General features: G+C 50.0%; 1 protein-coding gene across 7 annotated transcripts; it reads right to left on the reverse strand.

The window, feature by feature from the left end:
- Positions 1-3,820: 3,820 nt before the first annotated feature.
- On the reverse strand, positions 3,821-50,435 carry ATP2B4 (ATPase plasma membrane Ca2+ transporting 4). 7 transcript variants are annotated; one of them, XM_044915912.1, is made up of 21 exons: positions 50,199-50,435; positions 43,222-43,419; positions 42,319-42,576; positions 41,739-41,864; positions 41,188-41,313; positions 40,058-40,093; positions 38,353-38,514; positions 35,443-35,657; positions 34,850-35,092; positions 34,043-34,284; positions 30,277-30,508; positions 29,221-29,400; positions 28,272-28,359; positions 26,631-26,737; positions 21,060-21,251; positions 20,386-20,599; positions 19,619-19,830; positions 18,522-18,629; positions 16,377-16,553; positions 13,456-13,536; positions 3,821-8,407 (listed from the first exon to the last, which is right to left on the reverse strand). In XM_044915912.1, exons 1-21 carry the CDS (start codon positions 50,389-50,391, stop codon positions 8,096-8,098), a joined length of 3,702 nt encoding a protein of 1,233 aa, XP_044771847.1. In that variant the 5' UTR covers positions 50,392-50,435; the 3' UTR covers positions 3,821-8,095. The 7 variants fall into 7 exon arrangements, with proteins under 7 accessions (XP_044771847.1, XP_021542206.1, XP_021542204.1 ...); XM_021686531.2 differs by having other exon boundaries at positions 13,429-13,536; XM_044915914.1 differs by having other exon boundaries at positions 8,310-8,407; positions 13,356-13,536.
- Between the last annotated feature and the right edge of the window lie 20,314 nt (positions 50,436-70,749).

Consider the following 70,749-nt stretch of genomic DNA (forward strand, 5'->3'; position numbering starts at 1 on the left):
TGAGTGGACCAATACCCAAGGGGGTGGCGATGGGAACATAACCAACAACTGAGAGAGGCCTCTTGCAGATCTTGGTGAGTGCTAGCTAGTTTGGGGTTAGATTTTGTTAGATTTAGAGAAGAAACAGATTTCTTGTTCTCTAAGGGCTGTGGAGCAATTTGTCTTTGTTGCAGGTATAAGTGGCTGAGCCTGCCCGCGCACGTCCCGGTATGTGCTCTTGTCCAAAGCACACACGATAATGCCACATTCCAGGGGAGATAAAGCGATGAAAGAGAACTGCCACTTGGGCATTCTCCAGTGGTTATTAACAGCAATTTTAGACACTAGACTGAGAATGGAAAGAGTGTCAGAGTTGGGGAGACCCTTGGTAGCAGGGTCAGGGTTATAACCTAGGCCGTCCAATTCCCAGGCCAGCGCTCTCCACCATAGTTTAAGGGAGCCAGCTTGCTTCTGCTCTGTAATTTTATGCCATCCCACTGGGCGAGATCTCTGGATCTTCAGACCTCTGCTCTTTTCACAACAAATTCCGAAGGTGAATCAGCTAGATAACAATCTTAGCAGGATGGATGGACTACAATTACTAAGTTTTACTCTGTTGTGTTTGTGCTTACATTGGTAATTATAACGGGAAACCACCAAGACAGGATCTAAGTTAGGCTTGCTTGTGTATTTAATCACACAACTCTTGCTGTTATGGTGTCACCTCAGAGAGGACGAGTTCACCTTTAAGGCATTTTTTTCAATGCTACCGCTGACCTACAAACCAAATACATTTTTTTTTCTAAAGCTACTTTTGTTGAACACCTGTGGGCTCTGAATCATCTCTAAGGAATCCCTTTCAGATCTTCAAAGTGTAATCTGAAAATCATTGTACTTCAACTGTCTCCTTGTCTAGATGGAAAATCAAGCCACTCAAGAGGCACGGTTAGGGATGAGGGTTTCCTGCCTCCTGGGCGGCCACACTTCATGATCTTATTCCACCTCCCTGACATCTCTGTTTTAGATCCTCCACCACGGGGTGAGCAGCAAAGATTTGAACCCCTTCTCTCTCCTACTTGATCGGCAGCAGTTTCAGTTCCTAAGGTTAGGTGGGGAAGATGTGGGGATTCTTGACTCACATGAAGGGTTCTGAATTACCACGGGTGTATTTATTCTCCCTCTTACAGGTGCTGAAGGCCATTGCTAGTCCCTGGCCCTGATGTCCTCAGCTTCATTTCCTCTTTCAAGTAAGTTGTTTTTTTTTTTCAAGATTTTATTTATTTATTTGTGAGAGAGATAGCACAAGCAGGGGGAGCGGCAGGCAGAGGAAGAGGGAGAAGCAGAGTCCCCGCTGAGCAGGGAGCCCGATGCGGGGCTCGATCCCAGGACCCTGGGGTCATGACCTGAGCCGAAGGCAGATGCTTAACCGACTGAGCCACCCAGGCGTCCCTCAAGTAAGTTTTCACATGTACTTACCTTCAGTAAGGCCAAGCCAGGGGGATCTGGAATTCTAAAACACACATCACAGTCCTTCAACATAGTGTTCCTGGGTCCAGTATGATGTAAAAAACCCTGTAAGCTAACCAGTGGTGCTGCATGTGGAGGATGGTCCAGGTGGCCTCTATTACAGGGGACATGGGAGAAACCGAGTGTTGGCTGAGCCTGAATGCAGGGACCAGGTCTATCCAAGAGCAGAGACGGAGGTACCCGGCTCAGAGTGTGAAGGCTCTGGCTACTCAGATGGTTCAGGTCACCCTCCCTTGCTCAGACCTCATGAGCAGAAGCCAAGCTTCTGATGGTAACGTGGCTTTTCTCATAGGTGGGTCTCATTGTCAGGGTGAAGTGGCATTCTTGTTTTGACACTGGCTTCTGAGGAGATGGCAGAGGGAGGCCATTCCAAAGAGACTGCTCCCTTCCATGTGTGTGTTTTCTGAGGACAGGGAAGTATTCTTTGACATAAGTTCCAGAGAAGTGAAGACATATGATTAGTTCCACGTCAGGATATGGCCAAGCCCAGAACCCGAAGCCACTCCCTTTCAAGGCTGAAAGTAGGACAGTCTATGGATCCAGCAGCTTGTTATCGCTCATGGCTTAGGTTCATGTTGGGGACAATTGAATGTTCATGACACCACCAACATGGTAACATGTTTACATGTTTTATTTACAACAGGGTTTCCAAAGTATTTGCCAGTAAAGGACATGCCACTTCTACCTTCCTTCATGCTTGCAGTGACATGAAGGCCATGTCCTAAGAGACCCAGGTCAGGGGCTGGTAACTAGTTCATGGGTACCCAATGGCTAATCTTTGGATGTGCCACAGATTAAGTTAGCAGGGAGTTGCCTGGCTGTGTGTACTTGGCAGGGAACCAGCGAGTCTTGGTGAAGAGCTTCAAACAAACCCAGTGACCACAGGGAGAGGATATGGTGGCTGAAAAAGGTTTGCAAACCATTATTAAAGAAGGAGGGCAGAGCAATTATGCTTTTCTAGAACTGGGGGTGGGGAAAAAGATGGAACAAAGAGCATGCACTTTTCTGTATCGTCACTCGGGCCAAGGAGCTGAGCTGGTTTTAGACGCCATTAAAGCAATACCTGAGGATCCATTGGCTGCAGTCAGAGAGCTACTTTGAAGCTCATCCTCCACACCTTACTGCACACTGGAGTCAGGCGGTGTAGATGCTTAAGATCCAGTCTGGCCTTATAGAGAGGTACAGATCCTAGGTCCAACCAAGACAAGGCGAGAGTAAGGGGCAATTCAGGGCCAAACTTTAGAAAGGACTCTAGCTGTGTGTGTGTGTGTGTGTGTGTGTCTGCGTGCGTGTGCCTGTGTGCTTTGCATCCCATTCTAGCAAGGGTAATTGGGAGGGAACCTATAATGGGAAAAAGACTAGTTCTGTTTTGCAAATGACTTCTGTTATCAAGCAAGACCTAGCCCCATTATGAATTATTCATTTTTTCTGCCCTAGCCCAAGTTTTAAAGAAATGAAGTAGGCAGTGTGCCTGTGCCCATGGAGTGTGAGCTGGGGCAGGCAGGAGACGTGGGGATGAGACTTCATACTCCAGAAGCTTTTTCCTCCAGGGCCGGCTCCACCTTCAGAAGCAGCCTGTTCAAATAGCCGGCAGAGTTTGGGCTGTCCTTCACCATCATACTTTTCCTAACAGACCAGGGGGAGCCCACAAAGTCCTTTCCTCCCTTTGATGTGTTCAGAGAGAGCAGGGAACTTGATCGAGCACCGGGATGAAAGGGGCAGGGAGTTCTGAGTTCTGAGATACGAAAGCTCAGCACCCAAATGACCTGCCAGGAAGCGGTTTTGGCCCAAACCTGGGGCCTCATCGGTCCTGCCAGAGACTCGGTGAATGGGACAATTAACAGAATGGAACAGAACAAAAACCTGGGGAAAGGAGAAGGGGAGAGCCCCAGAGGCAAGGTAGGAAAAAAAGGTGCTAATATCAGGGGAATGAATTTTTCCAGAATGTATTTCATTAAAAAAAAAGAAAAAAAAAAAAGGCAAAGAGAATAAGAAAGGACTGCCACTCTGGCTCTCATCCTTCCCAGTTCATCCTTTCTCAAAAGCTCCGGCTTCCCTGTGCCCCGACCGTGGGTTCCGCCCGAAGCGAGCCGAGGAAAGCTTGTCCCACCAGCGCGTGGACCTGGCAAGTGGGGCCGCGAGTGGCCAGAGGGCTGTGTTGGCAGAGGAGCGTGGCAGGGGCCAGTGATAAGCTGAGTTCCGGGCTGGCACGGACGGGGGTCTCGATGCGGCGTGGCGGGTCCCTCCTCAAATTCCAGCAGACCCTCAGTGACATTACCCACGAGTGGAGACACATTGAGGACAGCACAGGTAATAGTGGGCATGGGTTTTTATTCTCAGTGCACGGCAGTCTGGTTTCTGCTCATCAGCAACAAGCTTTATTGGTTCCAAAAAAAAAAAAAATTATCCCTTTTTTCCCCATCTTTTCAAACTCCTCTTCTTCCCGTCTCAGTGGACAACGTATTTGAATTTCAGATTTGCCAGTTTACAGCATTTTTTTCCCCTACAAACCATATAAATACATGCAAACCATTGTACAAAGAGCTTAAATAATATCAGAATGCAAATACAGATTGGGTGCACCGTTAAGCCGACTGCAAATTATGGCCACACACACTGGGATACACATTTCTTGGATATCACCATGTTTGTTTATGTCATGCAGACCACAATAGTCAATCTTTTGTTTTGTTTTTCTTTTTTATACAAAAATACCAGTGCTTGTTATTCTAGTTACTGAAAAAAAAAAAAAAAAAGAAACTCAAAATTCCTATCTGCGTGCTGATTTGAAAAGGACAGCGTAGATAGATTTGTTGGCACATATAATATATGGCATGTTCACAGATGGCCTATATACAGATGGGGAGCAAACACGAACCAAAGGCCAGTTCGGTCACGGGGAGCTCACTTGCCTCCGTCTCTCCTCATCAAGAGGAAAGGGGACAGCAGGCCTGACAGCAGGGCTTGGGAGGCAAAGCATGGCACTGAGCTACATGGAAGGGCATCTGGTCTATTCTGAGGAAAAGGCTAGAATGGCTTCAGAATAGCAGGCATTTACAAGTGCCTCGTCCCCACCACTGCAGTAGGTGGTCCCTAGATATGGAGAGTGAGGAAGTGTGCACTTGGTGATGGTATCACGGGCTGCTTCGATCGATCGTGAGGCAAAGAAAGCAGGAGAGAAAGGAGGTGAGGCATTTCGAGGTTGCATGCGGACTTGCCCCCACCCCCGCCAGGTTTTCGGTTTTCGGCAGTGAGGTAATCGCTCAGATAGAACTGTGCGAACTCTCCCCTCTGAAGCTCAAGTGGAAGAAGAAACCCAGACCCTACAGAACCCACAAGTGTCAGAAGGACTGCGAGGTGGTCTCTCTGACACCTTTAGGGATGGGGGAGTCATCATTTCAGAGGGCAGAGGGCACCTCTGGGAAGGACCTAGCCCTAAGGTGGTCACCCCGGGTTAGAACCGGCCTTTGTGACTTCCACTTAGAACTCTCTCCCCCATCTCATATATTGCACACAACCTTTCTAGGAGAGGGCAAGTCCCAAATCAGAGCTTTGCACAAAAACTCACTAATGGAAAACTCCCAGGGTGAAGAACCCATAAAACATGCGTGAAAGAACCATAAAATATGCAAAGCCCCAATCAGAGCATCCTTGCAGCCCGAGAGATATTCACGCCTTGGGTACCACTCTGCCAGCTACTCATCAAAAAACAACATCCAGCCAAGGCCCCTGACCCTGACCACTAGTTACTAAAAGGCCTGGCGCCCATCTCCATGGGGGACGCACACTCCTTTCTCGCTGGCTGCTTTCCTTCCCATCCACAGGCCACTGCCCACTTTCCTAGGTTTCTCTAGGAGAATTATTTCCCCTTCTCCCCATCAGACCCTTTTCAGATCGAAAGCACCATATGGGGGGAAAGCTTTATTACCTTACGCCATATTTACTCACTGCCAGTTGGATCACTAAAACTGAATAGAAAAAAACTTATATAAAAAACATATGCACATAAACACTTAAACTTACTCAATTCCATATCAACAAAATTTATATTAAAAAAGTCTAGAACCCAATACATTTTTTTCCCCTAAGTATAAAGATGGCTGTTTGGAGAAAGGAAGTACGGTGCATTGGTTTTATAACCAGTCACAAATACGCTAAGTCGCCTGTCACATCCAACAGCTGGTTATAATATGCTCCTTCCACAGGGTAACATGACAGCACTTTATTTCAAATCCTTTAAACAAAATACATATGGCTGACTCAAAAATATCCGTTTCTGAGCTAAAGAAAACTATATATTTTTGCATAATATTCTCTATTTTCTCTCCTACCATGGAAACTAAAAGACACACAAAAGCCATTGACTTTAAACAAGTAGACACAAGCCCTCAAGAGTAACCTGTCCGGCACCACGAGTCTTTTGGGAACAGGAAGGGTGCAATAGCCTCCAAAGTTTGTTATTGGCTTGTTTTTTAAACTGATCTGAGGTAATAAAAGACTTGACAGAACGAAATCTTCCAATGTACTTAATAAATATATATGTGCACACCTAACACCTTGGGTGAGCTGTTTTATTCCCACATGAGGATTTAAGACAGAGAAAAGATTGCTGAAGCATGTGACCTTTACAAAACCCAAGTCAAATCTGGCGGGTTGCGCAGCAGTGGGGATGTGGAGCGGGTATTGTGTCTTTGCTCTTCCTACCTCGGACAGCTCAGGAGGAAGGGGGGAGGGAGGAGGAATCCCGAAGAGAAGAGAAAGCGGAGAGCATAGGTTCCGGCCACCTTACGCTCACAAGTGGAAGTCTGGCAGTTCATAAGAGCCTCAAGCCCCACCCCACACTGCCATCACTCTTGAAACAGGGGGAACAGGCTTCATTTCTTTCATGGGAATTGGTAGACGTGAGTTAACGAGCCCCTGCACAGAAGAGCTTACGTCAACACCAGCAGGGATAAAAATGGAGCTCCTGCAAACGTGGCTCCACCTTGTCCCATTAAGGAACACTTAAAAAAATCTCCTAGTGAGGTCCCTACCTCCTGAGAGGCAGGCGCGCGGGGGATGCTCTGGGCAGCGTTCAGGGAAGGAAGGCACAGGGCTTTCGTGTGCAGCAGTTGAGCACGTTCTGGAGAGGGCCTCGAGGGGGGCGTGTGGGAGCAAAGGAAGAGAGGAAGGAGAACTTTCCAGGGTGGGTCTTTTGCTCCTTTAAGTCAGCAAAATGTCACTGGACCCCACTTGGGATGGGTATTTTCAAATGTGCAATATGTGAGAAAGGTTGGGGCCTGTTGAGAGAGCAGACGAGTTAGGGGCCACGACAGAACAGAATGAGAGAGCTGAGGGGTATGTCAAAGCTGGCACTTGGGCGCCTAAGCTCAAGGTGTCTGGTTTCTCAGAACCTGCTAGAATGGCCCCTCGGCCTCTCCCAAGTCTTCTCAGTACGCACTCCCGCAACAAGCAGGTCCTGTCTCAGAAGAGCTGTGGCGGAAGGCTTTGAAAGCAGGAGTGGTCAACCCAGGGAGGATGGCACAAGAGTTGACTTTGATGGTCTGTCTTGTCGTGGACCTGCCAGCTGCTGGTCCTTAATATCCCAGTCCAGTTAGGAGGCAGGGCCATTCTCAATCCATTCTTTTGCCACCACTTTAGCAATAGAAGAAAGCTCAGGCTTATGGGAAAAACTATGTAACGAACATATGCGAGCTTCACGGTCAAAGCTGATCTCCCTGGCACTTAGAAAGGACACACACCTGACAAGATAGCAGTTCAGAAGGGGAAGGTAACCTGGCAACAACAGAAATACATTCTTACCAGCTCTCAATTGCTTCAAGAGGATCCCATTAGCAAAGAACCTATCTGCCTCTAGGACTAAGCCAAGGATTCCATTGGGGCCAGAAGGGGGAATGGCCAAAGTTGACTCAATTCAGCCGTGTCCATTCCACTTTCTTAATCATCACAACTTAAAAAAAAAAAAAAAAAAGAAAAAAGAACAAGAAAGAGTGAAGATAGGGGAGACAGTGGTCACAAAAGACCAGAAGAACCTTAGGGAGGTTTGACTAGAAGGGCAGAAAGAGCTAGAGGGCTTTAGGTGTAAGTTTTGAAAATGGGGAAGTCATTTTAAAAACAATCACTCTATAGGCTGATTCTATACAGTCCATTCCTACCTCAACACATTGCATTTGGGGACATTTGTCTCTCGGAACCCTCGACTTAGCTTATAAATGGCACAGACTCATAGGGTAAAATCCAGAGGTCAGGAGATGGTGACATACGTATGTATACTGAGGAGAGTCTGGGTTGGGGTAGATGCCAAGAGGATTGTCATCATTTCTTTAAAAATGACAACTGATACACCCGAGGAGTAGATCCTACCATTCATTACCTGCCTGGGGTTTGACTGAGTCCTGCTACAAACCCCAGCTCAAGTTTAAGTCGACATCCTCGTAGGTCTCTGCTCTTGCCTCTTCATGGTCAGGTGGGAGTTCACACATACTTGGGAGCAGCTGACATGACAGTGAAAAGTCCCATCGTCACCTTACTGATGGGATAGATGAAAAAGGACATGGAGAAAGCGGGGATGGGAGTCAGAGAATGAAGTTCAAACAGATGTCTCCAGGCTGTGCAGAGGGCTCTCTGAGTGGGAGGCAACAATTTGCACTTGGCTGCAGTCCACCGCATTGTTGTTTTTGTTGGCGTATGGCGTGACCTCACCGTCCAACAGGAGCACCCTAGTCCCAGCCTTAGGACTGTCAAGATTTTCCTCCTCGTGCTCATCCAGGAGTGGTGTTCGTGGCACCTCCTCATCTATGGCGAACTCAGGGTGGGTCATGAAGTTGTGGATGGAGTTTTGGTTCTTGGGTTTCTGAATGCTTTCGTGGAGGGAACTATGGAACGCTTTGACCACTTTGATCTATACCGGGGGGGGAAGGAAAAGGAGGAGGAGAAAACACGAAGGTGAGAATGGACCAGTAGAACAAAGAACTGGTGGTTTGAGGTGAGAAACAAAACTCCAACTACAAAACACTACCGCGCAACAACCAAAACCAAACACATAAGAAGAGATTATGGAACACCAGAAACATCAAATTTCAAGCATGGGGGTGGGGTGGGGTGAGTAATGGCAAACAACTGAATATTTCAAAGCTGCATTAAAAAAAAAAAAAAAGGTAGAAAACCCAAAGCAAAGTTAGCATTCCCAAACAATCCATTCTTAAAATGAAACAGAAAACAAGGATTCATTAGTTCTTTTGGATGAGGGCAAGAACATAGGAACCAGGTGCAAATTAATAGCCGAACTTAAAAAGATGATTCAGACATGTGGCTTTCTGTGTCGAGGCCAAACATTTTGTGAACGTGGAACAGAAAAATTACACATTGAAGTTTAGTTATCTGCTTAAAACCCTTAAAGAGTCAAACTCATCCCAATCCATACATAATACACTTTGGGTGGTAAGTGGCTACGGACACCGTGCAGCAAGGCAGACAAAACACTCTTCATTTGTGTCAGCAGCATGCAAGAAATTAAAACTCTTATACTCTCCAGTTGAATAATTGCTCTTTCAGTCAGGAAACATGCATATATTTCTATCCCACAACCTCTGCCATGTCCCCTGCCCGCCCCAGAAAGCGGAACTCCGCTCCTTCCGTCCCTCCCCTGGCAGATGGGGCTGAAGCACGGGTATGAGAAGATGCCTTCCTCCTGACCATGGAGAGAAGAGCAGGCTCTCTCAGTTCAAGTGCATGTCCATGCCTCTGGTGCATAACACCTGTGCCCCAGCCTGTGGCTTTCTCCAGCTGTTTCTACATTGTGACGGGGGGCATGACCTCATGTGGAGAAGGGAAGGGATGGGACCAGGAGAGGAACCACCTGGTTGGAGGCCATGCTACAGACAAGTGGCTTTTCTGATGAGGCGGATGAAGAAGATGGAGGAATGGAAACACCATGTGGCTTTAGTGGGCAGAGGGAAACGCACTGCCCCGTAAGCGTCAAAGTCTCTTTCTATCGCACAAAAAAGGAAGGGATTCAGTCAGTTGGGAGAAAAGGAAAAAACTAAACAACAACGGACTCCTGTGGTCAGCCTTTGCCTTATCCATGGGTCCCAGCTCTTTTGGCAGCCTGCTTTTCTGAACGGTAGGCCTCTCTGAAGTATGGTTTAGAACCTGGGTTGGCAGAATTGGGGTCGGGCAGTAGGTTGGATCCCGAGACGGTGGAGACAGAGGCCAAGGGAGAGGAAAGTGGCTGGAGGATGGTTTTGATGGTGAGGAGGTGGCTGATCCTAGTCTTGTCCAAAAATCCTTCCCTCAGGAAAGAAATGAGGCTACTGTCGGAGAGACTGGTTGTGGTAGGAGGGGCAAGGGAGGGAGGCTGAATGGTGGCCTAGGGCCCCTCTTCCATGTCTCTGTTGTTTCAGCAAAGAATAGGTCCCTGGAGAAGAGGCAAGAATGTGCAGACAGAGGAGACACAAAGAGTCAGGCAATGCTATCACTGGATAGACCCTTCAAGACTAACACACGAAGAGGATTCACTGAAGTTGTGTCTTCGCTGGCTAAGGCTTTCCTCATCTTGCCTCACTCCACAACAGCCTGGCAGACCCACCCAGGACTGAGGGTGCCCAGAGTTTAGAAGACAAAGGACTCTCTGCTGCTCAGTAGAATCTGCTCCACACTTCAGCCAAGAAGCAAGGAACCTGGGCACACATTTGCCACGCTGAACAGAAGGTAAGGACCTAGGTTTCCATCCTTCTATGATTGCTGTTAACAATCTGATGGGTGAATTTTACCTGTCATGTTCCCTTTGCTCCAGACCTAGGTGAGATCAGATGGAACAGAGGCTCCATTTGGTCTTGCAGAGGCCCCCAAGCTTTAACTGATCTCCGTCAAATCTGAGAGCAAGGCACCTTGGATGAAGTGAGTCCAAACCCAGTGCCTTCTCCCTGGTCAAGAGCTGGGTTCAAAGCCATACCAACCCCTGTAGGAGGGATGACATAGCCCACACTTTTCACCTGCTCTTGAGATTTCCAAGTTTTTAACAAGTGCTGCAGAAGAAGAGGTACCTTTTTATACCACCAGTTGGTTATCTTCAGTATCAGTGATTTTCAAACTTCTTGCTTCTATTTTTTTTTTTGAAGCTACTGAATACTTAATGAAAATAATTATATGTGAAGTCCAATAGAGAAAACAGATTTTTAAAAACTGGGGTTAGAGTCAGGGTCTGGAGCCCTGTTTTCTGGCTTTTCCTCTCACCTGTTGGGGTGATCAATAACAATGTTACAGGCAAACAATAAGGGAGATAAAAGTGAATTGGAATGGGTAGATGGAAACAACAGGGAAGATGTCTTCTTTGGGGGAGCAAGGAACAGTCATCCGGCTAGACTGCAGGGCTTCTAGAATCTAAAGGGAAACCAGCATCCTGCAAGGGAAGCTCAAAGGAAGAGGAGTCAGGGAACTAGGTGGCACCTCTAGTGGCCTGGTGGGGGAGAGAAGGGTGAGGGGTGGAGGGCTTGGGGCTCTGCCAGAATGCTCCTCAGCTCCAACAGAGAATATATAACACATGCTGATGAACAATCACACAGATACATCACCACCAGTCTACCCCAAGCAAAGGTGGCATCCTCCTTCCCTGATGCCTGGTGCGTGAGCAGAGTACGGGGAACAAGACACAGATAGTGAAGTGGCCACTGTGAAAGCTGTAGGCATTCTCTACTCAGCCAATCAGCCCTTCCTTCCTCAGTTACTGTCCCTCAAAACCTCTGGGACATGGCTCTTCTGTGGCCTCGGTCCTACACGTAGAAGTGGCTGATTGAAGGGCAACTCTTTCTCGTGTCTCAGGAGTCCTTACCAGGCTGGACCTTTCGATTAGGTATAAGGGCTAAGGACCACTCTCTGGAGTTCAGTGAATGGGCAGATGAAGACTCCATTTCTTCAGCTAGATTCTATAGTCTTCTGTTCTCTTTTCAGAAACCAGGGGAAGAGAAGGAATTAAGGGTTTTCCTGTAGAGGGAAATCTGAAAGATTTATCTACTGAAGGTTAGACAAATAACTGAATTCACTTGGAGATCTGGAATGGGGACGGGGGTCCTGAAATGCGTGACTATTTCTTCTAGGACGTCCGGGTAAGAAGGAGCAGCTGGAGAGACAGCGAGTATGGCTGTCTCCTGACTCAATTTCTGCCTTTGAGGGTCAGCAGCTTACCCTCTTTTCCATAAGAGCAATTCCATAAGAACCCGATGGGTTCTGTCTTCTGCTTAGTCTCTTTCCACCTTCAAATCACTGGGACAGCTGACACTAGCCCTTCCTCACAGAAAGGCATGATTAAAAAAGAACAGATACTAGTTAGAAGGACAGGGAAAAGCTAGAAGAAAAAAGGAAATAAGAAAGGAATATGGAAAGACTAGAGGGAGAAGCTCTTAGATTTTCGCAGGGTAAGACTTACTCAGTTCTTTGACTGCTTTAGGGCCTAAAGAAATATGTATCTATAGAAAACCCCACCCCTCATATCTCACACCAGAATACTTACATTTGGCCACAAAGACAACAAATAATCTGAGTCTGGTTAACCTGCACAGCTCACAATTACGTGAACCACAGACAAGGTAACTGTTCTTTCTTTACTGCGCCCTCCCTTCCAGGGTTTTGGGGGGATGGGGGGAAGAAGAGATAAATAAAATAGTCAAATATCTGAAGCTCACAACAGACTTAATACAAGGAGACTTCTTTCCCACCAAATAACTTAATAGCACTATCAGCAAAGAGCCTTCTCTCCTCTCTGTGTCCCATTTGGGGAAGGTAAAATGACCCGGAATTGTAAGGCATAAGCATTAGCAAGAATCCAACCATCTACTGGTGGGAGCACCAGATCTTAGGTTAAACACTGACAACATTCCAGCTGATAGGCTGGCCGAGAAAGAGGCACCTAAAACTTCACGTGCAAAATAAGGCATGAAGGGCTGGCTACGGGTGAGACAGTCAAACTAGAGGAAAGGGGAAGCAAAAAACCAAACCAAACCAAAAGTTGCTCTTCAGAAATTCCTAGAAAGAAAAAAGCTGGAGTGAAGAAAATTAAGTTATTTGGACCTTTGCATATACATTTCTCCTGCCCAGATTTGAATACATTGATTCTTAAACCAGAGCTTGGCTTGCCGTCCCTGAAAAGTGAAACCTCGGGGACACTCAGCGCTGTGCAGGTGAACTGAGCTCCTTCTTTTCTTCATACTCAGCTGCAGCTTCTACACCAATGTGGCCAGCTCACGACAGGGCGGTAGCCCAGAAGGACCGTTATTATCGGCCAAGTTCAACGTCGGCTCAATGATGAGGGATCTCCTGGTAGAAAAGCCCATGGGAAGGGTAGCTCTCTTCATATTCTCTTTCAGGAGATCTGAAACTTGTCCCCCTTTCCTCCCATGAAGAGAGGGCTGGGTTTTCATTGGCCCAACCTCACCTCTAACCTCAGGAGATCAAGTTTAGACTCAAAGGAGCAGGAGAGGAGAGGAACAACACCATATCCAAACAAAGCAAAACCAACCAACCAACCAACCAACAAACAACTCAAAGTAAAGCCAAACAAACAAAAAACTCAAGGAAGAAACAGGCAGTGCAGAGGAACGATCAGAAAACAGGATTATTGTCTTTAAAATGATTAGGTTTAATAGTTTTTCAACATTAAAAAATAAAATAAAATAAAAGGGCACACAGTCTGGTTTGGGATTGGGATTTCTGTCCCATTTTTCTTCCCTTAAGTCAGAGGTCACAGGGAAAAACCAAAAGGAAAAGACAACCATGATCGGTTGGTTAAAGTGGATGCCACGTGCTCTCTTGTGGTCATTTTAGCAAATCATGCATCATAATAGACTCTCACTCACTGCCCAGAGTAGGAGATGAGGCAGCAGCAGGAACAGAAGTGGTGGGGGGAGATGTGACTGGCGCAACTGTTACATAGGATGAGCTAGGAACATGTTTAACATCAAGGTGCTGCCCCATGGTCTGTCGCTTTAGGACTCCCTTAAAAGAGGCTCCCGTCTGGAATGTGTTAATTACGTCGATCTGCAAAGAATCAGAGAGTGAGACAGCTTTGCTGCATAGTCCAGAGAGAGAGGGGAAGGAAGGGGGGGGGATCCTGGGGGGTCAGGGAAGGGGGATGGAAAGTGCTGGGAAAAGGGGATAGGAGCAGGAGCAAGAGAGGATTCCCTCATACACAAAGCAACGGTGAGGAGAAGGGGAAAACCATTAATTGCACAGCACACTTCATTTCAAGAACAATTTGCCACGGAGTCCAAATACCCAGCCAGAATCCGGTCTTCTCTTCCCTTGCAGCCTACGAAGGGCATTTTAGGTGTGCCGGTGTCCGAAAGTATCTACAATTTAAAGGGACTTCTCCACCCTGTGACTCCTAACAGAGAGTGACAGCTTATTCACTGTGTTGATCTGTACTCTTAAAAAATAAGGCATATGCCATTTAAGATAGAAGGCGGAGTATATATAGTAACTGAATTTTGAGCCTCAGGAACCTCTGAACCAATTAAGTTGACTATCGATTTTTGCAGATTTTGCAGGAAAAGAATTCCTGCGTTTAAAGAAAAGAAGCGAGGCAGGTAGTAGGCCACACACAGGTGGCTGGGGTGGAAAGGCTCCTAGCCCCCGGCTGCTGGGCTCACCTGCTTCTGGGTGTCTGTTCCGAGACCCCCCTCCTTGGGCTGAAGCAGACAGGGCCCCTGAGAAGGGAGCTCAGGAACCCAGCAGCCAGGCTCCTTAGCGAGAACACCGCCAGCACCGAGGGTCCTGAAACGTCTGGCAACGTCTGACAATAACTCGGTAGCTAGACTGAGGGCGGGGGAGCAAGACATGCTGGTTGGCGGTGGTGGTCAGTTGCTACAGTCTAGCAAGTGGTCTCTGGCTCTCTGTGTCCTACTTCTCAGACACAGAGGTGATTTGTGCCGTTTGGTTACCAATCACGGCCTTGGTCTGGGGCCTGGGACAAACCTACTGTCCTGATCTCCGACCCCTAAGTGACAAGGAACAAATCAAAAGGAATTCCTCTATCCTTCAGGATCTGGTAGAACCATCTTAAAAAACGCCCACAGGCTTAATAGCAGGGGCCGACTCCATTCATTTCGCTTTGCTTCCCCAGGTGGGAAGGTAACAAAACAGGCACCTTGGGAGACAGACAGTTGTTCTTATTTATAAAGCTTCCTGAGAAGCCACAGAATGTTTAGGGTTGGTTTCCGGATTCAGACCAAAGTCTGAGCTAAACTACCATCCCTTCATCACGTTATATAGTTTTTAGTTCCGGGGGACGGAGGGGCCTGATCCTGTGGGAGGGAAGGGGCTGCACATGGGGATGGGGGACCGCGACGGGGATGGGCGACCATGACGGGGAAGGTACTTTCCTGAGCTTGTTCGCGTCACAAGGCCCCCACTTCCACAGTGAAAACTGTGCAGGTCGTGCATCCGAACCCAGGGGTATAGAGTCAAGGGAGTGGGAATTGGGAGTAGAGGGGAAGGGAGATCCATGAATCTCAGCCCCCCGCGACGGAAGACTGGTGAGGGGCCAAGGAGATGCTGGAACCAGGGAATCCTGGGCTAGGGAAAAAACAGTATCACATAGGAGAAGAGGAGGCAGTGACCCTGAAGGGAGAAAAGCAGACACGTTATTTTGAAAGGAGCAGACCTGAAGGAAAGCACCGGGGATTTAGAGACAAGAGCCAGTGGTGGGGGGGTGGGGTGGGGGGGGTGGTTTGCAGGCCCTGGGGAGCTTCCCTCTCTGGGGGGAGGAACCCGAGAGAGGAGAAAGGAGCCCCAATGCTTCCCTAACTAGCCCTGCCTTCCCACTTCCATCACCGTCTTGCCTATGGGGGACAAGTTCCCAGCAGGTATGCAGTGGTGAGGATTCATTTGATCTCTCTTCCCTATGACCGAACGAGGTGGGCTTGACTAGGGAACTTTCTACGCCATCGGCAGCTAATTTTTGAGAGTGGAACTTGTTTCTGGGATCTCCAGCCAACCAGTAGAGAGGAATAGGCCTGCTCTCTGGAGACGGGAAATCTCAGGACTCAGAACAGAGGCAAAAAGGGCAAGAACAGGGAACATGATAGAATGACCAGGGCCTAGACCAGCCCGCCCACCCAGGAGCAGGTGGTTACAGTTGCTGCATGGAAAGTGGGAAGAAAAATGTTACTGTAGGGCTCCACAGGCAGGGGGCTTAAGAGCAGCCGTCTACGTCATTTCAGAAATTGCGAGAAGGGAAAAGGCTTGAGGAAATTATAGCTTCTTCCTTTTGGGGAAGCAAATCTGAATCCTGCAAAAGATACTCAGGCATTGAGAGACTTTTGTCATTTATACACACTGAGCTGCCAGATTCCCCACCATGGCCTTAAAGTGTGAGTGGGGAAGATATGAGAGGGTGAGTTTCTTTACAAAGACCCCCCCCCCCATAACGGCTGTGTTACCCTCGCAGCAGCTGGGGGACGCATACAAAGTGTACGCTGGCGATGCTGGCTTAGGGCTATTGTCTAGTTCCTTCCTCCTGATGGGTAGGGATAGGCTCCGAACATCTCCCACCCTGACGTCAGGTCTGGTGCTTGCAAGAGACCTTACACAGGAAGCTTGCTGGCCACAGGGAGGGTGGCAAAATGGGCTTTAGAACCGACTGGAAGCTAAAGGACGATGCTACCAGTTTGCGTCCGGTGCTCTGGGCCCTATGACTCCTCTCCTCTCAGAGAAGCCCAGGCAGCTCGCCCCTGGAGCTAGGGAGCTCAGGCTGCCCACCGGCAGTGAGCCTTAGGGAGGGAAGAGATGTTGGCCACCAGGAGCGGCTGCCCCTCCCACACTTCCCAACATGGAGAGATGTCTTCTCCCGGCAGGGGGACAGGCCACTATCAGAGTACCTGAGTCTGGATACGGTTCAGGCCCCGGAACCAGAGGATCTGGCCTCGGCGCAGCTCCATCTCTGCATGGTCAATTTCGTCCAGCCCCTCCGCGTCCTTGGTGATCTCCTCTTTGGTGGTGCCGTGCCCAGCCTCCTTTAGGAACTTCAGGGATTGGGTAGGTATCGTGGAGATGATCTGAGAACAGATGCAGCAAAAGGGGAGACACCAGAATCAGGGTGAGAGGGCTGTCCCTCAGCTCACACGGGGTCAGGCCCTTGCATAGGTCACTCTTTGCCCCAACACCCATTGAGGGGGGCAGCAGGAGAGGTGCCAACCTAGCCAGGCAAGCACTCCTCAGGGCCTACCAAATGGCAGGCCCTCAGGAAGGTTTTCTGTAGTTGTGGACACACGAAGGAGAACTGACATTTGCATGTGCGGCCACCCATCTGCCTAGTTAGTTATATACTTGATTCTCCTTCTGTCTCAGTTCTTCATTTCCATTTTGCCATGTGTCTCTTAAGGGAAGTAGAACTATAATGCATGGCACATGGTAAGAAGGGACAGGGACCAGAGCCTGGGGGGAAACAAGTCTGGGGATAGGAGAGGATGATCCCATTGCAAGTGTATGGGCAAAGGGAAGGGAAGTGTCAGAAGGGAAGGACCCTCTTCTAGTTACCATGCGCAAAGTAATTCCTGTGTTACAAAACAAGGGTGAAAGGATACTAGAGGTTTTCTTGGACTTGGAGCGAGGAAGTGGGTTAGACAGGCCGGGGAAGAAGGGATACACAAGTATTATCAGACATGGGCAGGAGGTTGGGCTTGCAATTCAAAATAAGTCACTCAAGAAGCTCAGTCAATCAGTTCTCCCTGACACACAGACGAGGAGTAGACAGGGCTGGGATGAGAGAGGGACTGTATGAGCAGTCCAACATGGAGTCAAGGATTTTGAAATGGGAAGGATATCTGCTTTTGGATGATTGGAAGGAGCTGCTGTGATGCAGAAGGAAGGCTGGTCTCTAGCATCAAGGCTGTGTGGCCATGTGTGAGACTAGACCCAGACGGGACTTTCAGACAGCTGGTGAAACAACCAAGCTTCACCCAGGTGTAAAAGGGACCCATGGTAAAGAAACGCCACCAAACAGAACAGGGTGGAGGGACTCATGGAAGGAACTGGGACAGCAATTGATCAGGGAGGCATCTGGGACGTAGGAAAGAAACAATTAGCAGGTATATGGGGAAGGTCTGCAGTCCCAGGGAAGGATCTCTGGGGCCACTTAGAGCAAAGCCATTACCCAGGTGGCTAGGTGCCCATCAGTAAAGCAGAGCTTAGTCTGGCTCAGAGCTGAGGATGAGGGGGATGTGCAAAGTGGTATCTGGGAAGGAACAAAACTTACCAGACCTGATCCTATTATCATGTTAATAGCTAACTTTTACTGTGTACTTAGAGGGTACTAGACATTGTTCTAAGTCATTTCTGTGTCGTAACGGATTGGCTGATCAACAACGATGAACAATGATCCTGTTCTCCTAACTTGAGGAGACTGAGGAGGCACAGAGTGGTTAAGGCACTTGCTCAACTTGTAGAAAGGAGATGTGGGATTCAAACCTGGGTAGCCGGTCCCAGAGTCCATGCTCTGAACTGGGTGCTACATTGCTTTTCTAGCGACCTGGTGGGTCTAGATTTATCTAAGGTGAGAGTCAGCCATTCAACCCAGTCAACCCAGTAAGGCCGTGGTGAACATGAGGGGTAGGGGAGCCCTAAACTAGGTCAGAGCAGCAGCTCACAGCCAGACTGTGGCTTCATTAAAATAAAGACTTCTGCTCTGTAAACTTCTACTTCTAAGACCCTTAATTTTGTTTTTCTCTTTTTAGCAAAATTCCATTGAAAATCTCCACTCCCATCTCAGAGACGCTAAGGGATCTGCCTGCCTCTAGGCATGGTTAGAGAAGAGATCCAAAGCCTCTGAAATGGTGGGCACTGATCATGCTACTCCAGGATCCTGCAAGACAGGAAAACCTCAAAAAGTGGGGGGAGGAAGGGGAGGGAAGGAGAAGATGCTGGTGAGGAGCTGGGAGGTGCCGCTGTCGCATGTCCCATCTCCTCCAGAGGAGAGAGAGTGTGCTGGCCACGCAACCGCATGGGGCGAGCCTGCTGGTACTCACCTGGCCCCACAGCAGCTCTCCGATGCCGATGAAGAGACACCAAAACCACTGAGACAGGGTGAGCTTCGTACAACTGAAGGGTTTACCCCCAAATTCCACAATGAGAATCTAGAACAGAGAAAGAGGCAGCCCACCATCAGGGAGGCGAGTCACGGGCAGCTGGCCCTCTAGCCGAGGCTACCAAAGCAACGTCAGAGCCCTGGCCCATGATCCCTGTGGTGCCAGTCCTGATCTGCTGGTCAGAGGAGGAGAAAGAAGAAATCTGAAAGGGGAGAAGAGAAGACAGACACAGTCTTTCTAGAGACCCTGAGGGGGAGACAGAGCTACTTACTATGAATATTATTAAGGTAAGAGGGGCAGATCCAGGGGGGCTGGAGGCTTCTCGTGACTACAGCCAGTGGGTGAGGTGCCAAGAGAAGGCGCAGAGATGGAGAGAAGGAATTGAAGAGCGGGGCCCAAGAGGGGGACCCCGGCTGGGGAGGGCAGAAGCCCTTGTATAGGGCGAGCTCAGAGTCTCCTGTATCTGCAGGTGTTCAGTGTACCTCGGACTGGGGCAAGGAGGAAGGGACCCAATCCTTTCACCCCAGGGCAGCCATGCCCTTGACCTCAGTTCTGCAAGAGGCTTATGTGTCCACCGCCTGTGCCCCATGCCACACTCCTCTCTGTCTGCGAACTGTGCAGCGTTTTCTACCAGGGGCCCCTCGTGAACGAAGGGGCAGGGACAAGGTCAGAGCCCTACGGCACGTACCCGCACGTCTCACGTACGCTGGCAGGAGGCATGGAAAGGACCGCGGGGAGTGACCCTCTTCTTGGCCACTCTGAAATTTCTGTGCTTTAGGAAGACAAGGAAAGGACCCCACCAATCTTATTTTATTTGCCCCCAACGTGTTGCCTTGCACCGCAGCACTTGACCCAGCAAGCTCCAGTTCTGGAGCAATGTGCCAATGGAGGCCAACTGGGAATCCAAAAGCATTCGATCCGCAGCCCGAGTCCCCATCCTTCCCTCCCCTCTTCTCCTGGGTGCCTAGGGAACGCTGTTCCCTGCTTCTGACCTCTGCCACCCAGCCCTCCTGCCCCGACTCCAGCCAGAGGCTCACCTGGCTGATGAAGGTGCCCAGGACCACGGCGCAGAAGATGAGGTTGCGGAAGATGCCCGCGAAGACGTTCCTCTCCCCGTGGATCTTGCGGGAATTGATCTCGTTGAAGAGCTGCATCAGCACAAAGGTGTTGAAAATAATGGTGTAGTGCTGACTGGGGGGCGAGTGTAGAGGCGCCTTCCTCCCGCTATCAATGTCAAAGAATTTCTCACCTAGGGGGACAAAGGAAGCATTAGCGGGTCACGTATGGTGTCGGCGAGCGCTCAGGTTGAGTCAGAACAGCACGTTGGTATGGCCAAACTGGTGGCTTACGGCTGGTGTCCATTCTAATGGGTCAGTATCTGAGCTACACTAGTTATCAAACACTGTAAGTGTTAGCTCTGGTCTCAGCATATCTGACTCTCTCTCCGCGTCCGCTCCAGTGACTGACTTCTCACGGTGCGGCGTGCGGGGAAAGCTGCACGAGGGTCAGGCAGACAACAGGCTCCATCCTAGTGCCACGATTTACTCACCACGTGACCCGAGCTTTAGTTTTATAATCTTTAAAAAATAATAAAAACTACAGAAAGCCACCGTGGGAAATTCTCAAGAGCAGCATGTCAAATAGCATGATGCGCCACATAGCGGGGCAAGGGACACCCCCAGCGGGTGAAGCTGCTGTCATCCCCAGTCCCGTGCTCAGCTTGCTCCCTTGGGCCGTTCTCTGCCCCCATCTCTGCTTTGCACTCCGACCCCTGTCCCCAGCCCCAGCCCTACCCCTGGCTCACCGGCAAAGACGAGGAAGAAGATGACGGTGAGCTGATAGACAGCGTGGCCCAAGATGTTCTTCATCATAGTACGTGAGATCAGAGGCTTATTTCGGCCATAGGGGCGCCGCTTCAACAGAGACTCTGTAGGAGGCTCCGTGGCCAGGGCCAATGAGGCAAAAGTGTCCATGATTAGGTTAACCCACAACATCTGCACGGCTTTCAGTGGGGAATCCTGGTGGGAAGAAGCACCAGTCCTGTTAGCTTTCCTTGGAAACCAGCCCCTACCTCACTCATCAGCCTCAGCTTTGCCCCTGCAACGGCCTAGCTCCCGCTATCCACCTAGACTTTGGATCTGCCCATTTATTAGCTGAGTGCCCTTGAGAAAGTTACTTAACCTCTTTGAGCCTTGGGGTCCTCGCCTGTAAAATGGGGAGAATACCCACTTTGCAAGGTTGTTTTTGAAGACCACAGAAGTACTCATCATAGTGGCTAACGTGCATGTGCTAAATTAGCGGTAGATAACTTCTCATTCCCCCGCATGGGCCGATGGGAGACCTAGGAGAGCTAACTCCTGCCCCAACCCCCCCGGGGAAACTCTTGTCCTTAATCCTCAGTAGCCAGGACCCCACTCCCCACGTTCCCTAGCCCCCGCCTCATCCCTCTCCTCCCGGCCCCCCCTGCACTCCCTTCACCTGAGTGATACAGGCTCCAGTGAAGGCCACAATCACGGCTACCACGTTGACAGTGAGTTGGAACTGCAGAAACTTAGAGATGCTGTCATAGACGTTTCGCCCCCACATCACTGCCTTCACAATGCTGGTGAAGTTGTCATCCGTTAGGATGATATCTGATGCCTCCTTTGCTACGTCTGTGCCTGCAATACCCTGAGTAAGAGAGGGAAGGAGAGCAGTGAGGACATGGATAAAGCAGAGTTTATCTACGTTCTGAACCCAGACTGCATTTCCAGACCTCCAAGAAGCTTCCGAACCGGCCATAAACACTAGAGGGCGCACTCCCCACGCTAATGCCAATGACAGAGCCACTGTATTTTGAGTTCTCCTCTCCTCCAGAGAAAATGTGTCGCTGTCAGTCCACAGGAAGCAGGGCTAGGGCCTGATGCCACCATTTTACTCCTGAACCCAAACTGGAAATGACAGTTATCTTTGATATTCCTTTCTCCCTTCTTTGCTACTCCCCCACCTTGGAAATGAAGGAAAGGATAGGGAACCTATGTCCTATTCTCCCTCCAAATCCCTATACTTTCTTTCTTTCTTAATCTTTTTCTTAACCTTCCTTCCTTTCTCCTTCCTTCCTTCCCTCTTTCTTTTTCCTTCCTTCCTCCCTCCCTCCCTCTCTCCCTCCCTTCCTCCCTTCCTTCCTTCCTTCCTTCCATCTCTCTCTCTTTCAAGATTTTATTTTGAAGTAATCTCTACACCCAATGTAGGGTTCGAACTCACAACCCCAAGATCAAGAGTCACACACTCCACCGACTGAGCCAGCCAGGAGCCTCTAAATTCTTTTTTTGCCCCTAAATTCTTATATTTCTTTTGCCATGGCCAGTGTCTCACTTAAGTCCTTGTCTCCCCCACACCTCTAAGTCACCTTACACTTTTTTCTGGCAGGAGTAGTCTGGCAGTGAAGTTCAGATGTCCTATGCTTGTTCAAATTCCTGTTCCTGGGGAACCACTAAAGGTTTCTCAATAGACAATGGTTGAAAGCTGCGCTTACAGAAACAGTAAAATTTCTAGACTGGTAGTCAGAGCCCTCAAGAGGTGAACTCAGATTCATTTTCCAGTCTGCTCCTATATAATCTTTCTGCTCAAAACCCACTGGTTTATTCACAATTCCCTGAATCTCTCCTTCACTTCTAGAGTCTAGACTTCTACTTACACCATTTCCCTAAACCTGAAACATCCTCCTTCCTCATCTGTTTAAACCTTGTCTATCTTTAATGGGTCTATGGGACGCAAAACCATCCCTAAGAACCCCAGCCCCTACTTCTATTCCATGTCTCACAAAGCCTATAACCACAGAGGAGCTTATTCATTGATTTGGCTTGCAGTAGTAGATGATTTGTTCTCTTTACCCGGTAGTAATATTTTCCTATCCAGATTGCAATGAACAAATATGTTATAGATTATACAATTCAGTTTCCCCATCAAAAAGTTCTCTAACACATCCATACAATGTGTCACATGCACTGGAAAAAGAAAGGAGGGGGAAAAAAAAGAAAGGAGGACTATATATACTTTCTACTACAGAATGTGAAAAAAAAGAGTGTATGGTATGTGTGTAGATAAGTATACATGGCAGTATAGATAAGTATCACGTATCTAAGAGGATAGGATACAAATACATCATACGTTTGATTATATTTTAAAGAGGCAAACAAAAGGATACACCAAAAACAAAAGAAATGTTACTTAGGGTTAAGAGGGGAGGCAATAGGGTGGAGGTGATAGGGATAGAAGCTGGATTTCTAGGAATAGACTTTGTTTTGTATATTTGACTTTAGAACTATGTAACTACTTTATATGAGTATAAATCAAAAGTAAGTTTAAAAAGCGATGTCTAGGGGCGCCTGGGTGGCTTAGTCAGTTAAGTGTCTGACTCTTGATCTCAGCGCAGGTCTTGATCTCATGGTCATGAGTTCGAGCCCCACATTGGGGCCTAGTGTGGAGCCTACTTAAAAAAAAGAAGCAATCTCTAAAATGGAAAGCAACATAGTATAAACAAACTGGTATAACCAGTGGGTAGCACAATCACACAAAGGAAAGATATTCCAAATGGCTTTTAAAAAAAACATAGTACCTTGATGGTAGAACCCAGCAGAGTATACCTATAGGATAAAAAGAACTACAAGAGAAATCTTGAACTGTTTTCTGTAGAGTAATTGTATTATTATTGCTATTTTGAGACTGTTACTTATATTTTAGGGTAAAACCAGTAAGGATTATGTTAATGCCATTAGGAATCAAAATTTTCAGCTTAAGAGATATAAACATAAAATTAGGGAAGTTAAATAAAAGTAGTAAGTTAGAGTTCTATAATTCTAAATTTGAATTAAAAATACCAATATGGACTCATGAAGTATTTTATCTTTAAAACAAAGAAATGCAAAAACAAAAAAGAGACATAAAAGATATATTTCCTACCTTTGACCAAAACCATTGAAAAGATCTAGAAACAATGATTTACTTGGTAGTAAGGAACACCCCGACATTCAGATTGTGGTCTCTAAGTACCATTTCTTACTAAAAAGCAGGACTCTTTGAGAAATGGATGATTCCAGATCTAGGATGAGAAATATGTATGATGATTCTGGAATATCTTATCATGCCAGAAGCCAAGTAAGGTATTAAGGACGACTGGGGTTGTATCTAAAGGACCCAGCAGTACTCATGAGGCTACTGACAAATCAATGTGAACGTCAAAATAATAACAAAGGCAATGGATTGAAACACATCAAATGTACTTAAATCTGTGAGTTCATAATAATATTAAAAAAATAAACAATGAACTGTTTTTAGTGGAGTAACTTAGTAGAGTTAATTTATTTTTTTATTTTTATTTTTTTACAATTTTTTTTTTTAAAGATTTTTATTTATTTATTTGAGACAGAGAGAATGAGAGAGAGAGAGCCCATGAGAGGGGGGAGGGTCAGAGGCAGAAGCAGGCTCCCTGCCGAGCAGGGAGCCCGATGCGGGACTCGATCCAGGGACTCCAGGATCATGACCTGAGCCGAAGGCAGTCGCTTAACCAACTGAGCCACCCAGGCGCCCCATTAGTAGAGTTAATTTAAAAAATATAATTCATGGGTGCCTGGCTGGCTCACTCAGTAGAATGTGCAACTCTTGATCTTGGGGTTATGAGTTCAAGCCCCGTGTTGGACATGGAGCCTACTTAAAAAATAAAATTTAAAAACATATATATGTATAATTCATTGGTCATCTTTGGAGTATCCTAAAAAGTCAACTCATTTTGAAAACTAGTAAATAAAGAAAAAGGATCGGGCATTTAGCTGCCTTTCATATAGGAACCTGAACCTGAACCTCAGAGTAACCAAATAATCCTTGAGCGCAAGTTTCTTTCTATAGAAGTCTTCAAGTTAATAAAGAGAGAAAATCTGGACGTTATTTTGCAGCCCCTAATGAAAGATGGGATCTAGAATCTGATTATATATGACAAGAATACAATCAACAAAATCCATGCTATGCATTGTTCTATGTATTCAACCAGCCTGGTTCCTTCAAAATTAAATAGCTAGGAAAAAAGATGGAGGGGATTGGGCAGGAGAGCTAACATAGTGTGCTGTTATCCTTAGAAAGGGCTATTTGTGAGGTTGGCCCTGAGTTGGCATCTGGGACCTTGGCTCTTAGAATGCTCCCAGTCAACAATTAACTGAAAATTAATTAGTGGTTCATTGTGCCTAGACTGTGCCTGAATAATATGTTTTCTCTTGAACACCTGCTTTCCTTCTAGGAATCTGGAATCTCTCTTTAAAAAAAAAAAAAGATTTAATTATTTATTTGACAGAGAGAGAGTGAGAGCATGTGTGAATGGGGGGAGGCGCAGAGGGAGAGAGAATCTCAAGCAGACTCCCTGCTGAGTGTGGAGCTCAATGCAGAGCTCGATCTCACGATCCTGAGATCATGACCCAAGCCCAAAGCCAAGAGTTGGATGCTCAACCGACTGAGCCACCCAGGCACCCCCTAGGAGTCTGGAATCTTAGCACGTATTAGGCAAAAAGTGACTATATGACCAACCCCAATAAAAACTTTGGGCACTGGATCTCTGATGGGCTTCCCCGGGTAGAACCATCACACGTGTGTTGCCGGGGGAAGAGTGTGCTGTGTGTGAGCCCTCATTGAGGGAGAGAGCAGAAAGCCTGCATGTGGATTCCTCCAGACTTCTCCCTTACCGTACCCATGCAATAAATCTTAGTCATGAGTACAACTCTATGCTGAGTCTCATGAGTCCATCCAGTGAATCCACAAATGTAAAGGCTGGTCTTGGGGACCCCTGACACAAGGATCCTATAGGACCAGTGGTTCGCAACCTTTAGTGTGTGACAGAAATGTCAAGGGCTTGTGAAAGCCCAGATTGCTGGGCCCCCACGCTGAGCTGTCAGATCCGGAAGAGCTGGGGTGGGCCTGGTAATCTGCATTTCTATAGGTTTCCAGGCCCAGCTGGGAGGAGGAGCACGCTTCAAAAACTCCTGCTATAGATTAAGAGCTCTAAGAGATACAGCAAGCAATTGCAGTGTATGGATCTTATTTAGATCTGATTTGGACGAAGAAAGAGAATTTATAAAGCACTTGGGGCAATGGGGGGATGGACTAGATGACTGGTGGTATGATTCTTCTAGATGTATGTCCTCGATGCACACTTATCAGAGGCGTATACTAACATTCTTTCAAATGAAATGATGTGATGTCCTTTATTTGCTTCAGAACAGTTCAGCTGGAGATGGGAGAAGTGGGGGAGGGGGGGACATTCAGTGAAACAAGTTGGGCCAGGTATTGATAATTAATGCTGGGTGACAGGTACATGGGGATTCATTAAACTATTCCCTCTACTTCTGTATCTTCTTGAAACTTCCTAGAAACGATGTTTTTGTTGTTGTTGTTGTTAAAGGGAGCACCGTAAAGACAGATTACTTCTTGAATCTCCTTCCACTGCTTAAAAATCACCAATAGTTCAATACACACGGGAGGCTTACAATCACAAGCCACTTGGGTGTGAGGACGTCCTTGGCCATCTGGGGGCTTCCACATTTGCTGCAACATCAGAATCAACAAGCGTGGCTGTTAGGAAACGCCAAACATCTCTGGGACCGACCCAGATGCTACTGAATCAAGATATCCACTTGCGGAACCTTGTAATACGTGATTTTAAACGAACTTTCCAAGTGATTCTGATGCTCCTGGTCTCACAAGTGAAAAGCAGAGGGATGGACAGTGCTGACCATGGCATACATGCTTCATAGGGAACCTGAATGTTCTATGCTCTGCCTAGAACATCACCACGTTCATGGTAATGAGGCGTCGTGATTTCCCTGCCTGGGTCATCTAGTCTTCATACCTGATGGGTCTCCCATTACACAGACTTTTACCAGCCAGGTCAGCAGGCGAGATGGTGTCAGAGAAAAGAGCACAGGGAGGGGGTAAAGGTAGTGGAAGCGGCAGGCTGCAAGAGGCCCGTCCTGGCTTCTGGGTGGAGAAGGCAGCTTGCAGGCAGGGACAGCGCGCCGAGCTGCTTACCATGGCAAAACCAACGTCTGCTTTCTTCAGAGCAGGCCCATCATTTGTGCCATCACCAGTGACAGCCACCACCTGTCGCTGCTCCCCAACAGTGCTGTCGATGATGCCTGGGAAAACAGTACAAGCCGGTGAGTCCACATGCACCACCTCAGGCCGGGTGGAAGCCCTCTGCTCCCCACCGAGGCCCTTTGTGGCTCTTCTTCCCTGGTCCCTGCTACCATCTCCCTTCCTGTTCTTTTCTTTTTTTGTGGGTGACAAGCTCACTTTATAGCATGTTGAAAGTGTAACCCCCCCTTCTGAGCGCCGACAGATCTGTCAGCTTCTGAGGAGCTGCCACTGGTCTGCCTTGTTCTGTTCAGCTGTCTGAAAGTCAGAGGCAGGGCTGGAGGAGTGCCTTGTCCAGCCTTCACCCTGGCAGCAGGCAAGAAACACAGGCCATTTATACATCGAAGTCCAGCTACTAGCTGAAAACAACCACAAGAAGGGGTAAGACCAGGCCCCACGGGGCTGAGGTTGGTGGACTGGGCACCTGGCGGACGGTGCTCTCCTGCCCCCTGGTGGTGGTGGGGGAGCAGGGTCTCAGCCTCCCGCACCAGCAGGCACAGCACCTTGAAGGGGGAGAAGCCAAGGGTCCAGTAACAGGCAGCCCAAAGCCGCAGGCATGATACAATCAGAGGCCTGGAGGGGATCCAGAGAGATCCATGCTCTGAGCAACTCCTATCACCTTACAGATGAGAAAACTGAAACCCAGAGAGGGGAAAGGCCTTGCAGGGTCCCACAGCCAGCGGGTGAAACCCAGCCATCATTCCATCCTATCTTGGCCAACGAGGCTGTGTGCTACGTGAGCGGGAGCAGGAAGCAAACGACTGGAGGGAAGAGTGAAAGCGGAAAATTACACTTGCCAGGAGGCTGGCTGCTTCTGGCCAAGGAGAGGACAGGAGATCAGGGTGTCAGAGCGGGACACCAGCAGGTACACACATGCACGTGTGCACTCATCTACACACACATACATGGAACCTGGATGCCCTTTCTTTGGAGTCCAGGCTGGTGCCACAGAAGCGTGTGTGTGTGTGTGAGTGTGAGTGTGTGGACCACCTCCCTTTCTACTTTGTTCTTTCCTTTCTTCCCGATGCTGGAGGCTCTATAGGATCACCCAAAGGCTGTCAATTGTTTCCTGGTGGCGCTCGGAGCTCTGAGTCTGTCCTCGTCAGGTAGCCTAGCAGGGGCCCGAAGGTGGCCAGTATGTGCTGGAGAAAGCACCAGGTGATTTGAAGACAGAGACCTGGGGGTTGAACTGTACCACTTCCGCTCACCAGCGGGACAATCTGGGTAAGTTCTTTGTCTTCTCAGCCTCAAACTTCCTCATTGGCAAAATGGGAATAATTTAACCCGCTCTGACTAGTACACAGTAATATTGGCAAACAAGATACGATGTTTAAAGACAACTTTATTACGGGTCTTCTTTGTAGATGTTTGCTAAATTGTCTGCCCCCTCCCCGCCCCGCCATGAGCTGGACAGCTCTCCTGGGACCTTCCTATTCAAGACAATAAGAGTTGCTTTGGCCAGTGGTTCTTGTTTTCTGTCTTGTTGCCCAGCCTGCCATCATCTGCCCCAGGCACCCAGTCAGGAGCCGAGCTCACCTTTTACCAATGTGTGCTTGTCCGTGGGGGATGATCGCGCCAGGACTCGAAGCTTCGGCCAGATCTTGTCTAGTTTCTCTTGCTCTACCTGCCAACACCAGACCACACTGGGTCAGTCAAGCTCAGAACAGCCATGTGGGTGAAGTTTACATCTCCCTGCGCTCTGAGATTCTGGGAGAGCTGGCCTGCCACAGCCCATGGTGGGTGTTACCACGGCCTCCAGGGGAGACGAAACAGCCAGCTCAGTCCCCAGGGGCAGATTTATTGATGGTGACCGTTCAGGCCCTGCGTTTCTTCACTTCCCTCCCAGTTCCCTACTGGGGTGCCAATGCCCTATTTCTTGGACCCTTGACAGGAGGTGGGCCAGGGCCCACTGTTGGCTAAGGTGCTTCTGAAGTCTCCAGTTTGGTTTCTGTGCAGACCAGAAAGCTCTGGTCTGCTCCACACCCAGACCACATCCTCTTGCAGATCCGTGCCACCCACCACTAGTCACAGGGCGGTGACACAGGAGGGTGAGGTGGAGGGGAATCAGTACGAAAGCATCCCATGACCGAACGCAATCAGGAAGATGTAAGAAGTCAGTGACACTGTCTCAAAAGACAGCTTATGACAGAGGATAAAGAGAAGAAAGAAAACCCCCAGTTTTCCCACCTGAGCAGTCCCGGTAGAAGGTTCGCTCTGAATAGATTTTAGTTTAAAAACCACGCACCTGCAGTCCAACTCCTCACAGCTCCCCCTACTTGCTATATGGGATGCTGCCCAATTCATGAAACCATTTAATAAAGCCAATTAGATCTTCAAGACAAACAAACAAACAAACAAGAACACCAAAACCCAGCCACTCTCTCCCGTGTCCCAGATGCGTGTCCCAGATGTGAGAGCTGCCCCCCCCCGACCCCCCACAACCAGGTGCCAAATGAGGCCTTGGGTCTTCCCGGCTGGGACCCACCTCTCCCTTCTCGTTGCGGATAAGTCGGTTGAATTCTTTGCCTTCTAAGCACAAGAAGTCATCCCCAGGTGTCATAATACCACATTTGGTGGCGATGGCCCGGGCTGTGTTGATGTTGTCACCTGTCACCATTCTGACAGTAATCCCAGCTCGCTTGCATTTGGCAATAGCTTCGGGTACCTGTGGAGAGTAAGGAGGAGGTGGGGGCGGTGAGGCCTGCTGAGCTGCCCCTGTCCGGGGCCCCTTCACTGTGGACAGGAGAGAGGCACTCTAGGAGCAGCACCATGGGGACAGGCCACGTCTAGTCATTGTTTATTGTCTGGTGCCACCTCACTTCTGTCCTACCCATAATACTGCCCTTGAATTTGCCTTCCTGTACCATGAGTTGAAGAGGAAATCTGCTTCAGGAGCCAGGAGTGAAAGCTTCCTCTCCCTACAGTCTAGACTCCTTAGCAGGGCAACTTTGGGCTTTGGCCACTGTCTTTCTTTCTAGGAGAAGTTTTTACCATTCTCCACCTCCCTGGCCCGTACTCCAACCAGTCAATTCTTTATAGTTTCCCATGCCCTCGGGCCTTGACCAACTCATAGTCCATCTGTCTGAACTTCTTATAAGCAGAGACTTTTTCAATGCCTTAGTGTTTGGAATACGGTTCAGCTGTTCTGCGGGCGCTTGGCAAGAATGTACTGATTGAAAGAAGGGGGCTGGAGGCAAAGCTGGTGTTCTGGTTCACTCCGCCTCCTGACTGTTCTTAGGCACCAGATCATAAGCTCGATAAAACCTATGCCTCTCACCCCTCCGACAGCAATAACCGTCAGAATGCCAGCTTCTACCAGCTCAGCACTCTACAGCAGTTTTGTAAAGCAGGAGGCACAGAAACATCTATCCCTGTAAGTAACTTGCCTGGGGTCACAGCTAGAAATGGCACGAGTTCCCCCAGGTCCCGTGACTCTGGGCTGGCTTCCCATTACGTCGCGCTTGCCTTGCTCGTGGGCCAGAGGCTGTTGGAAGGCTTCCCTTCATATTTTCTTACCCTTCGGCCAAAGCCAAAGCCTCACCTCCGGGCGCACGGGGTCCTCAATGCCCACCACTGCGATACACGTGAGTTCAGTGAGGATTTCGCCCTCATTGTCCCACGTGGGCTCTCCATCGTTGAAATCCCGGTAAGCTATGCAGAGGGTTCGGAGGCCCTCGGAGGCCATGGGCTCGATGACAGTGCGGACCATCTCGTCTCGGTCCTTATTCTTGAATGGCATCACTTCCCCTTTCTTGTCCAGGATTCGGTTACACCTGGGGAGGCACACAATCAGGAGGCGGCACCCCCTTCCCACCCAGTATGTCTCTACACTCATTTGAAGACATTCTGGCGCCTCCGCATTACTCCTACAGACAACTGTACCAAGGCCAGAAATCTATCCATTGTCCCGCTGAGTCCCTTTTGGCTGGAGTGAGGTGGTCTGGAGGTGGATAAGGTCTAGGTAAGCGGAGGATGTGACTCTCCCATGTCATCTGGTCCTATTCATCTACTCATCTGTGAATGTGACACCAAGGGTCATTTGTGGATGGATCACCTGCTCTTCTGACCTTCTCAAAGGTGGAGAGACACTTTTACTTCCAGGTACTAGCATGGTACTTGGTGCATAGGGCCTGCTCCACAGGTATGCGCTGATTGAAAGACGGTGGCTAGAGCCAAACAGAGATGCCAGTTAGTTCAGCTACTGGCCCTGGACCTACACAGGTCCGCTTTAATGACCCGTGAACAGTCTAGCCACTTGATGAAGTTATGCAACTTCCTGTAATCAGAACTGAGCATGAGAAGGAAAAGGGGACATACAGCTAGCATCTCTAGTACTTGCTATGTGCCCGGCATTTTAGGTACAGGTATACTTCGTTTCATTGCACTCTGCTTTACTGCACTTGGCAGATACTGTTTTTGTTTTCTTTTTTTTTGCACATTGAAGGTTTGTGGCCACCCTGCAGCGAGCAAGTCTGTTGGCACCAATTTTCTTTTTTTTTTTTTTTAAAGATTTTATTTATTTATTCATGAGAGACAGAGAGAGAGAGAGAGAGAGGCAGAGGGAGAAGCAGGCTCCCAAGAAGCAGGGAGCCCGATGTGGGACTCGATCCCAGGACCCTGGGATCATGACCTGAGCCGAAGGCAGACGCTTAACCATCTGAGCCACCCAGGCACCCGGCACCAATTTTCTAACAGCATTTGCTCACTTCATGTCTCTGTGCCACTTTTTGGTAAGTTTTGCAATATTTTAAACTTTTTCATCATTATTTTATTTGTTACGGTGATCTGTGATCAGTGATCTTTGATGCTACCATTGTAATGGTTTGGGGACATCAACAGTCACGTGCATTTAGGTGGCAAACTTAATTGATAATGTTGCGTGTGTTCTGACTTTTCCACTGCCCGGCTCTTTCCCCTTCTCTCTTCCTCTCCCCGGGCCTCCCTCTCTCCTGAGAGACAACACTATTGAAATTAGGCCATGGATACCCCTACAGTAGCCTCTAAGTGCTCAAGTGAACGGAAGAGTCGCATGCGTCTCACTTTAAATCAAAAGCTAGAAATGATTGAGCTTGGTGAGGAAGGCAAGTCAAAAGCTGAGAGAGGCTGAAAGCTAGGCCTTTTGTGCCCAATAGCCAAGCTGTGAACGCAAAGGAAAAGTTCTCGAAGGAAATGAAAAACGCTGCTCCCATGAAACCAAAACAGCCTTATTGCTGATCTGGAGCAAGTCTGAGTGGTTTGGATAGAAGATGAAACCAGCCACAACATTCCCTTCAGGCCAAAGCCTAATCCAGAGCCAGGCCCTAACTCTCCACAATTCTATGAAGGCTGGGAGAGGTGAAGAAGCTGCAGAAGAAGTCTGAAGCAGCAGAGGTTGGAGAGGTTGGGTCATGAGGCTTAAGGAAAGAAGCCATCTCTAGGACACAAAAGTGCAAGCTGAAGCAGCAAGTGCTGATGCAGAAGCTACAGCAAGTGATCCAGAAGGTCTAGCTAAGATCATTCATGAAGGTGGCTACACTAAACAACAGATTGTCAATGTAGATATAACAGCCTCATACTGGAAGATGGCATCTAGGATTCTCACATCTAAAGAGAAGTCAGTGCCTGGCTTCAAAGTCCCACAGGACAGGCTGACTTGCTTGTTAGGAGCGCACGTAGCCGGTGACTTTAAATTGAAGCCAGTGCTCATTTACTATTCTGAAAATCCCAGGGCCCTTTAGAATGATGCTGAATCCACTCTGTCTGTGCTCTATAAATGGAACAACAAAGCTTGGATGCCAGCACATCTGTTTATAACATGGTTTATGGAATATTTTTAAGCCCACCGTTGAGAGCTACTACTCAGAAAAAGATTCTTTTCAAAATAGGACCGCTCCCTGACAATGCACCTGGTCATCCAGGAGCTCTGATGGAGATGCCCAACGAGATCAATGTTGTTTTCATGCCTGCTAACACGACATCCATTCTGCAGTCCGTGCACTAAGGAGTAATTTCAACTTTCAAGACTTATTATTTAAGAAACACATTTTGTAAGGCTACAGCTGCCAGAGATAGAGATTCCTCTGATGGATCTGGGCAAAGTAAATTGAAAACCTTCTGGAAAGGATTCACCAGCCTAAATGCCATAAAGAACGTTCGTGATTTAGGCCAAAATATCAACACTAACAGCAGTTTGGAAGAAGTTGATTCCAACACTCATGGATGACTTTGACCCTCACGGTTCAAGAGTTCAGGGGAGACAGTGCAGATGTGGGGGAAACAGCGAGATAACTAGAATTAGCAGCGGAGCCTGAAGATGGGACTGAATGGCTGCAATCTCATGATCAAACTCGAACAGATGAGGTGTTGCTTCTTGCAGATGAGCAAAGAAAATGGTTTCTTGAGATGGAATCTACTCTTGATGAAGATGTTGTGGAGACCGTTGAAATGACAAGAGAGGATTTAGAATCGTGCATAAACTTAGTTGATAAAGCAGCAGCAAGGTTTGAGGGGAAATGACTCCAATTTTGAAAGAAGTTTTACTGCGGATAAAATGCTATCAAACAGCATCTCGTGCTACAGAGAAATCGTTCACAGACAGAGTCAATCAATGCCACACACGTCATTGTCTTATTTTGAGAACCTGCCACAGCCGCCTGGTCCTTCAGCACCCACCGCCCCGATCAGCCAGCAGCACGGAGGCAAGACCCTCCACCAGCGAAAAGATGATGATCGCTAAAGCTCAGATGGTGGTGAGCATTTTTTAGCAATAAAGTATTTCTAAAGTAAGGTATGTACGTTGTTTTTTTATACAAAAGGCTATTGCACACTTAACAGACTACAATCTAGTGTGACTATGAGTTTTGTATGCACTGGGGAACCAAAAAGACTCATTTGCCTCGTTTCGTTGCGGCAGTTCTAGAACCGAACTCACAACATGTTCTAGGCCCACCAGTGCGCATGGACCCATCTACTCCTAGTAACCCGTGGGTACTCCTTGGGTTTCACAGGAGAAGATGAAAGCTTGGATTGTTGAGGTCTGAGTCCTGGCTGCGCCACTCTTAGCTGTTTCACCCTGAGCAAGTTACTTTACTTCCCGTACCTCTGCTTTCTCATCTGTAAAACAGGGATGATAACAGCATCTATTGCACTGGGTTGTGAAGATTAAGCAGAAGGGGACACTCGAGGCACTCGAAAATAAGCCTCGGCCTGAGTAAGTGCTCAGCTATTAGTGATGGTGTCACCACCTGGAAGGGGGGCTCGCGTGTCACCCAGACCTTCCAGCGGGGAGGATCTGGAAGGGAAGGAAAAGTGGGGGCAGGGGTGCTCACTTGCGCAAGATGATCTCGGAGGCGCCCTTGCTGTACATGCGGAAACCCCCGCTGGGCTTCTCGATGACCGTGCTCATGGACTTGCGTACGGAGTTGAAGGTGTACACCTTGTAGAGCTTCTCCTCGGGCACCTCGCTGCGCACGGCGTGGTAATCCTGCTTCAGGTCAGTGACAAAGCCCAGAAGGGCACACTCGGTCTTGTTGCCCACCTGCCGCGGGAGGCCTCCCTCCTTCTCCGGAGGCTGAGGGAAAAATTGGATATGCTGTTGAGTAACATGCCCTGACTAGGGAGAGAACTTAGGAAGGAAAGAACTCCCCGATGAAACGTTCCTGTACGTGCCCGGAGCCCATGCGGCGAGACCGCATTTGTCTTTTTTCCAAGGGCAAGCAGACAGCGGTCAGTGGTAACTGTGGTCCCCGAGCCATCCTGGGCTTCGCGATGTTCTAGTCTGCCCTAGGGGTGGTGCTGGTCTCTCACTCTGGGTGGGTCTCATTTGAACTCCCTCTCTTAGTTTCCAGCAAGTATGTAATTTACCCCTGACAAACCCATCTCTCCTAGAGATACTGTCATGATACGGTGATTGGTGGGCATTTCAGACACCTGGATTTCTACCTGCCTCCCACCCCCAACTCTACTCCCATGAATCAATCCCTCGTCACTGCAAACATGTTCATTGAGGAGTAGGGAGCGGGAATGTGGGGTGGCAACTCAGGCAGAAGAAACAAGAGAAAATTCCTCTGTCCAAAGAAAATTAATGGTCCCCTCCAACCACCCACTCTAAGTGTCCAGGCAAAGAAAGAGCTTACCAGAATCTTGGAGGTATAGGCACTGTTGATAGAAATGCCATTGACAATAATGTCCAGGACCTTGGGCACGAGGGCATCGGGGCTTGGGATCTGATGGTAATGAGTGTCTCCGATGTAAGCCTGTACGACAGTCATGCGGTTCATGGTCAATGTGCCGGTCTTATCAGAGCAGATGGCCGTGGCATTGCCCATGGTCTCACAAGCATCCAGGTGACGCACCAAGTTATTGTCTTTCATCATTTTCTACAAAGGAGATGAGGACAGACTTGAGGGGAGACCGACGGAGCTCTGCCAAATACAGGTCAAAGGCCATTTTTTAGCCAACGTGTCTCCACGTCTCATGCTCTTGTCTGCACAACAATGCAGGAGACAATTTTTATGAATCTTCTTCAGATGCTCCTGGGTTACCTCAACCTGGATGCAGCCGATCAAGATGGTCCTTTCGTCTCCGAGCGGTGCCAGAGGCTTCTGCTCTTCGAGGCGCCCCCCCGGGGTTTGCGGAGATAGGACGGCCCATCCCTTCAGTGGAGGCTCCGGCACCCTCCCCTCCCACCTCTGCCCCCAAAGAAGAGGCGGCCCCGTTGCAGTCTTACCTTCACAGAGTAGGCCAGCGAGATGGTGACGGCCAGTGGCAGCCCCTCTGGCACGGCCACCACCAGTACGGTGATGCCGATGATGAAGAACTTGACGAAGTACTGGATGTAGATGGGAGTGCACTCCGATAGCCATGGTTTGCGTTGTATCACGAAGTTGTCGATCACAAAGTACAGGATCAGGATGAGAACCGTGATGGCAGACATGATGAGGCCTGTCCCGGAAACAAGGCACCAGAGCCCAGGCTCGAGGGTGTCCCCGGGGGCCCTAGCCAGAAGGGGGCTGGCATGAGGTGGAGCCTTTGCTACCGAGGTTTAAATCCACTGTCTCTGGGGAGTCACACCCAAATCCCCTATCCGTTCTCGGCTGCGTGTACATTGTCGGGTAGGGGAAAAGACGCTGGTTTTGTCATCCACAGACACAGTTCTAGTCTCAGCACGGCACTGACTCGACTCGTGGCTTTGGACTAGTTGTTGTCTCTCTCCGGGCCTGTTTCCTCATTCATAAATAAGGAATTGGTTTAGTTTTCTAAAACAGCATTTTATGAATCTAACTCAGACCTACCCTCTTTCTACAATTCATAATGTAGTGACTGTATTTGCCTATTTCCTAGGAACTTATCAATTTGGGCTTCTCCCCTAGCAGCTGAGGAACGTCGGGTAATTCACCCGACTTGTTTACAGCGATGCCCCTATGGTGTTAGCCCGTCACCCACATGGCTAACCTTTAGAACGGTGCTTCTTGACCTTTCTCTTGACATGGCATAGACAGAATATGACACTAATTTATATGTTTATAATAAGCAAATATTTCTATAGTGCTTACTATATAGGCCGGGCAAGCATTTCACAAACACTAACTCATTTAATCCTCACAAAACCCCTGTGACATAGTTAGTATTATCATCCCCTTTCATGAGGAAATTGAGGCACAAAGAGTTTTTTTAAAGAAGATCAAGAAACAATTATGATTTAAAAAAATTTTAATCTTATTTATTTATTTTCATCATGGTAAGTGTCATCTTTAATCCCCATCACCTATTTCACCCATCCCTACACCCACCTCCCCACAGAGGGTTTTTTGTAAATGGCACACAGGTTGGGGGACCAACTATTCTGGCTTGCCTGAGACTGAGCAGATTCCTGGGATGTGAGACTCTCAGTGGTAAAATCAAGAGAGTCCCAAGCAAGCTGGGACAGGTTGGTCGTCTGACACGCTGATGTGAATGGAAGAATTTTTTTTGAGGTCAGAAAGCAACTGGCTTAGGGGTTCCAACCACCCTGGGGACTGCCTGGCCACCCTGCAGGCGGAGGGGATCAGTATCTGGGCACACTGTACCGATCTGTGGCTCAATATCTGGGAAGAGCTTTGCTTCCAACCATAGTAAGTGTGGGTCTTTGCTTTTCCTGAGGGCCTAATGATGCAAGAGGATCAGGGCAAGGCTAGAGGTGATTATATCAATAAAAGCATATTCTTCTGAATTTTGCTTCAGCAGGGTCAGGGCTAAGGTGAGGCAAACAAGGTGCCTAGGGTCCAAAATTCAAGGAAGCACTCCCTCCCAGGGTGGTACAAAGCACCAGACTTGCCTCACCGCCTACTGGCCCAGCTTGAAACATAAACTGAAACAAGAGAGGAGACTAGTGGCCAGCCATCAGGTAAGCCTGTACTCCCTAAAGAACAAGGCAGGGGTTCAGAGGACCATAGGAGGGGTTGGGTGGGGTCTGTTTAATGTTTCACACCTGTGTGGAATCAGTAACTTGATTCCACACCTGTAATCCATGTCCTCCATGTACATTTGATATGCAAGAGATTTCACGGTGGTCACCATCAGTTGGGGACCAGAACTGAATGAACATGCTGGACGAATGCTGTCCAGTTGAACTCTCCGTGATGTTTCAAACATCCCCCGTTTGCACTATCCAATAAGGTAGCCGCTAGCTACGTGTGGTTATTGACCAACCGAAACAAGGCTGATGTGATGGAGGAACTGAATGTTTACCCGTACTTAATTGTAATTCATTTAAGGGGAAACAGCATGGTTAGTGGCCATGGTAGTGCCCTGCATAGATTCCTGCCACTCAACGCGTGGTTAGCGGATCAGCGGCATTGGCACCACCTGGGGGCTTGTTAGAAACGCAGACTCTCAGGCCCCGCCCCCGGACCTCCTGAATCAGAATCTGCGCTTTAATAAGATCTCAGGTGAACTGTCCCCGCAGAATGTACCGGACTAGACGGATTGTGGTCCACAGAAGGGCAGGGTCAGGAGCAAATGAAGCAGTGGTACAAGGTGGTCCCTTGAGAGGTGTGTCCGCCGAAGGGGCAATCTTCCTTTAGTTTCTTCCTCCAAACCCCCCGCCCCGCCCCGCCCCACCAGAAGGTGGAGAGAGAATGTAGAGGCAGGGGCTGGAGAAGCCACTTCCTCTCAAGATACACAAGAGTGACCCCTCCTCTGGAAAGAGCCCCTCTAAATCACGGTCTTCCCGTGTCTTCTAGTCCTTATTTTGCATTTATCGCGCTCTGCCAGGCCAGCTGCTAGTCCTGTGCTAGGGGCTCTCTTCCTGAAGGAATTTACTAGCCAACACATGAAACAGGTGAGTGGTTGTCCACGTCCTCCTTCTTGCTAACGTAAATCTCCCCCCTGTGACAGAAGTCCTTTATTTCCCTTCTGTTGGGAGGGAAGAGACCGAGCGTGGGGTCTTTAACCCTCGCACACAGGGGCACACTTCTCTCCGAAAAGGCCCAGGGAGTGGCCAGAGGGGGGCAGAGAGAGGGGCGCAGCCAGCTCGGCTGCATGAGCCCCTGGGAAGGTTCGGCTTCTTTCTGCCGGCCCGGCTGGGACAGAAGGAAGACAGCCAGAGTGGCGAGGATCCAGAGTAGCCCTGATACCAAGGAGGCGCTGCCCTACTCACCGGCTTTCCCAATCTGAACAGCCAAGCGCGTCAGCTTGCCCTGCAGCACCGACTTCTCCTTTTTGGGCAGCTTGGCTGCCTTTTTCTCCTTTTCCTCATTGTCGATCCCCTCCTGGCTGTTGAGTGGCTGGATTTCCAGGGCCACTCCGTCCTGAGTCTTTGCTAGGGTATGCACACAAATAGGACAGGTGAGTGCGAGAGGTGGTAGCACCGAGGAGCAAGCACGTGGGAACCAAAACTCTTCTGTCTCCTTCCTGGAATCCACCTTGGGCCCCCAGCGTCAGCTCTGGCCACTCTCACCCCATGCCAGGCAAGGAGCATGCCTTCCACCCTCTGCTAGGGCCTTTAGAATGATATTCTGACAACGGGAGATGAAACGGGAGTGCTTTTAGGGTATGGATTTCCTCTTCAGTGGCAGCTTCCTGGCACCACCTCAGAGCCCCAAGCCAGGTTTATTCCAGCAAGAGGATTAGTCATGCCACTAAGTGCTATTACCAACAACCATCCTTCCTGGAATTCAGTGCTTAAAATAGTGAATCTTTAGTGCAGAAAGGGGCTGACTGATGGGGAAGGCTGGTAGATGTTTCCAGAGCATGAGGGTCCTAGTCTGCTCTATTAAAAGGTTCATCTCTTTCTCCCTATAGACTGTCAGGGAAGAAACACAGACCCCCCAAACAGGGTATTTTCCAGCTCCTTCTTATATCAGTTGAATAACTGGGGAAGGAAATGCCCTTTCTCCCCTGACGAAGGTGGGGAGGTACAGAGTGGGGAGGGTTAAGTCTTTTGGGGGAGAGGGAAGAAACCGGTAGGAGGGACCCTCTGGAATAAGAGGGATAAAGACAGACATATAAATCCATTTTGCTTTCCAAAGAAGAGTTAAAGAGACCTAAAATTAAAGAATTATTTCTGTGGAGCCCTGCTTCTCCGATGTGATGACTTTATTCCTAAAGACTACTATGACTTGGGTACAAAGGAAAAAAAATCTCCAGTAGCTGTCTCAAGAGAGCCATTCTCACCGGTTCCCACCCCGCACCCCCAGCTTCACCCCTGTGGACCTTGGCCTTTTTGCTTAGGATGCCCTTCCTGAGATACTGTCTCTGTTGTCAGACTCACAAAAAAGACAGAGACGGGATGTAAACACAGTCACCAAAAAAGAAACACACACCAGATCGGGAGGAAGAAGACAGACGGCGAGAACAAAGAAGGAAGTGGGGAGAGGTACAGAGAACGGGCTCTGTCCAAGCACCCCAAGAAGACTAGCAGAGAAGGAATCCAGACTAGAAGAGGACACCGATGAGGAAGCTAGCAAGAGGAGGGTGCAGGGACTGCCCACCCCGACTCCCTCCACCGTGGGGACCCTGAAGTCTTCTAGCCCAGAAACGGATGACCGTGGGCCTAGGGCGGTGAAGCAGGGAGTTCAGCGCCCCGGGGAAGAGCAGATCAATCCCACGTGCTCCCCAAGAGAAACCTTGATGGGAGGGTCCGTGAGACAACAGCAGGGGGTGCTGTTGTCCCGTCTTAGATGGGGCTCGGGACCTGGAGACCACCCCCAAATCTCTGCACCTTCCTCAGGATGAGGCATTGGGGGGCCCCAGCAGCAGATAACAGATTTATGGAGAGGAAAAGGGAGAAGGCAGATGGCCTGGAAAGGTCTGGATTGAGTGTGGGCAGGTAGAGATGGTAAATGAGTGGGTGAAGAGGTTACCTTTGTTGCGATTTTCAGGGACTCCTTGTTTTTTACCTGTTTGAACAAGAAAGAAAAAAGTGGGGTGGAGACCCAAGGTGACTATTAAGAGATCAGGTATCCAATCTGTTGGTCCTGCTCAGAGCCCAAAAGGGCCACAGCAAAAAGGGGTGGAGTGGCAGGGAAGGGGATGTAAAGGAAGTTCACGTCTCTGCTCACATCCGTGCTTACTCGGGGCCTCAGGACTCCCCGGGATGTGGACCAGACCTCTCCCGCAGGTGAGCGCACAGCCACACCTGGGCTGCTTTCTTCCAGAGCACAGAGGCTGCTGGGAGGCTGCTCTCAGCTGAGTCCCATCACTTGCAAATGTGGGGTAGGGGTTAGAAAGTGAGAGGTTGGAACCAGTTCTGCCTGAAGGCAAAGGCTCTGAAAGGTGTCTCTGTGGCCGGGTCCCTCCTTACTCATCTGCAGGTAGCTGCAAAAACCTAGTCTAGTTCCCAAGGGAATGGGTTTTGTTTCCTGATAAACTGCCGTCCACGAAACAGCCTGAGATGGTCCTCCAGCCAAGTGACAGAAATCCTTCTCTTCTCCAAGGAAAGAAGGAATGCTGAGGGTAAGGTGTCGATCTCTCTTTAGTATTTTTTTCTTGTTCACCTTCCTTCCTTGTTGGTCCTTCCTTTAGGAGCAAGTGAATGGCAAAGACGGGGCTAACTCTGGGGGTAGACATTACCTCTGTGTTCCCACTCTCCTAGCCATGTCTCTTCCACTGACAGCCCAGGCTTTCAGGAGTCTTCCCTCCGCCTGGATGGTTCACTTTTACTCCCTCATGTTTGAGCCGTGGGGGACTACACAGAGGGCTGCTGGGGCCACAGCACCTGGCCAGCTCATCTGGGGCAAGCTTTACATCTCACGCCTTTATAACTCACAAACAGACACAGGAGTCGAGGCTCAAAGGCGACCTGATTTGGTTTTCATCAGAGCACCCTGGGGAGCCAGGCTCAACATCTTTATCTCCGCAAGAAGTTTGGATATCTGCATTCTTCATCCAGCAGATTCTTCCCACCAGGCATTCCATCCAGACCTGGTCCCTTGCTTCCTAGTCTGTCCATGGGGATGAGAGGGGACACAATCTCATCCCAAATGCCCTTTACCTTTTTTCTTCTTCTCCTCCTCTTCTCCCTCACTGGCTCCCAAAAGGGTAAAGATGATTCCAGTCTGGGAGTTGATACCCACGGCAGTTACTACCATCCGGCCAGAACCTTCCATGACATGGGTCCCTATATGAGAAAGGAAAAGATGGAAGGAGTGCTGTTTTTTATACCTAGCCATGCTTTGGTGTGGAACACAAACTTAGAAAAAAACAGTCCCTCTTCCTTCCTCCCCCGTGGATAATGATACACTCAGCAGATAGCAGGAAAAGGTCAAGAGCTGGGCCCATTTAAAATAGACCGACAAATTGGGGGGTAAGGAGAAAAATGTGTCTAACTGCTTTAGGGTAAAGCTCCTTCCCCCACTCCCACCGCTAACCAGCAGAGCCCTATCAAGGCCCCTACAGCACTTGCTTCATAGAGAACCTCTTTTCGGTTGACTGATAACCTTGTACTCAGCCCACTAATATGCTCCTGTCCCAAAAGAGCCCAGTGAAAGGAGATGGGGCAGGGTCAGAATAGAGGGCAAGGCCTGGAGCAGCCAGACGCCATACCTGAGAGCAGCATTGGGTCTCTTTCCAAGGACTTCTTGACATGGTCTGATTCCCCAGTCAGAGAGCTCTCGTCAATCTTGAGATCATTCCCCTGGATCAGGATCCCATCTGCAGGCAGCAGGTCACCTAGTGTGCAGAGGGGAAGGGACAACAGGGAAAGAGGGTAGGGAAGAGCTTGTCAGAGGGTGGGAACCATCCAACCCCATCTCAGGGCTGCTCCCACGGGCCCTACCTATAGGGCAATGGCCCAGGGGGTACCTGGAGAACCTCTGAAAGACGCCTTCATCTCTGACGACAAGACTCCTTATAAATTCAAACAATGATCCCAAAACGCCTTCCCATGGCCTCAACATTATGTATTTTTAACCCTGAGATACACAGGGTACAGGTGTGACATTCTTCGGGGAGACTTTCTTCTTTCTTTGAATCCTTCTCAACAACCTCTTTCAACTAACCTAGAAGCTAACGCCATTTGGGGTCTTATCTTTCTGGGTCCTCACTGATTCCCAGCCCCCTGTGCCAAAGGACCCAGCCCTCAGATAGGGAGGACGACATAGGTACAAGAAGCACCAGCTCTCACCGTATTTGATTTGGGCGATGTCACCCACCACGATCTCAGCCACGGGCAGCTGGATGATGTGGCCATTTCGGATCACGGAGAACTTCTGTTCCTTTTCAATGCGGTTCTGCAGCCCCCGGAATTGCTTCTCCTTGCTCCAATCGTTGAAGGCAGTCACCAGCACCACGATGATCACGGAGAATAGGATGGCTGCCCCCTCAATCCAGCCGGCTTCCGCCTCTCCTTCATCTTCTGGGCTACTTACAGGTAGACCACACTCTAGCCCAGGGAAAGGACAGAATGTAAGGGTCACCTGGGGGCATTGGTGAACACTAAAAATGGGAGGAGTGCTTCCACAGCCCCCCCGGATGGAAAGTCAGGGAAAGAGAATCACAGAAAATACAACCCTTGGGCAGGGGAGCTATCCTCTGAGGATACTGGAGGACAGCTGCGTTGGGCATCGTGTCATCACCAATATAAGTATTTATGTTAGCCCAAAAGAAGTTAATGAGTATGTAGCACAAATCATGTCAGTGCAAATTACTGGCCAGTCCTATGTATAGAACTTATGATTCCCAACAAGGCCAGGCCCCCTGCTCCGGGCTCTAGGTCACTGCTATTTCCCATAATGCCAGATAATTGATGGTGGGCACTTTGAGAAGCAGGTTTTCGTGGATGGGTGAGGGTAGGGGACTTCTGATATCTTGCATAAGGATTTGGTGGAAGAAGGGGAAGAAGACCCTGGAATCAGGATGGGCTGAAGAATGGCTGGCTAGCTACTTGTTGGTTTTCTTTAGAGAACCCACCCTGGAGAGTGGGGTAAACTTTTAAGCTACAAACCTGTCACCCACGAATACTAGTGCTTTTTGGTGGGGGTGGAAAGAACATGGATCAGAGTCACACCAGGCTGTCCTAGACACTCACGTTTATTTTCTTCCCCAGGGGGGCGATAGAAGGACAGGACGAGGGAGATGATGGCTGCGATCTCCAGGATGATGAGTGTGACATCTTGAAGGGCTTCCCACACTAGTTCTAAGAAGGTCTTGGGCTTTTTGGGGGGGATGAAGTTCTGTCCAAACACTTGCTTACGTTTCTCCAGGTCTGCAGGGTTCCCAGACAGACCTGAAAAGGCGATACGAGGGGGAGGAGCAGGTAAGAAAAACAAGGGGGAGAAATGATGGGAGAAGGTGGTCCAAAGACACCTTTAAATAAAGACCCCCCTGCTTCCTGTTCTGCCCAAGTAGGAGATCCAGTTACGGCCAGAGGACTTCTTCACACTTGGGTCCGTGTGAAGGCTCTTCCACTGGAGGGGCCCGGGGCGTGGTGTGCGGGCACACCTCTACTCTCCATCTCCACTCAACAGGACCCGAGGGTGGTACCTTACACGGCAAAGGGAGAGATTTGGGTCAGACCTAAGGAAGGAAGACATTTGGACAGAAAAAGACTTTGAAAATGGGGAAAATGGGTCCCCAAGGGGGTATTGCTTGTAGGGTCTGAGACGGCCTCCCTTTCTCCACCCAAAAAACAAAACCATCAGGGGAGGTCCTCAAGACCCTCACCTGTCTGGGAGGGTAGATGGAGGACCCGGCATGGAGGGAAAGAAAGTGTGGAAGGGTGAACCTGCAACCGCACTTACAGAGTCGAAGAAGGGAGACCCCTTTGGCCGGCCAGTGCTTCGAAAAGGGAGAACAGGAAGCCAGGCAGGGGAGCGGGGCTGATGTTCTTATCCAGGGCCTCCTGCCTCCTGGTGCCCAGATGCACCACCCTGGCCTCTGGCTGAGTGGCACAGCCAAGCTCTGCGGGGGAGGGGGTTTGGCCAAAGAACTGGAAGCAAACTGGGCTGCTTCCCAGAGGCCCCCTGTCTTCAGCGCTCTGGGAAATCAGGTTCCCCGTGGGAAGGGAGAGCAAGGGCCTGGGAAAGGGCATCTTGACCCCCGGGCGGGCAGAGGCAGAGGAGCCGGGGGTTCCGGGCTGGGTCCTTCTCCCCGAGGACCTGAGAGCGCGAGGCTGTGCCAGTTTGGGGTTGCTGTCCTGGAGGCCAGGTTGGCCTGCGGGAAATAGGAGTTCTGATCATTTGTTCATCTCCTGGGATGTTTCTCAAGGAAGCAGCAAGGAGATGCCATCCCCCCCTGCCCCCCGCAACAAGGTGGGTAGATGACTATGAGGGCAAAGCAGACAGCAGATAATAGAGATCATCTTAAGGGACATCCCACAAGCCCAACGGAGGCCAAAACAAGAGCAGCGACGACAGAGGTCTGACTAAAAGCCCCCTTCTGAGGTCATCCTGCCCTCCCTGGTCTCAGATTAATACCCCGTGACCACCCTCGCTTCGTCTCTCACTCCATTCAGCCAGCATATCCTGGCAGCTTTATCTTCAAAGAATACCCAAGGTCCACTCACGTCTCACTTCCCACTGCCACCGTCCTGGTCTGAGCTGGCATTCTCTCTCGCCCGGGTGATGACAACCGTCCTCTAACTGGTAACCTTGCTCCCACCCTTGCTGTCCTGTGCCCAGTCTCCTCCCAACACAGTAGCCAGAATGATCTTTTTCAAACCCCACTCCTGCCACTCACCGACTCAGAATCCTCTGCTGGCTTTTACTGGGAGTGAAACTGGGCCCCGAAGCCTTTATGATGGTCTGTAAGGCCCCCTAAGAGCCCCCCGCCCTCCCACCCCTTAACTCCTACTGTTTGCTCCTTGTTCGCTGAGCTCCAGCCCAGCGAGCCTTCCTGCCATTCCCTGAACACGTTAGATAAGCTTCTATTTCAGGGCCCTGCACGAGCTCTTCCCTTGGCTCAGCTTGCTCCTCACTGGCTCGGGCTTATTCTCCTTCGTCCTTGGGGTCTCTGCACACACATCACCTTCTCAGTGAGGCCGACCCTGACCATCCTATTTAATAAGGTGGCTTCTCTGCTCCAGGACTCTCGATCCCCTTGTCCTGTGTCATTGGTCCCCTCCACAGGCCTTCTCCCTAACACATTATATGATGTATTTACTTAAGATGTTTGTCTATCGCCCTCCACAAGGGCAGGACTTCTGTCTTTGTTCCTTAGGTCTACAGCAGGGCCTGGCACATCGTACGCATACAAATGTGCTGAATGAACTGAATGAATGAGTAATAAATCAGGTTGCTAACATTTAAGCGATTACTATGTGCCAGATGCTTCAGCAAGAACACTCGTGTCTTCTCATTCAGACACCGCCAAACCCTATGTAGCAGCTACTGTGAACCTTCATCGGGGCAGACTAAGGCCCGGAGAGGTTAGGTAACCACCCGGCTAGTCTGCGGCTGAGGCGACACCACTCCCCGGGAAGCACCGGGACACCAGGCTACACCCGAGGGGGCCGGGGTGTGGCATTGGCCGCACTCCACTGAGGCTTCACTGTAGGGTGACTAACCGGTCTCGGTGTGCCTGGGACTTCCCGGGTTTGGGCACTGAGGCTCCTCCCCTCCCCCCCCCGCCCGAAACCGTAACCTCCCCGGGTCCCAGGCCAACAGGATGGTCGGTCACCCTGCTTCCTTCAGGGCAGGGCAGCCCACGTGCCGCTTCTGTCTGCGCCTCGAAGCCAATCAACCCTGTTCCCACTGTTCGCACCTGGGCTAAATTCGTCCTACCTTTTTCCTGTCCTCAGAGATGGTGACACCAGGCCCGTCAGAGTCCAGCCTATGGATCTGGTGCTCAATAAAAGGTCCAGGATGGCCTTTTCGGACCCAAGCAAGCCAAACAAGACCCATTAAGGAAAGCAAAAAAGGTCAGGCCTTGCTCCGGCCTAGATGCTCTCAGAGTCACACACTTACTTCCCTTTTGCCATTTTCTCTCATCTGTCTGCTCCACCTTAAGCGACCCTCAGCTCTTGCAGTGGCTGCCTTAAGACGGGCAAGTGGCTGTCCCAGTTCCCAGCGTGCCCTGGGGCAGGGAGGGGCCGGTGGGGGCTGTGAGCCTAGTAGCCTTGGGAATCCTCTCTGGACCTGTGGTTAGGGGGCACGGGAAAGCCATGCGGGACTGGGAGCTCAGCCAATCCCCAATTTTGGGCTTTCCATTCCATTCTTCCTGCCCCCAGAGCCTCTCAGGCCCTGCTCTCTGCAGCTGTGATATCACAGAAGGACTCGTCTGGCCAAGGAGAGGGTATTAGTCCCTGATCTCCGCAGTTGCTTCGCAAATACTCACACAGCTTCCCGGAGACGGGAAGGAACACTTGGCAGGGAGAGAATGCTGGAAACGCAGGAAAAGGATTTCCCTTAGAAATACATTAAAAAAAAAGAGAGAGGAATCTTTGTCCCCAAGAACATGAGTGAGAAAGCCCCACCCAAATCAGGAGTACTTTTGGCCCTAAGCACCAGACTGAACACATGAGCTGGGAGAGGCGACAAGAATGTCAGGCTGTGAAGTCATCGTTCCCACCCCATGCTGGGGAGTTACATGGCCCCTGCCCAGGCTGGCTGGAGATGGAGCGGCAGCCGTGGAAAATTTGTGTGTGCTGACAGCCTGTGCAGGGAACCAGGGCTTGGGAGGAGAGCCTGCACCCAGCCCTCAGTGGCCTGGCTCCAGCAGGGAAGGGCCACGGCCGCCCGCCTCCCTGGGACGCCAAGGACTGTCGGCAGAGGCACCCCTATGAGAACCAGCTCAGCCCCAGAAAGGGTGGGGCGAGGTTAGACATCATGAGGGACTTCCTAGCTGTCTGAGTTATGATACCTTGCCAAAGAGACAGCAGAATCTTCTCCCACACAGATAATGCAAGGGAGAGGTTTCTCTGGGTTGATTCGAAGGCAGTCCACTTTGGTATATGAGAACAGACATCGGAATACCTTTCAAGTCCAAAGAAAGGAAGAATGCCTTTCAGGTCCTACCGTAAACACCTTGGATTGGGGGCGAAGGGGAGGAGGAGCTTAAAATCGGCACAGGGACCACAGGCTTTAACCAAATTCCACTTCTTGAGGAGGCAGAGCAGTTTCCTTACATCAGCATCTCCAGCTTACCACACCCACAGCTCGGAGATGTGCTCTCAGTCTGCTGGACTTCCAGCCCCTAGAGGTAAAGCCATCTCCCTGGGGTCATTGCAAGAGGATGCTGGACTTCGGGAAGAATGGCCGCTACTTCATTCTCGGTTCAGGAAGGCAGCATGTCTCCCTTTGTCTGGCCCTCCGCTCTGTGCCCTTTCTGCCGCCTCTGAAGCTGGAGCGGAGAAAGCAAGCTCCCTCGTCTGCCCTCCGCAGCCTTCTGCCGGCCACCTGCTCCCACACGGCCTGCGTGTGCACCCCTCCAGTGTCACGCTCTCCGGTGCTCACACCTCGGAGCTAAATAAAAGGAGCGAAAGCCCTACTTCCAAGGGTAGACGCAACATCTGCCTCAGCCAAGGAGGGAGTGCTATCCTTCTCCCCAGCCCTAGCTGATGTTCGATGCAAGGCAGTAAGAAAGTTCAAAACAACACAGAACTCGCAAGAGTTTCTGCTGAGCTCCCAAAGGATTGCAGCACAAAGGGCTCCTGGCAGGAAGACATATCCCCGATCCCCATCAAGACTTCTCTGGCCCCTGCCTGGCAGCACTATGCCAGCAACGCCAGAAGCCCTGCTCTGGGCAAGGAGGGGCGGACTGGATTTCGCAGAGCCCGGGGTTGGGCTGGGAGGAGAGGGAAGAGAAGGCCCAGAGCTGTCACACGCTGTTGGCCTCATTCAGCCCTGGGCACATAACTCATATCAGACAGGGAACTCCCAGGATGCAACGTGGAATTCCCTGCAGGGGGAGGAGGAACAGAGGGAGGGCACTTTCACTCTCCTCTTTCTCCATCATCTACCCTCCTCCTTCCAGCTGTTGATGTTGCTTCTTGTGGGTTTGGTAGGAAGCCTTTCCCACCCCTCTATAAAGTACTAAGTATTTCTTTTATGAAGCTACCTGGACTTGCCTCAACTGCTCACATCACAGCGTAGCTGCTTTCTGGCTGTTTGAGCTGGTCTGCCCACCTCCACCCTCTCCCTTCCCGCCAAGATATTCTTCTGGCTTGAATCTCTCTCACATCTTAAAGTAGTGCTAATAGATCCGCCCCAAGCGTGATGGGCAGAGTAGCCCAGACTGTTGGCCTCTGCAGCCAGGCCCACATACACTGTTTTTAGGATCATTTATTTGGCATCTTTAGTAGAGTTGGGGCAAGAGTTCAAGGTGATGGCCACAGGGCGGAGGGCTGGAGGAAAGAGAAGAAGCTTGGCTCTGCTTCTATTCTGAAATTGACGTACTCCTGAATGAAGATATTTTGAAACACACTATACGCTCTAAGACAGGGAAGAAAACGTCAAAGAAGCCAGTTGCCATTTTCCTCTCCCATCCCTCCCATCCCATATTCGCTCGCTTGGTTCTTTACTCCCCTCCAACACTAGAATTCTCTAAAGCAGTGGTCTCTGAGTAGGGCGCATCCATCTGCCAGAGTGTGGGAGAAATACCAGAACTTTTTATATTACTTCATCCACTTCAATTTCTTGGCTATCTTATTATGTAAATAATACTAGCATTGGAAGTACTAATAGTAATACAGTAGTGCTGAGGGTAAGCATTTATTGTTTATCACTGGGGCTATGTGTTCAATTTTTTTCCAGATTGAAAATGCTACTGGAAATTTCAATCTACCACATGGAGGAAGAGCCCATCCCTGCATGTCCCAGCTTGTAGAAAAATGGACAGTGCACAGTAGAACACGCCACTGACCCAAGGCTTGGGAACAGGAATGCAAGAGATCTTAGGGCGGCAGGAAATAGTACCCTAAATCCTGCAGTTAATGAACCAGAGTCGTAATTCGGGCTGGGTGGTCTTAAAACAGACTTTTTCCCTTCCTGCTTTTCCCTCCCCCAAAGAATCTCAGCTCCCCAAACCTAGCAGCTGCTCAGTAAGGTTGTGAGGCACACATACTTGTATCTTACATCAGGAACATTCAGTGAGTGGTAGCAATTACCACAGAGCGTGGTCAGGACAGAGCCGTCCCAGACAATCAGATGTACAGGAGTCCCTATTCACCTTCTAAGCCCCTTCCCCTCCCCTGCAGTCCCTTCAGCTTAGGTCCCTGTCCTGGCTGCTTCCATCACACCCAGCTCTTCCCCATCACAACACTGTGACAATATTTCTGAAATTGCCTTAGTTCCTGTGTATCCTCTTGTCAGCTCTAGGGAAGGAGGGACTGTGCCTGCCATATCCACCCTGGGGTCCCCAGCACCTGAACGTAGCTGAAAAGGAACAGAAAACCCTCTGTATCCCTGTCACACCCTCAGCTCTGCAGAGGAGAAGTCGCAGGGTACAGAGGGAACATGAAATAGAAATTCGCACCAACATTCTGCTCGATCCAAATCCACAGCACCAGGCGGGTTTGAAAGTCATCAATAACTCCCTGACATGAAACAAAGTGAATAATCCAAAGCTTTGGTAGGTACTTCTATATACCCAATGATTTTGCACCCTATTTCTAACTGTCCACGATAGAGAAGTGCCACATTGGGTAGATGGACTCATTCATTTTTTTTGGTGCCCCTTCTCCCCAGTTACACTGTAAGATCAGTGTGGAGCAGAACTGTATCTTAAATTCTTTTGTAAGCAGAGACCGATCCTGAATCAGAGACTTGACTGTTTGCTGATAAAAGCATCTCTAACATAAACATTTGTAAAACAGAGGTAAACTGTCTCCTTTCTGCACATTGATAACAGAAAAAGGAAGAAAGCATGATCTTCGGAGAACACCATCTCCAGGAATGAAATGGCTCTCCATGGCCTCACCCCCTTTCAGTGCTTCAGAGACCACATTTTTCTCAAAAGACATAGATATACCAGGGAGGTCTCCCACTGCGTTCTCCAGGAGCTAGGGAAGCAACAGTTTTGAACACTAGCCACCTTGCTCTGGTTCCCCGCCCCTGGTCCGGCCTTTACCTTCCACAGGGTCGGTTTTCAGTCTACTGCAGAGATTCATTACACCTCCATAGTGGACATTGATCTGGTCGATTCCATCAGAGGAACGCAGCTCCATGAGCTTCCTCAGGTCCATTACTGTGCAGCCAAAGTCCCCTTCATGGCTCTCGACCATCGAGTTGGCCGGCAAGGCATGTTCTGTTGGGTTCGTCATTTTGTCTGCTGTTACCAAGCCCCTCGACCAGAGAAAATGCGGAGTTTCCCTTTAACTGACTGGGGACGCCTGCCTTTCTGCCTCACTTCTTCTTACTTCTTGCTTCTCTGGGAGCCCAGTTAGGAAATAGATGGACTAGATCCTGTGCAATAGGCTTTGGAGGAGCAGCCTCTAGCCCAGATCCTTTTTTGTGTGTGAAGCTTGGCAGCGAGAGGAGGAAGAGGATGGGGGAACTGAGTGGAAGCCAGACCGCGTGTCACGATGATTGTTGTCCCCAGGTAGTGATGGAAGTGCTTGTCCAGGGTAGGTAGGTTCCTAGCTTAGACCAACTTGCCCAGATAGAGGTGTAAACAGGATGTGCATGTTACCATGGAGGCCACCTTAGCAACAACCAGCAACTGCGATGGTAGAGAGGCGGCAGGAGAAGGAGGAGGAAGAGGAGGGCTCCCTGGATACCACTGACAACTGGATCTCTGGAATAAAGATTCAAAGACAGACAAAAACAATTAGAGCGGCCGTGAGGATCTGGCATCTGCGAGGGCAAGAGGGACTCATTCTAGCACAAGGGTTTAGGTGACAGTTGATGCCTGAGCCAAACCGATCACTGAGGCCTGGGCTGAGCGGATGGACTCAGGAGGGGCCCGTTCCTCCCTAGGAGGCCCCAGCAGCCTGCAAACTTCCATGTAGAGAAGTAATTTCAGATACACCCCCGTCCTGCCAACACACCGCTCTCAAGCCAAGTGACACGGATCCGGCAGCTTCAGAAACTAACGGCTCTCATGCTCTCCTTGTCTATTCATTTGAGGGCCCCACCACGAAATCCTTTCGTCTGACCTTGCCTCTAACTGGGGAGAAGAGGTCAGAAGAGGAGTCCAGACCAGAGTGATCTGGAGGGTGGTCTGCCAGGCTGTCACCCGCGCATCCTGCACCCAACACATACAGTTACATGCCAGGAGGCCAACCTGGTAGGCGATGCCCGCGTCCTCGGGGGCCCCTCAGAATATTCAGCCTCCAGCCGGACGGAAATCCTGCAGCCCGCAGCTGCTGTCAGCAGGTCAGGTACTAGGTTCAGGTCTTGGAGCTAAGCCCACCCCTCCAAAAAGCTTTCCCTCTCTCCAAAAGGGGAGAGTAAAATGCTCTGGCAGCCGGCCATACAGGTTGGAGCCTTTTTACATAAAGGGGACAGAAGGACCTTTGAGGAGAAGGAAGAGAGTTTAAAGTTAAATATGAGTGTTAAAGTTACTGGGCTGGCAGGGATAAGACAGCAATCAATTCAGATAGAGCCCAGGGCCACGGCAAGGTCAGTGGGAGAGCAGCGTTAGCCCGTGTGGGAGTGAGCACCAGAGGGTCTCAGATCAGCATTTCTCTCCTCAGAGAGACAGGTGCTCCCCCTCTGACTGGGGGAGGGGCAGAGCTATGTGCAGGTGAGGATATAAAGGGCTGAAGGTGGAAAGGCTCATCCTTGTCCTGTTTAGCTTTAGAGTGCAGCTCCTGCCTGTCGTGTGGGACCCACTGCCACACATCAGCCACTTATTTGTTTGTGTATTTATTGGGGGGGGGAGGGGCAGAGGGAGAGAGAATCTTAAGCAGACCCTGCACTCAGCGTGGAGCCTGATACAGAGCTTGATCCCATGACCCTGAGACCGTGACCCGAGCCAAAATCAAGAGTCAGATGCCTAACCGACTGAGTCACCCAGGCGCCCCCAGATCATTTAATTGTGAAGGGGCTCAAAAAATGTGAAGGGGCATTTTCTTTGTTTCTTCTTTTTTTTTTTAGATTTTATCCATTTATTTTTCAGAGAGAGCGAGAGTGCAAGCGGGGGAATGGCAGGCAGAGGGAGAAGCAGGAAGAGGAAGAGACAGGCTCCCTATCAAACAAGGAGCCCGATGCGGGACTTGATCCCAGGACCCTGGGATCATGACCTGAGCTGAAGGCAGACGCTTAACCAACTGAGCCACCCAGGCATCCCTAAGGGGCTCTTTCTGAATGTAGCACCAGAACGTGGGGGCCCAGCCCTGGTTAAACAGTCCCCATTGACTTGAGTTCAGTTACCAGGGGGTGGCAAGGAGCTCTGGACAGCCCCTCTCTAACACATAGATGACAGCCTCCCTTCTAGAAGGTGAACAAAGAAGCACAAGAACCATCAGATAAAGGCTTGACTCTTTTACCAGGTACTTTTCCAAAAAGCACATGTGGCCAAAGTTCCTGCTGATTCCCATCAATCCTCTTTCCGGTAGGTCCCAGGGGATGGAGTAGGTTACACTTCCGCCTCCCCACTAGTGCAACCCCTGCCTTCTCCTTTTACCAGAGATTTTTAGAGTGACTCTGACCTACAGGGGGTTAAGCAAGCAGGGTTTTGTTCTGTTGTTGCTATTGCTTTTCAAATATCATACTGCCTTTCTTTTTTCTGCCTTTCTTTTTTGATGTCGTCCAGGAGCCTGGGGAGTAGAGGTCTGGAAGGAACCTGAAGCAGCACATCAAACTCCCTTCATCCCGCCTGGCACGGGGATAGGTGGGGTACCACAGACTGTCCCTCCAGTTCAGCTTCCCGCCTAAGCCTAGAAGCAGTGGGAAGGGCTATAGCAGTAAGAAGCCCATCTTGACCCGTAAGTAGAACTCCTTAACCTTTCAAGAGGATGTTGAGAACCGTGCTGATGGAGTGCTAAACTGGAAATCAGATTTTACTTTTTTTCTCTTTATTTTTTTTCTATGTTCCTTGAGGGCAAAGGTCTGCACTTGTCTTGTTCACTGCTTTATCCCCAGTGCCTGAAGAGAGCCCGCATACAGTGGGCATCCAGTTAATTTGTTGTTGTTGTTGAATAATTGGTAGCAGATTCAGAACCAGATTTACCATCTTCCCAGGTACCCTTTGGGCAAGTCACTGTCCTTCTTAGGGCTTAGTTCCTCCTGCCTTTACCTGGGGGAAAAAAATCAGCCCTACCTCTTCACACCATCCTCAGAAAGTGATGAAGGACAGGAATGAGAGATAGAAACAGTGCTTGGAAGTCTTAGATGAAAGATGCCCAGCGTCCAGCATGTCTGCTCTCAAGTGATGGGAGAAGGCTTACTTTGATCTTAATGAACTTTTGGTATCTAGCCCTTTAAGCAGAAGGCCAATAAGCTCCATGTGCCCCTCCATCTTTCCTTGCTGGAGGGAACTCCCAACCCTCCAAAAGAATGGAAAATTCCAAGGCACCTTCATTAGCAATAACCATTAGCTAGGTTATAACCACTGGCAATACCACTAGGCTAGGCAAACTCAGATTTCTAGAAAAGAAGAAGGGACAGTCTGAGTCAGAATTCCTTACTTTGAACCTCTCCTCAAGATTATCAAAGAGGAGAAATTTTTCAGTCACTTGGGCAATCAAAGAGAAAAGGACACTTAAGATTAGAACATAGGGGACGTGTGGAAAAGAATGAAGTGTGTCTGCTTCGGGTTTGTTCTAGAGACACATACAGAGGAGGGTAAGCACTAAGCGGCTGGTACAGAGTCTAAAGTGGGCTGTGTCAGCTGGGGGCCCAGGTTAAGGTGGGATCTCTATGAAGTTCTTCTGGAATTCGGAGGCGTCGCAGGCACCCATACTTCTCTCTGAGCTCTTAGAATGTGAGCTCTCTGCAATTGCCAAGCCTGCCTAGCCCCTATCCTTATTAGGCAACTGGCAAGGAATAATCTGTAAGTGCTCACACCGCCTCAGCCTCAGCCTCAGCCTCAGCCTCAGCCTCAGCTTCAGACGCAACGCTCAGACGCCTGGGAGGTACCACCTCTTGTCAGGTCAGAATTAGTCATTCAGCTCGGGGCATTCTGGGTAAGCTATGTTCTCACTCCCAGTTTCTAGCATTGTGCCAGCTTAAAGGACGATAGGATGGAAGAGCAAACCCTCCCATCGCTTCCTTCAGGGGCAAGAAATCGTATTACTTTACATGATCGCTGAATCATTTCAATGTTTTTCTTCCTAAAGTCCTGTGACATCTGTTCTACAATTTGTAATGACGTGTGAAAGCACTGTCATATATCAGTTCTAGGGAGGACAGCTGGGGCACCCCCCTCCCCCCACAGATGAAGACACTGAGGTCTAACGAGAGAAGAAGCGATTTAGTCTTTGGCAAGTCAGCGTCCTTGGCTGTCTGGCGCTCTTTTTGTGACACTTCACTCCTTCCCTCGAGTCTGGACCTCCTCATTTTCTGACAAACATCTAAGAGGTCCTTTAAAATGCAGTGTCTCTGGAGTACAGAAAATACCTATTTCCACTCAGAGGAAATGCTGACTCTTCCTCCTGTTCTTTCTCGCTCAGAATCAACTATATTACATTACAGGGGCTGAAACAGACCCTCCCCCACTCCCATACACACCTGAGAAGCAAACCACCCCACACTTCCTGATAACTCAGGCTGCAGTGAGGTTTGCTAGCAAGTTCCAAAACAGGGAGCTGCCAGAGACAAGAACCTCATGCCCTAAGCCATCAAACCATAAACAATAGTCACACACTGTTTCCTCCAATTTTGTCCAAGGAATCCCTTACTCTTGGAAACCTTCCCAGCACTAAGGAAGAGATCCATCCCCAGACTACAAGGAGAAAGGGTAGCTCCCGTGTAGGGGATCGAGTAGGGTCTTTTGAGGATCTGGAAGGAAGCCACCCCCTGAATCTCCCCTGCCAAAGCCTCCTATTGAATCTGGCACGGTGCATGGGAAATGAAGTATGAATGGAAACAGGAGAAAGGAAAGAGGAGGGGCCAGGGGCTAGGGAATCAGGCTGGCTCATCACCGCAGCTCGACCTGACTGGAATAATAAGGGCTACACTCAACTCTGGCCTCCAGGCTGCAAGGGCGGGCTGCTCAGTAGAGCAGACTCTGGTGCCCTGCCCTGGCTTGTCCTCTTTACCAGTGCCTCTGCTCAGGAGCGTGTTGGTAGCGTTCGGAGATGCTTTGCTTGGAGTGCGAGCATCACTGCCATGGGGGACGTGACGGGTGAAGGAGGCAAGATTTCGAAGGAGGGGGGCAAGGCCAGTTCCACCTTAGATGGCACCAAACTGAAATATGAGACCTGCTCCAGCGGCCCCCCTCCCATAACCTGTTCCCTTCTCTCTGACCAGAGGCTCCCTTTTGTCTATGGCCATACCACCCTGAACGCGCCCGATCTTGTCCGATCTCAGAAGCTAAGCAGGGTCGGGCCTGGTTAGTACTTGGATGGGAGACTGGAAGCTCCCTTTCCCAAGTGAGGCTCTGTTTTCCTCCCTATTTGCAGGGACAGGGAGGGGATGGGGTGGGGGGTCAGAAGGGAGGGAAATAATATTAGCGCATACAGTGAGCCAGGTACCAGAGTCGGCACTTTGTGTGGGAATGAGAAGTCGTAGGCGCAGGCGCACGCGTTATGTGACATATAGTGCGTTGCATAGTGGCTGATACGGAGTGGTCGGTCCACACGCAGTAGCTCTTACCATCATTACGTATATTGTTTCACTGAATCCTCACCAGCAGCCCCATAGGGAGGGCATTGCCATTTTATGGCAGGGAAACAGAGCTTCAGAGAGCCAGGATTTGTGCCCCAGTCTGAATCCAAGCCACCTTGCCTCAAGGGCAAGGACAATCCTGTGACACAAAGGGAAAAAAGCTACAGCTTTACCTCCTAAAGCCTGATGAGGAGGTCCACATAAACCTTTCTGTCCCTTGCCCAAGAGCCAGCCCTAAAGGCTCTGAAACAGGGCAGGGAAACACCTGGAAACACCATTTGAGACAGAGAGATCCTGCTTTAGCTTCTCTCTCTCCTGTCTCCAGCAGGGGCATTTCCTGGGCCATCACCTACCGTTTCCAAAGCTTTGCTTCTCCTTTCAGGCACTCCCAGGCTTCTGAGAGGGCCATGCCCTGTCAAGAAATATGGCAAGCACTTGAACATGGCGGTCTGCCTGGCGTGAAGCATCCCTGGCTGGCCCTTCTCTCTGCAGGTCTAAACCCCACGCAGAGGCTTCTCTGCCCCTCCTCATTACAGGCCCCTCATTTCCATGATTCGGATCCTAGCCCGCTCTGGCCAGTTCTTGCCCTCAGGTCTGGCAGCCCATCCCCATTACGGTTCCAGGCTCTTCCTTCCCTCCCCAGGCCCGCCCTGCCCTGTTGCCCCTCCGATGCCCCCTGGCTTGCAGAAGCAGACCTGAGCACACACCTTCCCTCAGTCTTCGGAGGTCCCGGAACCCAATGCTAATTCTCAGCCAGCTCCTAGGACCTGGGTTCTGGAGGTTCCTTCCTTCCTGAAGAGAGAACCTCACTTCCTGGTTGGGGGGCAATACCCATGGGGCTGTCTCGCTGACCCATCTCCTCCCCGTCTGCCACGGTGAGCAAGCCTTCAATTCCACAGCAGAATGTAGTACGAGAATCAAAGCTATCTTTCTGGAGAAAAGGTGTCACCCTCCACCCCTGAGCCTCAGGGATCCAGAATTCTTCCTTCTTCTCCAGACTCACCTGGTACCTCTAAGTCAAAACTACGTCTACGCACACCCTGGCCCCATGCCCTACTCCTGGGTGCATCTCTCAAAGAAATGACCATGCAAGTTCAGCAGGGGGCATGCATAAGGATGTTCACTGGGACGTTACTGGCGGTGACAGCAACCTGAGATTCCATGTCCAGGGATGGGCGGACAGAATATGTGCACTAGATAACAGCGGTTATTAGGCAAGAGTTAGAAACACAGATCAGATGTACACACAACGATACCAGTGATCTTAGAAACAGCGTTGGGGTGGGGCAGAGCGCTTTAATAGCTTCTACACAAATTAAAAACACATGATCTAAAGTGATGCTATACATTTTAAGGGATGTATTTAAACAAAAAGATATGTATGAGCCCATTAGAATGCTGCTCATGGGCGGTGAAGGGGGTAGATGTGGGATGTGAGGTAACAGTGAGCGCACAAAGGGCCTCGCGTGGCCCAGTGATAAAATGGGCCATGAACCAATGGTATGGTCAGCCCCCTACTCTGCACCTGAGATCCAAACAAATAAAAACAAAACTTACCATGATCCTGAAAACCTGCAGTCCTAGAGGGGCTATACTGTCTAAAATACATTATGGCAATGATGACCAAACTTATCGGCTGAGGCCTGATGCCTTCAGGGGGCAGGTGAAGGGAGGGCCCATTGAGAGCATAAACTTTCTCTACACAGTGATATCAAGAATTGACCCAAGGTTGGTAGCCTGTCCCTAATCATCTGGCTTGCTGAGATTCAGCTCACGTCAGAGATCCCTGGGGAACCTTCGAGATGAAGACAGGAAGCTTCTCGGCATGCGTTGGGACACTAAAGCAGAATGTGCCTGACAGGGCAGTGTCCCCCCTCTGGCTTTATCCTAAAATAGCATCAATATATCAAGATGAAAAAGGGCAGTCCCTCAGGCTCAGAGCCATGGGGAATGTACCCTCTTCCACATAATCTGAGTCATACTGGCTTGGGTCACCTCCCTGGCCTCCTGTGACCCTCCTGGTGTGGGGTAGTATTCACAGCAAGCCAGAGCTTAAAAAAACGTGGAGGATGGAACCATAACACTGACCATTTCCTTCAGCTGATTAAGGAGGACAAGAGCTAATTTCAGGTGGGAGTGGCAGGGCCACGCAGGTCTGCTGTTTAATGAAAGGGGTGCTGGCAGCCTCCCCCAGTCCCTCCCACCTGCTCATGGGAAATGCTCAGGATATGGGTTTGCAAGGGTGTCTGCTTCTCACAACCAAGTAGGGAGCAGCTCCTCAGAACTGGGACAGGACACAGACCTTGGGTGGTAACATGCAACTGTCCAGCATGTATACTGTATTGGACAACATATATTGCCTTTCTTGGGACTGCTTTCTGTGGTTTTTCCACATTTCGGTTCCAAGGAAACAAAGGGGCTTTTTAGCAGCTGGATTGGATCTTGCGTTATTTTTAGAAATAAATTTCAGCAGAGTCATGCCAGGCTGGTGGAGAGGGAAAGGAGAGTCAATCTCCCTTGGCTCCTGGAACAGGATCTCATAGCTCCTGGGCCTCAGGAGCCAGTGGAGCCCTCAGAGGGGCGGGGGAAGCCCCTGGCCTGGGCCAGAGAAGGCCACAGCTCATCCGCCAAGAGAGGGTGCTGCGAGCGGCGAGAGCTCAGCAGCAGAGGAAGCCAAGTACTGTGGCTGTGTGACCCAGACGGTAGTCAGGGTTCCACACACTGGACATCGGGCCGGCACGGCAGTCCCATCACCACCCTCTACTCCATGACAGTCTCCCCTGTACAGAGCACAGAGAATCCCCCCTTCCCCCAGCCCTCCCTCGGTCCACCCATTTCCTGCTAGTCCCAGGCAGACGAGCAAGGACTCCACACAGAGAAGATGGCGAGCATGAGGACAGGGGGGTGGGAGTGCCCCGGATAACGTGTCACCCCATTGGCCCAGCTTCGCCCTTCCTTGTTCACAAACTGCACAGCCAGCAGCCACCACGGCCCCCCTGGGCTTTAGAAAGCCGACCCGTCATTCTCCCTTACACTTGCAGCCTGCCTTAGCGCAGTGGTTCTCGAGTTCAAGTGAGCATCAGGATCCCTGGGAGGAGGGGCACCTGGAGGCTCAGTCCATTAAGTGTCTGCCTTCGGCTAAGGTCATGATCCCGGGGTCCTGGGATTGAGTTCCGCGTCAGGCTCCCTGCTCAGTAAGGAGTCTGCTTCCCCCTTGCTTTTCCCTCTCTCTCTGCTGCTCCCCCTGCTTGTGCTTGCTCTCTCTCTGTCAAATAAATAAAATCTTAAAAAAAAAAAAAATAGGTCCCCAGGAGGGGAGTACGACCTATGGCTGGGCCCTGCTGCTGCCCCCAGGCTCTCGGATTCGGGGGTGTGAGGCCAGGCCTGGGAATATGCATTTCTAACACGTTCCCTACAAGGGTGCTGCCACGGCCAGTCTGGGGCCCACACCTTGAGGACACCACAGAGGTGACCAAGCGTCTCTGCAAACAACATTGGAAGCACCTCCCACCACACCAGGGGAATGCCCTTTGCAGGCCCTGAAGAGGGGCCCAGTTTGGACAGTGTTCTCGGACCTCGACTGATCACCGAGGCATGGGAGGGTCTGGTCACAAACCTCCTCCTGCTTTTCCTTCTCCCAGGGTGCCCGTCTCTGCTTCCATGCACCTCAAGGCAGCCCCTTTCCCAGAGAGACCCACGATGTTCCCTAGGAAAGCCCCTCTCCTGTGAGTCCGCCAGAAATCGGGACTCGAGAGGACCTCCTGGGACTTGCAACAGGAGCCAAGATTTATTCGGAAAGTTGAAACAAGCTACCTGGTGAGCTTCAGAGAACACCCAGGCCTCTCCTAGGTTCAGGAGGAACCAAGCACCCTCTGCGCCCCTGTTTCCTCCAGCCCACAGCAGGAGATGGGGGACCGAGGGGGCCGCACGCAGGGATGGAAACGTGGAAACCCAAGATGCCCACCACTCGCTTTGGGCTCCCCCTCCCCTCTGTGTTCCCACTGCTGGCCCATCTGGACCCCAGGCTGCCCTCCCCGCCACCCCCAGCAGCCCCTGGGGGGGCGCCTGCGCACTGCTCTGAGGCCCAGGCAGCAGGGCCTTGGGGCTGGGGGAGAAGCAGCTGTTTTCCTGTCGGGGTGTCAGGATGCTATAAACACCCGCTCCAGGTTGCTATGGCAAAGTGAGCGTGCAGCCCGGCTACAGTGAAGCTATTTATGTGCTTGTAACGGCACAGCGGTCTGTTTTTTATTATTTTACTTTTAAAGCTTTCCTTTCCCAACCGCCTCATACAGCTTTAAAAAAAAAAGAGCCACCACAACTTTCTCAGGAACAGAAAGAGTATAGCTGGAAAACAGAGCTTAGGACCCGGTCCAGGAAAGGGAAAGCTGAAGTGAAGAATATGGTACGTTCCTCTCAAGCTAGGAATGTGTGTCTTCTTGCTCATACAGGCCTGTGCCTCAGCTCCTCAAGGAGAGAGGAACTCCGCGTCCTCTCACCTCTGTACCACTTCGAATATTAAAAGGAGACAAAGCCACTCTGTCTTCTGTCTTCCTGTCAAAGGCAGGCTCCAGCCAGCAGCATTCCTCACACCCCCCTCCTGCCCCCCGCCATCAGCCCCCATTGCTGCCAATGTCACCAGGGTGAAGACGATTCCACCAGGAGTCATGGAGAGAGAGCCCCAAAGCATCCCCCTGGCTGGAGGTCTGCCGGGACTGGACCTCTAGAAATGCCTCTGCAGGGACACGTGTTTCTCCACTTACACAGAGAGCTTTCATCCAGTTCTTACCCTTCAGGGAGCTCTGGGGTGAAGGGTTATCCTGCACAAGATGGAAGGTTTTAGGGTGGCAAGGACCCCTAGCTGTTACCAAGGAGTTGGCACTCAAGGCTCAGATACCGAAGGATAATCAGAAGGGAGGTTGATTCCTCCTGGGACACACTTGTCTTCGAGGCACCAGGCACATGGGAAAGGTTTTGGGCAGAGGAGGCAGGGAGTGATCAGAAATTAGCCACTGGCCGGGGGCACTGTGGCCTTCTGCCTTCTCCACTCATCCAACCCGAAATAAAGTAACAAAAAAGAAATGGGCTGTGGGTCAGAGGCAGCTCAAGAAGGGCAAGAGAGTGGAAGGAACTAGCCCTTGTGGTAATCACACTCACACACACACACTCACACACACACACACACACACACACCCCAAGCCAAAAATGTGCACCGACTTTGACAAACATGCTACAGGCTGACAACCACTAAATAACATCTCAGTAAGAGAGCGTCCCCTTCCAGAAACAGCTGGTGGAAATACAAAAGATGCTACAGGATTTTATCATCCCTCTTTCTCCACCTTATCCCAGCTCCTTTTGGATTTGGTATATCCTTAGGAGGAGAAAAAAACCCCCAAAAACCCTACTGCTGATGGGCATGTTAATCAGATAAAATAAAGTTAGGGCAGTATTAAAAAGAGCAAATCCCGGGCGCCTGGGTGGCTCAGTTGGTTAAGCGACTGCCTTCGGCTCAGGTCATGATCCTGGAGTCCCTGGATCGAGTCCCACATCGGGCTCCCTGCTCGGCAGGGAGACTGCTTCTCCCTCTGACCCTCCCCCCTCTCATGTGCTCTCTGTCTCTCTCATTCTCTCTGTCTCAGATAAATAAATAAAATCTTTAAAAAAAAAAAAAAAAGAGCAAATCCCACGAACTGTTCCAATTCCTTCCATCTCTGATTATAACTGAATGTTTCCAGATGCCACCGTAACTCTGAAAGGATATTGAGGAAAACAACCCCACGAGGAGGAGAGAGGGCAGGAGAAGGCAGAAGCACCCTTGGCTGTCCCAGGAGAGGTCAATGCCCTAACTGACAGCCCTGGTTAGCTGACGAAGTCTTGCTGGGAAAATCAGAACTTGGGACAGAAATCAGTCTTGGCAGCACCTTGGGGTCAAAAGAGCAGAGCAGGCATGGTTTCTAAGGCTGTCAAACCAACTGTCGTCAACGTCCCATTGTTCCTCTAGGGTAAGAAGGCAGGAGGGAGGAGGTGAGGAAAGGGTCTGGTATGGGGCACCGTCCCAGACAGTTGAGAGGAGGCTGATGGAAAGGCTGGTGTCCCAGACACCAGTGTTTCTATTCCTAAGTCTCAGGGTATTAACTCAAGTTGAGTGGCCATTACTTAGGGATAGATAAGAAGACAAAGAGAAGCAGACACATCTCAGAACCCCCAAGGTAGAGGAAGCTTCCAAAAATCATGGGGCTAGAAAGAACATCTATTCAAAAAAAGCCCAGATCCATGGTGATGGACACGGAGCCCATTGTTGCAAGACACAGAGGGCAGGTAAAGAGGTGACTCAGCCTCAGCTGGTCATTGTTGATGGAAGAGGAGAGAAAGTGGAGAGTGTGTCTTCTTCTTCCAAGTGAGCAGAAAGGTCGTCCACCTCTCCATCCCAGGCCCTGAGCCAGCACCTGACCTCACATGGACTTAATGGACGAACCATGCTTCTCTGATCCAGTGGGCTTCCATTTCCAAGGGAAGAAGAAGCATGGAAGTCCCGGAAGGGGACCCAATCTCCAGAGGGAATCGGTTACCTGTAAGTCCCAAGAACCACTCCCTCACCACTTGCCCCATCTTCCCCTCCTCCCTCTTGGGGTCCTGGTAGACTGGCTGGATTGGCGCCTCTCTCTTATTCTCCAGGACACAGTCCCAGGGCTCTCTGGGTACAGGTAGAGGCAGACCAGCCATCATTGCAGAAATCACCCACTCTCTAGGGAGAGGCAAAGGTAAACATAAAGAATTGAAGTTCTCCCAACACCCATTCAATTCTCAACTCCCACACACAGCATTTTAAACACCACTGCAGTACCTCCAAGGAAAAGCCTGGGAGAACTATGGTGATGGTGGTAGGGGGGGACGCCTGTAGGAAGTGGCAAAAAAGGATTCTTTCTGGATTATTTCTGAAGCATTGTGCTGTCAGAAATCATAGGAAAAATACCTAGCACCAAAGTCTTTCAATCTCCTCATTTTTCTCCCTATACCTCAGTTCTAAGCTTCTCACTTCCTTTTTTTTGTATGTATGTGTATCATTTTCCCCATCTCTCCCTCTCTCCCAGTCTACCAGTCTCCCTCCTTCCTTCTCTCCCTCCCTATCTCCCCCACCCTGCTCCCCCTACCCCATCTACCTCAATCGCAAAATCTCTCATTCTCTTCCCCACATCTTCAGCAACAGCCCGATTGTATGGAATTCCATTCTCCTTATGTTTCTGGAACCGATCAACCCTGTCCAGTGCACATTGGCGCAAGGAGTGGAAGGGGTATGGGCATGCTGAGAAGCAGGTGGGCACGATGGAGCTATCACAGTGAGCACCAACACAGCGCCAATCCATGCCCCTGGGGTCATGGATGATGGACCAAGAGCACACAGTATGAACTCTGTGAGTCTACCTGCATCCTCCATCATCCTTCTGGAGCTTGCCTGGCTAAGCCAAATGTGTGCATCGATCTGTGCTTGAAGTACAGGCAAATAAATGGCTAACACCAAGGCCCCAGAATTGAGGAGCCCTAACGAGATGGGGGAAGAGAAAGGATATGAGACTATTGCGTGGATTAAAAACTAAAATCAGGTGTGCACGACCAAGTTCTCAATCTGGCATAAATAAAGAAGTGGCCTGATGGACAAAGGGGCTGGGAGCCTAGACAGACTGAAAGGCACCTGGGACTACAATCTGACTCTGGCTCTTTTCAAAGCATCCACAGAGGTGGAAAAGTCAAGAACTGAACACAATAAGCTGGTCCTACCCCACCACAAGCTGCAAGATAGCTCCACTCTCCCACTTCATTTTCACTCGTAGCTTGTAACACATGGGTGGGGAATAGACATATGGAGGCTGGATCCAGCTCCCTGGTGACAGGGCTGCCTTCTGCCCCACCGCGGTGTGAGGATTCCAGGATTCAGAGGGACCGCGACCCAGCAGAGCCAGACCTCTGCAGGCGTCTTACGGTATCTGCCTAACACTCGCTTCTGCAAAAGTTTGCAAGAGCATTCATCCCCCCCCCCCCGCTCCGACCCCCCCCCCCCCCCCCCAACGTCTCCAGGCTCACACACTCTGGCCATCTGTTCCAAATCAGTAAGCTCTCCATCACTGGAGAACAATCCTTTTCGGTTGCGGGGAGGGGTCAGTGCTTTCCCTTTAGGGTCTCAGCCACTGAACTCTCCCTCTGCAAGCAGCCAAGTCCAAGGAGAAGCTGAGGATGAACAGCTGCTCTCCCTGCCCCCCTCCTCCTTGAGGCAGAGCAAGAAAGAGGACTCCTCTGTGGGGGGAAGTCCCAGGGCAGTGAGGCCTGGAAACTTTGCCGTCTAAGGCTGTGGAATTCTCTTCCTGGGCTCCTGCAGTTAATCATTGTGGCTCCCTGGATTCCCGATTTGGGCTTTAAAAGGTAGCACCAGAGCTAGAAGGACAAACATGTTGAGGAGAGGAAAAAGAAAAAAACAGTTGGTGGAAGCTAACAGATAACAGTCCCCCAACACCAGTCTTCTGAGTAACCGAGTAAGTGTGGGGAGGGGCGGCGAAGAAAAGAGCAGAAGAAAAAGAAGTGTAGACCACACTCCAGAATACTCTTCAGGGTTCCCAGCTAATGTTGCCTGTATTCATACTCCAGACCCTACAGAATACATCGCTCCCATTGCTGACCTGCTTGTGAAAAGATCGTCTAGGGGTTGGTTTGTTTGAAACTTTCTCCTCTTAGCAGATCTGAAAGATCAGAGGCTCTTGTCCCCCTTTGGAAAAAGAAGCCAGAGGGCTCACAGCTGTGAGTGCGAGGCTTTGGGACATTAACTTCCAAGATGGTAGAAATGGTCTCTTAGGCCAGGTTGCCATGGTTTCCAAGAGAACAAACAGAGGTTTGGCTCTAAAGAGGGATAGGAGGGTGAACTGCCTTTTCTTCCTCTGGGAATAGTTTCAAGAGCCAAGACAAGATGGGGATATGGTAAAATGCTGAGGAGGTTACAGAAGGTTACAGGGAAAAGAAAATGGACAGTCCTGACAACTCCCATTCTTCCTGGGGAGGCCGGGGTGGAAGGCCCCATTAATAGGATGATAAGCTACTTCTCAGGGGCTGAGATAAACCTAGGAAGTAAATAGGAAGACGAGCAATCTTTCTCTCTAAAATGTCCCCAACCTAACCTAGGAGGCAGGGAGCACAGAGCGGAAGTTGAGCTGCTTTGGGAAAGGCAAGGACCTCCAAAGACTCTGAGTTTTGCTTGCAAGGAGGGCAGGGAGATGACCATCCCCAGAAGTGATGTGGAGAGATGCTGATCCCCAGAATTGAAGCCCACCCTAATGCTCCACCTTCCCAAGCCCCCTAGTCAGGACTCTTTCACTCTCTTTCCAAAGGAGCCAGGTGGGACAGAACCCTGTCAGGTGCAAAAATGCTACCATGTCCTCCTAGCAGGAGCTGTCTGGGCAACAGGGCCACCTGGCCAAAGAATTCCCTTTCAGACTCAGGGGCAGCAATCTGCATTGTAGGAGGACCCCCTTGGATGCCTCCTCCAGAGCTGGTGCCTGCTCGGCTCACACTGGGGAGACAGGAAGGAGACAGAGCTGCTTGGGACTCTGCCACACCTGGAAGCAGGGATGAGGCAGCCCTGTAGGTGAAGTACCACGGATGCTCTGCTACCTTCTTCAAGCAGAACGGGCCGTGGGTTGACTGACCACACGCTCGGAGGCAGGCCAGACCTAATCCCAATTTCATCCCTGGCAATTGCACTAGCCAGTAAGTTTTTGGCCTTTTCGGGGAACAGACCCTCTGCTTTTCCTACCCACTGTATCAGACATCTCGTAGAATTCCAGAATCACAGTCATGAAGGGAACTTTAAGGAAAATGTAATACAAACCCCCTCATTTTACAGCGAAGCCCTGATGAGTCCAACACGGTGTTGGGCATTGGGACAAAAAGGCTATTCAATCTACATGGAAAAGCAGATTATAGGCAGAGGTCGATGAGGCAAAGAAATCTGTGATCGGGTGTCAAACGAAGGGTGCAGATCTCTCCTTTACCTGTTCCCCTGTGTGTGTCCAACACCCCCAGACTCTGCCCTGCAGGCCGGCTCGCAGCCATCTAGCCGCTGCTGGGGAGAGTTTGCTCACAGCCTGGACTCTCCTGATGGGCTCAGGCCCACACCACGAGCAAAGGGGAGCTTTCTCAGGGCTTTCCAGCTGTGCAGAGTGTGTCCTGAACACGGGAACCAGGGAAGGAGGTGGTTGGGAGTGAAACAGCCTAAGCTTCACGGGACAGGTCGTGTGCCCATGGGCTGTAGTCATCTGAAGGGGGCATCTTTCGAACATCTTAATAGAGGAGCCTTAGGTCAGTAGTTGCAAGACTTAGCTGCAAGTAGCTGCTGACTTAGCCGTCAACCTGGAGCATGGCCTTGGATCGCCAGCCCCTAAGAAATAGCTAAGGAAGAAAACCGGAAGTGAATCCGGTTTGACCAGGGGATGGCCTCGGAAGGGCTGAGGTGCCACAGCAGCTGGCATCATGGCCCCAGTCCCTCCTGGAGCTCTGCCTGCGGGCCAGAGCTGCCCATCGTTGGCCAGACTCCTGCGCCTCTCAGCTCGTGGGCTCTCCCATACCAGCTCTTCCCAAGCAGCTCAGGGCTTGCCTTTCCCTCTGCGCCCCCTCCTCCAAATCCATTCTTCCTGGGCCTTAGAATCCTCAGCTGAAAACCAAGGATAACAAGAATAGCCTACCTCAGACGAAAGCTGAGAGGATTGTCACTTCTTTTGTGTACAAAGGCCCACGGCCCTTGCACTGAGACCTTGCATTGAGAGGCTATTGAACCATGCTTCCCAGTCCTGGGTCTGGGTCTTGGGCTCTATGTACCAGGAAGTCATTGGTACTCCCCATCCACAGACTTCTCCAGAACTTCGAACTTTTGCAGCTCCATCTGGGGAATGGTCTGCCTGAGGTTCCTTGTGAAGTGGTGTCAGCAAGACTGAGCAGAAAGGCAGAAAAGCTCCTGAGAGTCAAAGAAGCTTGTGGTAAGAACTCACATCCGGGTGATGCCTTGCCATTTCAAAGCACTCTGATGTGTGCTCTTTGGGGACGGGCCTTTTAAGGTAGACAGGACTGATGATATTACTCTTTCTCCCAATTTTGTAACACATGGTCTTAAAGGTGACATGACTCCGCGAAGGCCATGCAACCACAGGAAGAGCCGGGAAGAAGCTAAGACACACCACATGCCACACGGTCCTTTATGACAAGGGGAGAAATAGGAATAAGAGAGCAAGAGAGCAGCCTCTATTCCCCAGTCAGGTAATGTGAGGTCCCACCCAGGACACTGGAGCTGGGGGATTCCTGTCCTGATGAGCTCAGAGGATAAATACGGGTTCTTCCACTTCCTCCCAGAGGTATCCGTGAGACATGCGGAGGGTATGTGTGATGTCAGTGTGTGTCATCCTTTTAGCCTGTGGACACCTTGAGGGTACAGACTGTGGTCCAGAGAGACAGACAACTGCTGGTGCGCCGGAGGGGTTTCAAAGGGGGACAAACAGAAAAAGAACCGAAAAGGGCGGGGAAGAGTCAGGGAAAGGAAGGAAGGGGCCCTTGGCTGAAGGGAACTCCCAGACCTAGAAGTCTTCATAAGGAAGAGAGGACAGTCCTGTACTAAGAAGCCAGAGTTCTAGCACAGTGCATACAGAAATCCAGAAGGGCATCAAGCCAAGCAGGACGCCAGAGACGACACATTGAGGAGGGGAAGTAATACACAAAACAAAGCCCTCAACAATAAGCACAGAAAACAAAAGCTGCTCTGGAGTCTCCAGACCCTGTGCCTGCAGTACTGAGAACAGAGTACCCCCGAGGGAAACAGCAGCCTCTGTCCCCAGGTTGTAGCTTCAGATAATCCCTGCTCTCCTTTCCAACTAGCAATCCAGGTTCAGGTGATTATCTGTTGAGAAGAGAGACGTCTGGAAGGGCGAAACCCCAGAAGAGGCTCCAGAGCAGAGTTTACAAACAGCACACTGGGCTGCAGCGCCCCCACCCCCACCTCCTCAGTTTCCTGCCTCCAGGAAAGAGACGGTTCTCTCCATATGACAGCAAACTTATGATATACCCGAGGAGGTTTGATTCAGGACAGAGGGATAGATATACAAAATGTGGTCTATCCAGACAATGAACTATTATTCAGCCTTAAGAAGGAAGGAAATTCTGACATTTGCTACAACATGGATGAACCTTGAGGATATTATATTCAGTAAAAGAAGCCAGGGCACCTGGGTGGCTCAGTTGGTTGAGTATCTGCCTTCGGCTCAGGTCATGATCGCAGGGTCCTGGGATCGAGGCCTGTATCGGGCTCCCTGCTCAGTGGGTAGTCTGCTTCTCCCTCTCAAATAAATAAATAAAATCTTGAAAAAAAGAAAAAAAGGAAGAAGCCAGACCCAAAAGGACAAATATTATAGGATTCCATTTAGATGAAGCACCTACTCTAGGCCCAAATTCAGAGGCGGAAGTAGAGTAGAGGTTGCCAGGGGCTGGGGGAAGAAGGTGGGGTGCTTTTTTTAGAGAAAGAGAGAGAGAGTGTGGGTGGGAGGGGGAGAGGGAGAGACTATTAAGCAGGCTCCATACCCAGCACGCAGCCTGATCTCATGACCCTGAGGTCATGACCTGAGCCTAAATCAAGTTGGATACTTAACCAACTGAGCCACCCAGGCACCCCAGGGCACTACTGTTTAATGGGTACAGTTCCTACTTGGGGGGATGACAAAGGTCTGGGAATGGATAGTGGTGATGGTTGCACAACAATGTGAATGTAATTAATGCCACTGAATTGTACAACTAAAAATGGTTAAAGGTTAAATTTTATGTTCTCTTATTTTGCCATAATAAAATTAAAAAAAGAAGATAGGAAAGGAAATGGAACAGTGCTGGTGCGGACAGGTGAGAAGAGGCAGAAAGGAAGAGCAGAACGAAGTTCAAGACTGAGGAGCCCGGTTGCAGCTGCCGCCAGGAGCTCAGCCCCATCTTGGTAATGGAGGTGGAGGCCCAGTGGCTCAGAGGTCAGTTATTCCAGAAGGCGGCCTCTGACACGTCCAGGGCCGGGAGCCCACGGAGGGCCTGGCACACCATCAAACAACACAACAGGTGACCTGGCAAGGCTGAGTGGCAAGGCCAAGGGGAGGGGAAACAGACTGGGCTCTCTAAACACCAAGCTCTGTGTGTGTGTGGTTGGGGGGTTGCAGCAGGGATGGTGGTGGAAGGGCATTGAGGGCAATGGACCAGTTCTCTTTTCAAGCAGAAGGGAAAAAGTTGGCTTTCAGCTACTCACTCTTCCAAAGTCACCCCATCACTGGCTAGGGCACAGAGGCATCTACATGGAGCAGGTAGAGCTAAGGCCTTTCTGACTCACAGTGGAAATACAGAGTCTCCAGTCTTTTCGAGGACCTTGGACATTATCTCATTTGACCCTCCCCACAAATCTGGGAAGTGGATAATACTGCCCCCGTTTTCCAGAGAAGAAACTGGCTAAGTACTTTGCCTAGGGCCACACAGTAATGCAGAGCTAAAATCCAAACCAGAGTTTGGCAAAGGCTACACTTCTTCCACAATATTGCCTTGAAGGTGCTTTCCGGATACAAGGGCTCATTTTCTCTTTTTCTCTTACGGTATAGTGCAGTGATCAAGAGCACAAGCTCAGTGAGCCCACATCCACTGTCATTACCTGTTTGGCTTGAGAAAGTTAGTTAATGTCTCTGTTCATTCTTTTGGCAGTGATAAACTGGGGATAGTAACAGTAACCTCATTTAACATGTTTTGCAAGATTTTGAGATGATTAATCCACATAAAGGCACACAGTGCTGCCCCAGAGTAAGCACTCAAATAATTATTGTGGTTATTACGGAATGTTATCCATCAGCCCATTTCACCTGTTGGGTGTGGAGCCACTAGGGGCCTGCCCACCAGTCTGAAGGTGAGTGTGGAAATAGTGCAGTATTTCCTTGACTTCTGTATAAGGAACCTTATGGTTGGAAGGGACTAAAAGCCATTTAGACTAATCTCTTGTCCAGTGTTAGAAACCATTCTCCTCTTGCTGCTCCCTATGAGCCTACTCACTAGCTCCTACTCTCCATTATATTAAATTGGGACCTAATTTGTGATCTCCAGCACCCCAGTGATTGGTACGCATTCTCCGAGTCTTACAACCCTTTTGTGATAGCTTCTATTATCTCCTCTCAACAGTTGAAGAAACTGAGGCCCAGAGTCCTACAGTTAACTAATGGTCAAGCTGAGCCACGAACCTGGGTCTGCCTGATTCCAAAGCTCATATTCTCAGCTATTACATGATGCTTCTGTGTTAGAGAAGAGAGGAAAAATCTACTACATGGTAGAAGGGAAAGTAGCTATGGTCGAATTCCAAATCTATCATTTAGTGAGCATTTAGCATTTAATGAGCATTATTTGGCATCACGTACTCCATGACTTTTTTTTTTTAAAGATTTTATTTATTTATTTGAGAGAGAGAGAATGAGAGAGAGCACATGAGAGGGGGGAGGGTCAGAGGGAGAAGCAGACTCCCTGCCGAGCAGGGAGCCCGATGCGGGACTCGATCCAGGGACCCCAGGATCACGACCTGAGCCGAAGGCAGTCGCTTAACCGACTGAGCCACCCAGGCACCCTCTATGACTTATTTTTACAGATAAGAAGACTGAGGAGAAGACTGAGTGGCTCAGTCGGTTAAGCGACCAACTCTTGATTTCAGCTCAGATTATGATCTGAGTCTTGAGATTGAGCCTTGCATGGAGCCCCACATCGAGTTCCATGCTCAGCAGGGAGTCTGCTTGCGATTCTCTCCCTTTGCCCCCCCACCCCTGTGTGGGCGAGCGTGCACGCTCACTCTTTCTCTCTCTCTCCAAAATAAAATAAATCTTAAAAAA

This window comes from Neomonachus schauinslandi, chromosome 6 (genome assembly GCF_002201575.2).
Source record: "Neomonachus schauinslandi chromosome 6, ASM220157v2, whole genome shotgun sequence".
NCBI lineage: Eukaryota > Metazoa > Chordata > Mammalia > Carnivora > Phocidae > Neomonachus > Neomonachus schauinslandi.

Bases quoted from the DNA above. Each gene is read 5' to 3' on its own strand.
- ATP2B4 (XM_021686531.2), bottom strand. From the start codon at position 50,391: ATGACGAACCCAACAGAACATGCCTTGCCGGCCAACTCGATGGTCGAG. The intron at 29,401-30,276 runs GTGAGGCTTTGG...TACTCTCCACAG, and splicing joins AGGACCCCGTGCGCCCGGAG to GTACCCGAAGCTATTGCCAA. The intron at 18,630-19,618 runs GTGAGCCTCTGG...TCTCTGTTCTAG, and splicing joins TGGGCACCTTCATCAGCCAG to ATTCTCATTGTGGAATTTGG.